Source organism: Dermacentor variabilis, chromosome 6 (assembly GCF_050947875.1).
Source record: "Dermacentor variabilis isolate Ectoservices chromosome 6, ASM5094787v1, whole genome shotgun sequence".
Lineage (NCBI taxonomy): Eukaryota > Metazoa > Arthropoda > Arachnida > Ixodida > Ixodidae > Dermacentor > Dermacentor variabilis.
Genome location: NC_134573.1, coordinates 59459239 through 59529059, shown reverse-complemented (window position 1 = coordinate 59529059; position 69821 = coordinate 59459239). Strand labels below are relative to the sequence as shown.

The 69821-nt window shown below is 45.2% G+C and overlaps 1 protein-coding gene and 30 non-coding genes across 31 annotated transcripts in view; 1 reads left to right on the top strand and 30 right to left on the bottom strand.

Annotated features, from left to right (window-relative positions):
* The window catches only part of LOC142586151 (uncharacterized), a 7772-nt gene extending 6481 nt beyond the window's left edge, over positions 1–1291 (top strand). Inside the window, exons 4-6 of the mRNA XM_075697404.1 lie at positions 485–636; positions 870–1014; positions 1144–1291. Coding sequence (XP_075553519.1) covers positions 485–636; positions 870–933 — 216 coding nt within the window. The 3' untranslated portion in view covers positions 934–1014; positions 1144–1291. The remainder of the gene's footprint in view (positions 1–484; positions 637–869; positions 1015–1143) is intronic.
* A 42405-nt stretch (positions 1292–43696) lies between these two features.
* TRNAT-AGU (transfer RNA threonine (anticodon AGU)) lies at positions 43697–43770 on the bottom strand. The gene has a single exon. It is a non-coding gene; the product is annotated as a tRNA-Thr (tRNA).
* Positions 43771–43854: 84 nt separating this feature from the next.
* TRNAT-AGU (transfer RNA threonine (anticodon AGU)) lies at positions 43855–43928 on the bottom strand. Its single transcript has one exon. It is a non-coding gene; the product is annotated as a tRNA-Thr (tRNA).
* An 84-nt stretch (positions 43929–44012) lies between these two features.
* On the bottom strand, positions 44013–44086 carry TRNAP-AGG (transfer RNA proline (anticodon AGG)). Its single transcript has one exon. It is a non-coding gene; the product is annotated as a tRNA-Pro (tRNA).
* Positions 44087–44170: 84 nt separating this feature from the next.
* Positions 44171–44244, bottom strand: TRNAT-AGU (transfer RNA threonine (anticodon AGU)). Its single transcript has one exon. It is a non-coding gene; the product is annotated as a tRNA-Thr (tRNA).
* Positions 44245–44328: 84 nt separating this feature from the next.
* TRNAT-AGU (transfer RNA threonine (anticodon AGU)) lies at positions 44329–44402 on the bottom strand. The gene has a single exon. It is a non-coding gene; the product is annotated as a tRNA-Thr (tRNA).
* Positions 44403–44486: 84 nt separating this feature from the next.
* On the bottom strand, positions 44487–44560 carry TRNAT-AGU (transfer RNA threonine (anticodon AGU)). Its single transcript has one exon. It is a non-coding gene; the product is annotated as a tRNA-Thr (tRNA).
* Positions 44561–44644: 84 nt separating this feature from the next.
* On the bottom strand, positions 44645–44718 carry TRNAP-AGG (transfer RNA proline (anticodon AGG)). The gene has a single exon. It is a non-coding gene; the product is annotated as a tRNA-Pro (tRNA).
* Positions 44719–44802: 84 nt separating this feature from the next.
* TRNAT-AGU (transfer RNA threonine (anticodon AGU)) lies at positions 44803–44876 on the bottom strand. The gene has a single exon. It is a non-coding gene; the product is annotated as a tRNA-Thr (tRNA).
* A 4985-nt stretch (positions 44877–49861) lies between these two features.
* On the bottom strand, positions 49862–49935 carry TRNAP-AGG (transfer RNA proline (anticodon AGG)). Its single transcript has one exon. It is a non-coding gene; the product is annotated as a tRNA-Pro (tRNA).
* Positions 49936–50019: 84 nt separating this feature from the next.
* On the bottom strand, positions 50020–50093 carry TRNAT-AGU (transfer RNA threonine (anticodon AGU)). Its single transcript has one exon. It is a non-coding gene; the product is annotated as a tRNA-Thr (tRNA).
* Positions 50094–50177: 84 nt separating this feature from the next.
* On the bottom strand, positions 50178–50251 carry TRNAP-AGG (transfer RNA proline (anticodon AGG)). The gene has a single exon. It is a non-coding gene; the product is annotated as a tRNA-Pro (tRNA).
* An 84-nt stretch (positions 50252–50335) lies between these two features.
* TRNAT-AGU (transfer RNA threonine (anticodon AGU)) lies at positions 50336–50409 on the bottom strand. The gene has a single exon. It is a non-coding gene; the product is annotated as a tRNA-Thr (tRNA).
* An 84-nt stretch (positions 50410–50493) lies between these two features.
* On the bottom strand, positions 50494–50567 carry TRNAT-AGU (transfer RNA threonine (anticodon AGU)). Its single transcript has one exon. It is a non-coding gene; the product is annotated as a tRNA-Thr (tRNA).
* Positions 50568–50651: 84 nt separating this feature from the next.
* Positions 50652–50725, bottom strand: TRNAP-AGG (transfer RNA proline (anticodon AGG)). Its single transcript has one exon. It is a non-coding gene; the product is annotated as a tRNA-Pro (tRNA).
* Positions 50726–50809: 84 nt separating this feature from the next.
* Positions 50810–50883, bottom strand: TRNAT-AGU (transfer RNA threonine (anticodon AGU)). The gene has a single exon. It is a non-coding gene; the product is annotated as a tRNA-Thr (tRNA).
* A 5050-nt stretch (positions 50884–55933) lies between these two features.
* On the bottom strand, positions 55934–56007 carry TRNAT-AGU (transfer RNA threonine (anticodon AGU)). The gene has a single exon. It is a non-coding gene; the product is annotated as a tRNA-Thr (tRNA).
* An 84-nt stretch (positions 56008–56091) lies between these two features.
* TRNAT-AGU (transfer RNA threonine (anticodon AGU)) lies at positions 56092–56165 on the bottom strand. The gene has a single exon. It is a non-coding gene; the product is annotated as a tRNA-Thr (tRNA).
* An 84-nt stretch (positions 56166–56249) lies between these two features.
* Positions 56250–56323, bottom strand: TRNAT-AGU (transfer RNA threonine (anticodon AGU)). The gene has a single exon. It is a non-coding gene; the product is annotated as a tRNA-Thr (tRNA).
* An 84-nt stretch (positions 56324–56407) lies between these two features.
* On the bottom strand, positions 56408–56481 carry TRNAT-AGU (transfer RNA threonine (anticodon AGU)). Its single transcript has one exon. It is a non-coding gene; the product is annotated as a tRNA-Thr (tRNA).
* Positions 56482–56565: 84 nt separating this feature from the next.
* TRNAT-AGU (transfer RNA threonine (anticodon AGU)) lies at positions 56566–56639 on the bottom strand. Its single transcript has one exon. It is a non-coding gene; the product is annotated as a tRNA-Thr (tRNA).
* An 84-nt stretch (positions 56640–56723) lies between these two features.
* TRNAT-AGU (transfer RNA threonine (anticodon AGU)) lies at positions 56724–56797 on the bottom strand. The gene has a single exon. It is a non-coding gene; the product is annotated as a tRNA-Thr (tRNA).
* Positions 56798–56881: 84 nt separating this feature from the next.
* TRNAT-AGU (transfer RNA threonine (anticodon AGU)) lies at positions 56882–56955 on the bottom strand. Its single transcript has one exon. It is a non-coding gene; the product is annotated as a tRNA-Thr (tRNA).
* Positions 56956–57039: 84 nt separating this feature from the next.
* On the bottom strand, positions 57040–57113 carry TRNAT-AGU (transfer RNA threonine (anticodon AGU)). Its single transcript has one exon. It is a non-coding gene; the product is annotated as a tRNA-Thr (tRNA).
* Positions 57114–57197: 84 nt separating this feature from the next.
* On the bottom strand, positions 57198–57271 carry TRNAT-AGU (transfer RNA threonine (anticodon AGU)). Its single transcript has one exon. It is a non-coding gene; the product is annotated as a tRNA-Thr (tRNA).
* An 84-nt stretch (positions 57272–57355) lies between these two features.
* Positions 57356–57429, bottom strand: TRNAT-AGU (transfer RNA threonine (anticodon AGU)). Its single transcript has one exon. It is a non-coding gene; the product is annotated as a tRNA-Thr (tRNA).
* An 84-nt stretch (positions 57430–57513) lies between these two features.
* TRNAT-AGU (transfer RNA threonine (anticodon AGU)) lies at positions 57514–57587 on the bottom strand. Its single transcript has one exon. It is a non-coding gene; the product is annotated as a tRNA-Thr (tRNA).
* An 84-nt stretch (positions 57588–57671) lies between these two features.
* On the bottom strand, positions 57672–57745 carry TRNAT-AGU (transfer RNA threonine (anticodon AGU)). Its single transcript has one exon. It is a non-coding gene; the product is annotated as a tRNA-Thr (tRNA).
* An 84-nt stretch (positions 57746–57829) lies between these two features.
* TRNAT-AGU (transfer RNA threonine (anticodon AGU)) lies at positions 57830–57903 on the bottom strand. Its single transcript has one exon. It is a non-coding gene; the product is annotated as a tRNA-Thr (tRNA).
* An 84-nt stretch (positions 57904–57987) lies between these two features.
* TRNAT-AGU (transfer RNA threonine (anticodon AGU)) lies at positions 57988–58061 on the bottom strand. Its single transcript has one exon. It is a non-coding gene; the product is annotated as a tRNA-Thr (tRNA).
* An 84-nt stretch (positions 58062–58145) lies between these two features.
* Positions 58146–58219, bottom strand: TRNAT-AGU (transfer RNA threonine (anticodon AGU)). The gene has a single exon. It is a non-coding gene; the product is annotated as a tRNA-Thr (tRNA).
* Positions 58220–69821: the final 11602 nt, after the last annotated feature.

Sequence of the window (69821 nt, the reverse complement as noted above, 5' to 3'; positions counted from 1 at the left end):
CACTGTAAAAGTATTACCGCTATGCAAAACAATACAACCATGTATAAAAATTGATGTTTTGCTGTCAGCTTTGGTAGGTCTAGTGTCGCACGCTACTTGTTATTTCATTGGGCCACATGATATTTTGTGTGGTTATTGCGTGATGTTCATGTGCGGTTATACGACGTTCTACAGAGGCAGAAGCTCGGAGAAAGGAACACATTGAGTGTAAGATTTCATCTGCTTCTACCTAAGGTAGCATTTTTACCAGTGTTTAAAGCAATAAAATAATGTTTCGATTTGTTGTTTTTGCATGCTGAAGAAACTGCGATATGTGTAGTTGGACTTCCGAGGCTTAAACACATGTCGCTTGACGCCTTGAGTCGCAGCGGTGCCATATTTCTTGTGCAAAGAAAATTGTTCCTAATGAAGATGAGTCATGCTGTCAAATAAAAGTTTTTTTTTTCAACCAATTGAAACAGACTGTGATTGTGATTCCTTGCAGAAAACTCTGGCAAGCCTTCACTGGTTAGTAGACAACAAGCTGCCCGAGTTTTCTCCTTTCGTTCAGCCACTGCTCAATGGAATGCAAATTACGGAAGAACAACACCGCAAACAGTCGAAACAACTTCGCCATGAGCTGATTCATTTTCTCGAGTAAGTAATACACTAAGGTATGGCTGTTTGTGTCTCAAGTATTACTTGAAAAGGAAGTCTATGAAGGCGGCAAGTACTGGCTTGCGTTTCTATATGTAATGGTATCATCTATGCTTTTACGCTTAAAACTAAACGTCTCGTCGCTGCAGTTACATGTAACCTATTTCGAGCTTGGCAAAATTCTACCACGGAATTAATAAAGCAGAAAGTATTACCTTCTCACTTTGTTTCAGTGAAAACAATACAATTCAGGACAAAAATACTGCCCTACGTCGATGGAAGTATTTTGCGTTATGAGAGACACTCGCAAATATGTATCCCAACATGCATTGGGAAAAATCGCGGAAGGACGTAAGAGGACGTACAAAAGGACCAAAGGTGCGTTTACCATTTCTGCAGCTTGAATAGCATTGAAGAGATTTACCTGAGCATTGCCCAAATGTAAATCTTGGCGAACAATCTATTTACTGTAATGCACTTATCAATGCGAAACTGTTCAAATCCTAGGCTGTATTTCTGTCGCGGCTTGCGGAGGCAAGACGGCACAGGGCACAACGACGAGAAGCAAGTGACGCATTCAAGAAGGCTCCACTCCAGGCCGCAGCTCTGTCCTTAGAGCCCCAGTTAATCGACTCCGAATCTGCGTCGAAAGAAGTGGAAGTATGTATACTCAACAGGCTATTCTAAATTTGTGTGGGAGAGACGCTTTAAATGCAAGTTCTTCCAAATCTTAACCACAAAAAAGTAATCGCTATTTTGATGAGTGTAATACAGATCGTGAGTAAACGCCGGAGACAGCCAGCATTTCCAACCCAATAAGAGCGCAAGACTTAATCATTGAAACGGATGGTTTATTGTGATATATATGCAGCTGAACACTGCGTAATGCTTAATGCATACTGTAATGGCTCTTTGCGAATAGCGAACTAAGGACAGAAACCAATAATACGAATTTAAATCTTGACCTGGAATTCGGTTGAGAATTTTGAAATAGCCGTGTCGCTCGAAATAGAAGAGTCGGTAACCAGTTATTTTTTTTTTCTAGGCAGTTGGGAAGGCTTCAGGTCCAACAGGACCTTTTAACAAAGAAGGAATGGTGGTGCTGTTGCACAGCGCTATCAAGATGCGCAAGGCCAACCCACCCGCTCGGCTGCCAAGCTTTTTTTTTGAACGAAGAAATTGTTAGTATTGCACCTTTCATGGCGAAATTAAGCATGTAATGATGAACTCAAATACCGCTTCCTCTTTTCAGCTTGGCATCGAAGCAGATATAAGGTTTAACCAGAAGATAGTCGAAATCGTGAACCGACTGAACAAAGTTAAATAGCTCGTTACAAAACTGTACAGTCGTGATATGGACTTCGCCAGCATTGATGAGGAGCTGAGAGGGAGACACGCGAAACACTCGCTGATTGCTTCAGTAAGTACGCTGATGTTCTAAACTCTAGTTACATTTTGTTCCATTAGTTTATTTTCGATCTCTAGTGCAGTTAGTGGCTGCACGCTGAAATGCTATATTTTGGTGATGCAAAATCATGTATTTGTGTGATACTCCACTCGTTATGCAAGCCACTTAGAAAGTACACGAAAAGTGTTTCCACATGGCTCTAGAAGTTGTCAGAACTTTAACGTACATTACTCTTATAACGTACAATTGTCTTTATTATTACTCATAGAACAAAGATAAAATTTCACATTTTGAATTTTTTTCGTAATTTTAGGGTCGCAATCCAGGCGACAACGGGCCCGGACCAAGGATTCTGTGGACTGAGCCTTCAAAGAGCATCTCTTGTACAGAGGGTGAAGTTGTCATCTTGCGCAAAGAAAGCAAGCTTGAAGAAGCACTGACGCTCTGCCTCGCTGTACATTATATTAAGGACCTCACATATCCAAGCGCTTTCGCCCAAACTTTAGGCCTCGTGCAAAGTGCGCTAAGCAATGTTGAAGAGTTCCAGCGGTGCTAGATGAGCAGCAAGCTTATAAACATTGTAACAAAGATGAAGAAGTTACATTACACCTGCTGACAAAAATGACGCGCGAAGTTTGTACACTTCGACACTGAATAAAGAATCCTGCGTCTCTTAAGAAATCTATAAGCGCATTGGCGCACGTTCTTGCGTGCTTTATTTGCAGATGTTGCTGAACTTCGGAGGTCTGACTGCTCCACCTGTTTGCTCAAGCTTTACGCGCAGCACAGCGCTTGAGATGTAAGCTGGTAGAAACCAGGCAAAGAATTAAGCAGTACGCTCTGATGTCTGAATTGGTCTAAAAAGCCGAAAATTATTTCGACTGAAATTAGTGTTCCCCTTAATAAATATTGCATGTGAATGCAAGAAAGCGTTGCAAAATGCTTCTTGTTAAACAGCGAGATATTTTTGGTTTTAACGTCCCGTGTCTGCTCAGAAAATGAGGAACGCCATAACTAAGGGCTTCGGATAAATTTCATGGAATTGAGGTTTTTTGAATGTGCCATGACATCATACAATACACGGGCCTATGGCATTTTGCTTCTATTGAAATGTCGCCGCAGCCGGGAGCGAACGCGCGTCTTCGAGATTAACGGTTGAGCATTATAATTACTGAACTGCCGTGGCGGGTTCAGTGTGTGCATTGTTTAAAAAGTGCACTGAAATAAAACATGCTCATGTTATAGGTTGTAAAATACTGTGCATTGGCATATTAAGAGCACTTGCCTAACCTGTAGTACACTATTGCAACGTAACCCACAAAATATTTTAGGACCCTTTTGCTCAGTGCCAATCGCTATGGTGGCATATAGTGCAGTGGTATAGATGTCTGTCTGACACGCAGTGTACCCGGGTTCGATTCCTGACTGCTAAGTGTTTGGTCTGTTGTGTTTTTGTTTCTAAATTGATATGTGCTTGTAGGTCTATACATTCGCTGTTTACGAAGAGGCGCGCAGCCAGTTATAAGGGCTTTTTTTTAGCTCCAGTATAGGCTACATGATTTACGGCCACATAATAGCGGACCATTCCTGTTGTGAGCCGCTTAGAAGACAGGCCAGCGATGCTTTGAGACACACGAGAATGAGCCGCTTGTTTTGTGAACCTCACGAACAGGTGGTCGATTACGTCATAGGCCAATTGTATTGTGAGCCACTTGCGCGGTGGGCTGCTTATTTCAGTCACGTATAGCGTTATCGGTATATTTGGCCCTTTGCATGGCGGGCCGCCGACTTCGTGAGCCGCCTAATCTGCGTGTTTATAAGCGGCTAAATTTTGATCTCGATTTCCGGTATATTTTTGTACCATGCAAACTATCTGACGTTTGCTCAGTCGGCTTGTTAAAACGGCCGGTTAAAAGGGCCGGATACAAGCCTCAATATATTGATTCCGAGTTCCGGTATATAACCTGTGTTTTATGCAGGGCTTGACTAAGGGTGTAGCTGATGTTCAGTTCACCGGCGGCGGCTACGCAAGATACGCACGCAAGGGAGAAACGTTCCTCCCGTTTTGTTACCAGAACAGCGCGCGATGTGTGAAGTGTGTGTGGAGGGGCAGCTTACCGGCCTGAAGGAGGAAACCGGCTAGATCCGCCTTTCTCGCTCCATTTTTCTAAGAGTGCCTTATGAACTCTTAATGGTCGGTATCAAGCTTTACGTGATCGGTCCGACCCTCACTAGCCCCTTACCGGTCCTTAAAAACCTTATACGACATGCGGTGGGTGTGTCTTCCGGTGGGATCACGGGCACGTGCAGAACTCCTGTTGCACGCAGGAGATGCTAGGTCGCAAACTGTGACCAATTAGTGCAGCCAAGCTGTCTCTAAATTCTTGCTTATGACGCATGATCCGATGCTTATCAAGTTTATAGGACACTATCTGACCCTTAGCAACCGTTAACAGCGCCTAATTACATTATCACAATGGATCCGATCATTATAAGCCCTTTCCGCTCTTCAGCACCTTATCCATCTGCTTCGAACCAATATCAACCGTGATGAAATCCATATGCCACCTTATCACTCATTATCAAGTCATTGGCTGCTTATCTTTCTGTGTCGCGTGACGTGAAGCGCGTGAGCCCTCATAAATCGGTGGCATTTCAGTCGGTGAACGAACGCCCCAACGGAAGGCGCATCCCGCGGCCAGCGCACCGCAACGGGGATGCAGCGTGTTTGGCAGTAAGTTCCCACGACATCGCAATTTTCCTAATGTCTACAATGCACCAAGTCGGCTCTAAATGTCGTTCTGGAGAGGCTTTTATTTCACCAGCAATAAATATTTCAAAATAGCCTTCATAGAAATAATATTTGATACACCATTGTTTCTACAGTGATTTGTACGTCCTACTTGACGGACAGGTTTGCTCGTTGGGTAGGCATAGAAATGCTTAAGTATTTGACGCTTACAACATCGCAGCTACCCGGTGACATTCACGTAATCTGACTTTTCTTGCAAATGAGAGTCGGCGTCGATGTTTTCGTTTTTTTCGGCTGTCGAACAGCGCGTTTTTGCTAAATGTGACCTTCAACATTGCGTTTGCGCTTTTTAAGAGCTTTGCATGGAAGATATTGAGCAAAGAGGTTTTCGCTGCTACCGAAGTAATTCACGAGGACTGTTCTGATTTTCTTATTCATTTAATGACGAAGTATTTATCAGAAGAGTGCGAAGATTTCCAGAGTGACTGCAGTGGTTATCAGCGATGACACCTAGGCTTGTGCGTCTGCTGTTCGGCTCCAATGCGAGCGCCGACGCAAAGGTGAACGCCTGACGCCACAGGCGCAGCAGCCGATGTTGCAACCACACGGAAGCTTCTTTTACGCCGACGCCAACTACAGCCGAGCACCTGTACAACGAACATCCCTAGAACGGAAGGAGCTGTATCACGATGTAATAACTCTGTCTCTGTTCTTGTGTGAACTGTGCGCTGCACAACCTTTACAATGAAGTGACCTGCATAACAAAGGATCCCGGAGGGCCCAAGCACTGCGTTTCAAAGGCGGACACGCATACGTGGTGCCCCACATAGCCCGAGCAAATTCACTTTTGTGCTCTCTGGCTTCCGAATTATTCCAGTGGAATTAAGTAATTTCTTCCTTGCGTCACGAGCGGGAGCGTGTCAGTGCCGCATTCTCACCTTGTGGCCGCTCACGTTTTGAGAGGCTGTGCTAAATTGCAACCCCGCCTTCGGGGTTGGCTTTTATTCCGAAGTCATTTCTTGGTAGCCACGAAGGTAGCAAGGAAGGCCACGAAGATGCTGTGAGACATTGTACCGCCTTCGGGTTCGGCGGAGCTTGTACCATTGCTATCAAGAGTGAAAAACTCACCGACAATAACGATACTCCATAATGCGAAATCTATACGTGTTTTCACTTCGCGATATGTTGCCTGGTGCAAACAATGTCTCGTGCGGCACAGTGCAAACGGAGTGAGGTGTAACGAGACTACATCGTGAATAGGGAGATTGCAAAAGGCAGCACGTGGGTAGCGCATGCGCGTGATTCAAAGCAGCTGCCGCAGACAGACCTCCGCTCAAGCAGCGCTTTGTTTCAGGGTATCAGTGGATGCGCTCTCCGCATGCCAATGGTGAACAGACGACGGTGCGCTACTCGAGCGCCATCTCGTGTAGCGGCCGTGGTCGCAACTCCCGTCTTGCGCGGCACTGCGTTCTTCTTCTGCTGCATTCGCTATACCCTTATCTTCCTCTTTCCTCCACGTGTTCTCTTCGCTATCGCCGTTTTTCTTGCAGCCCTGTGCTCCGCGATCACTCTTTCATCCTTCGCTGTGCTCATTTGCTCGGCACCTAAGAGCTGCGCTCTAAAATTACGGACCAACAAAAGGTGACGTACCTACCCATTTATTTATTTTTTGAAATGCTTCCCCTATCGCGCATGTCGGTAAGTTCGCGTTGTCTGTATGTTGTTACTTTTATCTTTGCAACGCTTCGTAATTCTTAAGGCTCAATACGCCTGCGACTTGAGGAGGTCGCGCAGCCATTTGCGACTGGCGATCAAAAAGATACTGAAGGCGAGCGACGCTCACACCGGCAAGCCCGACTGAGTGCGAACTGTAACTCTCAATCTTGGAGATTGTCGATCTCAGCGGGAACTATACTGATCTACGCAGTTCGAGCGCACTTCGCTGTTTTCGCGTTCTGGCAACAGCCATGCATCTTGATTCTAGCGAAGAGAAAGCCGTGGTCACTACGCGGATGAGCCTCCGAAGAAAAAGCGACGCTAGTGGGTGCGCCTGTCCCTCCGCTCACGATAAGCGACCGTCCACGCAAGCCGCCTCCTGCCCGACCTCCACGCGCGCGACGAATATTATTGAGAGAAATTGCAATTTCTAGTTCGCGTTGCATGGGATCCCGTACAAAAATTTTTAGTAACATTGAATAAACCGTCTTTATACAAATGGTACTAGAATTTACGCACATTCGATAAACCGTCTTTAGACACTATAAAAACTTCCTAGTAACCACGTACCCACTATTGGCCACCGATATTGAATTGAAAATATAGATATAAAATGTCGATAGAATCCTTACCGACTGCTTATTATCTTATGTCGGTAGTATGTGTCAACTGTGACGCGGCTATTTATTAACCACCATTATACATCCTAACAACTTGCTAGTAACATCCTGTCGACTATTCGCCACAGACAGATAGTTGACAGGATGTTAATAGGTACTTGTGGGGATGTATAAAGGTGATTAATAAATAGTCGCTTCACAGTTTTAGTTTCTAGAAAGTACATAAAAATTTTATTCAGAGATGATTACCCTTGAAATTATATATTGTAAAAATAACCTTTTATTATCACTGAACAAAGTTGTAAGTACTTCCTAAAAACTGTAAAGCGACTATTTATTAACCACTTTTAAAGATCGTAACAACTTGCTAGTGACATCCTTTCAACAATGGGTCACGGATATGTTGCAAGCATTTACAAACGTTTTATTATTCCCTGAATAAAACTTTTATGTAATTCCTAAAAACCTGTTTGCAGCTGTCCAAGAACATGTCGCACTTCACTTAGCACTATAATGACGTTCTGAGTAACACACATTTGTTGCCGTTTTAAAAAATGTATACCATTCTACTGACTGCACTAATTATTTAGTGAATAGCATGCAAGCTTTAACGAAAACTACTTAATGTCCATAATGATGCAACCTGAGTTAGCTGGACAGTTGTCAAGAAACTCTAGAATGCTGGCCCTTGTAAGGTATATAGTGACTACGTAAAGGAATTGTTTCCCTCATAGAAGCAGGCACTAAACAAAGGCAGATGTCGCACGTTGCAAGGTGGCTAGGTGTGGCATGCATCAGAAGAAGACAGGTTTACATGTGCATGTGCTTCAACGCATCCATTTAATATCCCCGGGCTAGTAATGAGGACAACGAGTTCCTCAGCTGCCCTGAAAGTACGCTGGAATGTTGCGTTGTGTAGTCTAGAAAAGAGAAAAAAAGGCAATATATTGGTTTTGCTACTGTGACATTGCAACACACCATGCATCTGTTTGTGAAAAAGGAAAAGCACAAGACACAAGTTTTCAACCCTGTGAGCTCTAAACATATCCACCTGCGTTGCGCAAAGTCCTTCTAAAATGCATGTATTGGCTGAATTAGTGCATTCGAGCTGGGAGCGTGATGGAAGCGCGTAACACCAACAGATGCACGACACATAAGCTCTATCATGCCAATTGTCATCTGCAAACAAAAGCTGCAAATCAACTTCAGTATAATGAGCTTCCATATTCGTATCGTGACCAGCACATGGAACTTTCATGCGTTAATTAGGAAAAGCAAGGTGTCAGTCGAAACTGTGTTGCAGCTTTCCTTGGGCACAGGCACACAGAGGAGTTGACTTACGTGTGGCACTTAAGAACCAAGAAATGATACAAGGAACATGCCAGCAGTTGAACAGGCATTATGGACGTTCTACAGCAACATTATAAAATACCTTTGTTGTGCAGGCAGACATTGTCAAAGTGAGCTTGTTACTAAACATGTTAGCCTTTCCACAAGACATGATATTGTATTATCAGTGCATTCATATGACCAGGGGCTCTATCACAAAAATGCATACATCAACAGTAATGACAATTTCTTGTTATGTCGGCAAAGCTTGCATTATATTATGCTAATATAGTCAGGTTAATAGCTATTAGCAGGAAAGAAAGCACTACCCTAGGATAGCACTGAAATTTCCATGAAAAAAGTTTTGTTGAAAACTACGCAAAGTATTTTAAGATACTTTGTCACACACGCACCGAGTATGGCCTTGACCTTCTTGGAATCCAACGGACCCTTCTGTGGAAGGCGTTTGACGGCCGCCCAAGGAAGGACCTCCTTTCAGCCTCTTCTTTTGTAAAAGGAGCTTTAAGGAGGACCCCCGCTAACGGCAACCCTGAGTTGTTAGCATCCAGGCGAAGCCTCTTCAGCAGGCCTCTTTCAGCATATACACCATCATCGATGTCCACCTGTGAAACAATAGAACAATCACAGATTCATTTTATACACTTTTGATCAAAGAATGGTTAGGAAATAGGGTAAGGTTTGCAAAAACAGCAGTAGCTTCTTCTTGCTGACTCAGTTTAAAGAAAAAAGCCGCCCTACGTATACCGTGCACACATTGTGCTGAGCTGTGCACGTTCGCCTAAGACTAGAAAGTATTGGCAACTTTAATGCAAAAGAAAGACATGCATCTGCCTAGATCTAAGCAAATACGTGCCACCCCTTGACACAGAGTGAGATCTGGTCCTGTTCTAGCGATTAGCAGACATTGAAATCTTCAAGCCTGATTGCGTAGTGGGCCAACGGTCAAGCTGTGCTCGATTAGTGACGCACAGGTGCTCGAGAACTATCAAACAAGATGTAATTGTCTTCGAATACAATTGTCTGACTTCCCCTTGCAGACATGCAGTTTTCAATTTACTGACTGCACTTGGGTGTAACGATTTTGTCTGACAAAGTGAATAAACCACATACATAAGCAGTTTTTTTAATAGTTATTATAGTATTTAATAGTTACTCATATCTTCAATTTAGAAAGCCCTGTATATTGGGCCTCAGTAAACTGGTTTCATAAAATGTTTGTCAAAGTAGAAGCATAGAGTTCTATAGTCATTAGAAAACAGGTGAAATGAGTTAATGATTTAAATTATTACTCAAAATTGAATTTTGACAGCACATCCCAACGAGAAATTGATGCAGACGCTTTGTACATGCCACACAAGCATTTAGACATCAAAAATATGAATGAGAGAAAATCTTAGCTTGTAGGTTCATTAGTGCAAGCAGCCATGCCCTCGTGGAGACATAACTTCTTCTTCTGTAGGCATAAATGAGGCTGGAATATTTTATTTCCACATATCTGTGGCCATGCATATATGTTATGGTTGTTGTAAACCTCTTTTCATGTATATGGAAATTGTGTTTTAAAATGTCATTGTGCACAAAATCAAATCCATAAGAAACCGACAAGAAGCTAAACAAGAGAGCAATCCCAGTGGCATACCATGCTAAACCAACGGAACAGCCATCCCAGTAACAAATCATATCAAACATATTACAGACATGAATTCTGACCTTTTAAACATAACATGTATATGAATGATATCTGCATTACGGTGATGGGCAACTTTAAACTTTGGCTCCGCCTACATCAGAACGATGTGGATAAAAAAAGAGTGGCATCAAATGCTTTGGCAGAGCATGCCGCAACGACTAAACACAATAGCGACTGGATGAACTCTAGCATAATCGGCCAGGAATGAAATTGGAAGCCATACCTGTACCCGAATTCCCTAGAGATGCAATCAACAGGACACATGCTGATCTGAAACCAAGGAACCCTCCTCCGTCGTATGCTAAAACCTACTTATATATGCACTTCTGCTTTTTTGCCCCATTGTGAACAAAACTTTCATATAGAAGCCAAAATGTATTGCTTTTAATGTTGTATTTCGTTGGTCCATGTTTGTCTTGTTTCCTACCAACCAAACAGGCTTCCGTGAAACTCTTGATGATATAACTTTTGTGCGAAAGCATTGCTTAAGGCACTTTTGCCTAAACCATGCCTTTAGGTGGTAGAACACATTTTTCTAGGCGCTCTATAGCCCATTATTCACAGCACGAAACCTCAATTCGTGGTTCATAAAAAGGCCATTCGGCTAGATCAATATATAGCCTATATGGAGCATATCAGGCATAATTACTCAAGCCCCCAAATATATTTAACTCAGAGGAGGCTACTTTAGGTAAGTTCATTAAACTGAGCGCACTCCACCAAAAGAAAAAATTTGTAATGATCCACTTGAAATCCTGAAAATATCAATATGGTAAAATGATTGCAGATTACACAAATGTATCCTACAACTTGCAAGGTAGCCCCAGTTATTTACGGACCTTTGTGAAAGCACACAGATCCGGTGCTTTATAGTTGTGGTGTTCAGCTTCCAGCAGTGCAGCACGTTCCTGCGGGATGTAGGAATGCCTACAGAATCCACATAGCCTTCAACAGTAAGAAATATTTAATTTATTGCGCTGTGAACATGAAAATTTCTGATTTACCAGTGCCATGTGGAAATGCAATGAGAGCCTCACACAGCCAGCTGCATGAATGTGCGTCTGGTTTTACAAGTGTCGCTTTCTTATATCAGGAGGTTACACTGCTATTCTGTAACAAGTGAAATTTCAGGAAGGAACGAAATCAGCAGCAACAGGCTACCAGGACAATGAACAACAAAACTCAAATATGTAGTAAAACATAGAGCATGTGATTTAAAAAATATTTATTAATAATATTACCGTGATTTCGTGGCGATGCCATTCCTTTTCGCTATTCGTTAGTGGTCTGACTGACGCTACTGCCCGTGCTACGTACGCCGTAACAGCCGGCCGTTAGCGGTGGGCGACAAGAGTGGTATAGAATCGAGGGGTGAGTATGGCTGCAAAATCGCAGTCTTTACGTTATTATGCACTGCCCTAAACTACGATTGCAAAAACTGACATCATGTTCTTAAGATGAATATATATATATATATATATATATATATATATATATATATATATATATATATATATATATATATATATATATAGTTTATGTTCTTGAGTGTCTTCGTGAATTTGTCTGGGTTTTAAAGCCTATATAGGCCGATATTACAATAACAAGGTTTCCTTATAATTGAGACCTTTCAATCAGACACACTGGCCTTTACTACATATATACACCTTGATATTGTAATATCGGCCTATATCTGCTCTGCAACATAGAAGACAAATACGCGAAGACACTAAAGAACATAAACAATAGACACAGGTTCTCACGACGCGGACCTCCAAACCGTAATGTAAAGATACAAAAATGTTCATACAAGGTTCTATCTGCTTAAGTGTCATACAGAGCAATCGTATGTCAACGCGCAAAGCCCATGATACATCGATGTATAGATTACACATGTACTTTACTTGCAGGAATGCCTATATAACGAATAACTTCTTGCCAGGAAACTACCGAACGAACAGCAACTTTCAGTGTTTTCATAATTGTATGCCCATTCAATCATAGCAATAAAGGCGGGTAGCATATATTTTACAACAGAATACAAGTACGCTGTAACATCAGAGAAAGTTCGTTGAATTGCTTGCTAAATGTGCACAGCAACATGGCCAACGTACTATCAGAAAGCGCTCTGCTCTAGCTATTTACACAACGCTCATTACGGGAACCATAAGCTTCAAGGATGCGCGAAAGCGCCAAACCTGTTTACCTTTCAAGACTTAGCAAACGCTCCATCGCCTGACAGGTACCGTGGCACCGACGTTTTTCTCTTGCAAGCACTGTAGAACTTCCGATGAACTCCACCTCCACAAAAACAGAACGTTCAACAATGTCTTTCATACACTTTGATTCGAAGCCCTAGCACCAGACGTTTCACGAGAGCGCGGGCAGACAGCTCGGCAAAACAAAGGTAGCTCGGGCGCGCGCTGTAGTAGGACACTCACTGTCTACTCTGTTGGATCGCACGAAACACACGGCGAACTAATGGCAGAAGAGTGCAGATTTGGGCTGGTTGGCTCATGATTACGAGCAGTAACTAGCGCTCAACAACAGGACAAGAAGAGGGACACAGACAACGGCGCTGTTGTCTCTGTCCGTCTCCCTGTCCTCTTGTTTAGCTCTGTTTACTGCTCGTGAACTAATGGCGTTACAGGATTGGGGAGGGTTTGCGATGGTTAACGCACACGACAAGAAGCACATATTGTCGAGGCACTTCTAAAATAAAATTCAACTACCGCCTTACTGCAAGGAGCATTCAGTACAACCAATGTGGTTTGTCGAACAAACAAATACTGCAATAGCGCCACTCTGCGGTTGTTAGAAAAATGTATCTTAAATTAGAAAATTGCGTGTTTTTTTCCTAATAACAAACGGTAGGGACCTTTTACCAATTTGTTGGGTCGAAAAAGTGTGTACTTTGTAAAAATATGCACTTCGTACTTTGTAATATGAAGTTTAAGGGAATGTATATAAAAAAAAACAAAGCGGATGTTGCCTTCAAGATTCGCAACCACTTCAGGCGCATGCAGTTTGCAAAACCACGGCCTTCGAGATCAGACTTTGTCAATCAAAGGCAGCCGCAGCACGGAGGAGGGAAGGCATATAGGTCCCAATTGTTGGGTTTACAGTATCTAGCTGGTTTCTTATTTATAAAGCATATACAGGGACTTAAGCCGAATCATGAGCCAGCTTTAGTTGACGAACACGTGTTAATCTGCGCGCCGTCGTGCAGCTCTGTCTGCTTGCAATGGTGGATGGCCTACGGGCTTCTTTGACACCTACCAAGTACAAATTCATGTTCGCCGCTCATATACACGCTTCCTATGGCGCAAGGTGTCATGTTTTCGAGAATATGTGCCCTCATCTTCAATTTGTGCGAGCATATTTCGTCTTAGTGTCCGGAATTAAAAGCATTCTTTTCCAGGAACATTCTACTATCAGCTGTTACTAGGAAGTTGACTAAAAATTAATGAAACATTTACTGTGCAAAAAAAAAGGTTTAAAAGCAGCCAGTCCTTGCATATTCATTTATAATTAGGATTATGTTTTCTGTTCAATTTTCAGTAAATAATTTTTAAAAACTTTCTAATAACCAGTGCTACCAGAAAGTTGATTGAAAATGAATCAAATTTAAACATGTGCATGAAACAAGACTGTCTTGCTCCAGCCATGTTCACTGATTAATTATATGGTTATTTAATAATATTCATGCATGGTTCTGTAACTTGAGTTACGTACCTCACAAAACATAATTATTTCTTTTACCTTCCTATTGAATGGTGTTTCTAAAAAGGTAAAATAGTGTGTTTTAACATTCTAGTAACTTTTTTTAGGATACTGAAGTTAGGAAAGAAGTAACCAACCTTGTATTGGCAACCGTTACCAAAAATTAAAAGTCCATAGGATGTTACTAAAGTTGATAGGAAGTTGACAAAAGTTCTAAAGAAAGTAAGGAAGCATTTTTGTATGGTAAATCAGTTCATAATTTCTGTGGCTTGTTTTGCTGCTCCTTGGCTTGAACGTATTGTTGGAAATGGTGCGCCTCAGCATCACAAGGCAAGACAGCAATTAAAGGCCTGCAGCCTGCCACGGTGGCTTGTACTTTGTATTTGGAGCTACGCAGAGGAGGCAGGATGAAAATAAATGATAACATATTTATAGTTTATTGGAACAGAAATAATATAAATGATGGCAAATCGCTGATTGGTTTAGCAGTTTTGCGGCCAATGTCGAGCGATTGAAAACTCAAGCAGCGAGAGACTGGCCCAGAATAGTCACTTTTCTAGAAAAGCGACTATTTGCGACTGGCACGTTTGCGACCAACTTGGTCGCGTTACCGCTGTAAGTCATCGGTGTTAATGAGCCTTTAATGTCTCAGAAACCAGCCCATGTTCAGTCAAGGTCCATTTCACAGTTCTTAGCACGACGAAAGTCGTCGGTGGCGGCAAGTGTCAACGGTTCGTTTTGTGCTCGCCGTCCATGCACAGGAAACAGTCAGATGTCCGACGCAGCTAGAGTTGGGAAGTGCGAGGAAAGAAAATGTGCCCTAAAATGAAGACTGATGCACCGAAAAGACGGCAAAATGGCAACTAGAAATCTGAGTGTTTGCGATCGTAGCCGAAGCTTCGGAGCCGTTACAGCTGCGGAGGCGAAGACAGGCAATTCCCATGGCACACGAAGCCCTTTCGGGTGAATGGCTCTTCTATTAGTGTTAGAACTACTATACTCAAGGACAACTTTCTTTAGCTATGAAGGGAAAGCTACTGAATCAAATCACGCACAGGTCAGAGCGCTTCCGAAAAGCGTCCCGCGTTTTCATCCATGTTAGCTTAAGATTGGGAAGAGAAAATTTAAACAGCTTATTAACAACAGTCAGATAAGGCAAAACACACTACTGAATGTAAATATATGCTTAGTTTGCCACTTTTCCCTTCTGCGTCTGGGAAAACGCGAAACGGATTCACGTGGAAGCTGCGTCGATTCACCATCTGTTCAAAGCAATCAAAAGCTCTGTACAACGCTGGCGGACTACTTGGCATGGCAACACATGTGCAGAAGCTCCCCCTCCCCCGTAGCTTTCCCTTTCCAGCCACAGAAAATTGTCCGCGTGTATAGGCCATAGCAAAACAGCGTCGGAAATGTACAGGACTCAGCAATTGAAGTGCAATACTCGGATAAGGCAACTGCCAGTGTCTTTTCTTCTTTCTTTCTTTTCTTTGCGCCACAGGTGAGCTCTACGTAATGGACGTGGGACCAAGTGCAGTCCCAATGTTTCACAAATGTTCTCGCTTTCACTGTGCACCACGAAGTATCAGTTTGGCGTCCCCAGTGTTTGTAGTCGGTGGAAGAAGCGCCGGTGACCATGCGCTTCGAGTACCGCGTTTCAGTAGTTCAGCACTGTACGTACTGGTGCCTACAGACCTGCGTATCTAGTCTTGCCGCCGTTCCATCCGGTGAGACATAACGAAAAGCGATTGAAGTCAATGTCCTGACCAGCTTCAGTCATATTTTAGTTACTGTTTGTGCGCCCTAGAAACTCAACCTGTTTGATCCGATTTGGTTTCACGTGGTATTTCGGCAGCGCAAAACACAAAAAAGAAAACGATGGAGCATATTAGGTCGAAGTAGTCGGGCCCGACCGACACATGACGTAACATTTCGTGGCACCACCGCATGAAAACGCCACCGGTCCAAAATCAACCTGTGCCCGGTACCTATACTGACTCATTTTACGAAACGTAATATTATTGTTTTCACGTTGCCTTGCATTATTTCCCGTGCGCCGACCTCGTTCGCGTATTTGCGTGGGCGTCCAAAGGAGCCGAACGCCGCTGCAGACTGAGAAGTATAGGTTCGTCCATAGGAGCGCATGATAGAACTCATCGAAATCACCGCACCGACTAGCAGTACGCCAGTGCCTCCACCGCCTTGCAGAGGGAGGGGAAGTGTGGAAACGCTGGCATGATGAGCGGCAACAGAGCCCACTGTGAAAGAAGACGACGACGAGCGTGCCAGCAGGAGAACGAACCCGCCTCTGTGACCACGCGAATTTTTGTACCATCCTCGGCCAAACCACCGTATTGTCCGCTTCATGAGCCACATGATGCTTTCGGATTAATAAAGTGTGACCGGTGTGGAAATCTAACATTTAGCACCGACAACAGAAGCCGGGTTCGCTAACAATTAAGCCACGAACGCTTTTCTGTCTTTGATATTATAATACATTCATAGCGAAATTCTTGACACTCTGCGGCAAGTTGGTGGGTTAGTGTCTTGCTTTAATAAAAATTAAGTAACAAGTGACCTATGGTGGAATTGAACATCTACCGTGGAGCACAGCAGCGTATGCTCTGAAAGATAACGCACGATCTTGGTCTTTTATTCTCGGTCACAGTCACACGCTATCGCTTAATGACTAGGCATAAAAATATCAAAAAAATGTTTATTTTATGTTTAAATACGCAAAACACATCAACAATAAGCATAATCATGAAAAATAAATATTTAGAACGAAGCTTCTTCTCCAATAGGGGAAAACTTCAGAAGGGACACCAGAAGTGGGCTTCAACCCATGCTACTTAATTCTTTGTTTTTATATTGTATATAGCGCTTCCATCATATGTGAACTATAGGGGTGTATTTCATTTGCTTTACATCACATGTACGACACCATTGCAGTTGAATATGTGGCATCGGCCTGTCTCCTTGGGCCTTACTTTCACAAGAGAGTAAGCCCCGTACCAAACTTCTGGCTTGTTCAGAGTTCGTGGTATAAACCAACAAATGGCGCTTGCTGCCTGCCATGCAGTGTTAGTCGAAGACGCTTAGCCAAAAACTTCGTACTGAATAATAAACTCTGTCATAAAAAAATTATTTGATGGTATGTTGCCTGTAGGTAACACTCATCAATAAAGTGTTAATGAAGCAAACAGACAAAACGACAATTGCACAACAAATATAACATAATTTACATCTTGAACCGTCACTCCAGCTGGGCAGCCAGTGTTATTTAAAATTCTCTGAACATTATCGAGGGCTGTAACCTCGACAGCTACTCAGGAACACACCCTTGCAGTCTTTGCATTTGGGCAGAAAATGTCCGGCACCCGCAGAACAACGGCCGGGCTTGTCTCGCAACTGGATCTCAGAAACTCCGCCTTGCGGGCGCTCCACGCACAGTACACGCCAGTTAGCATTATCAAGACGTGTGGTACTCCTACGTGGATGCTAATGTCCACAAATCTTATGACACGAAATCTAGTGGAAAGTCTTCCTTTAACGTTTTCTGAAGCAGGCATTCTAATCTGGTTCCTATTGCAGCCAGCTCTCTGAAACATACCGCGCGTGCGCCGCGTGCCGCTTTCTCGTCTACATTCCTCGCGGCAGCTCGCGCTTGGAGGCGCACTGTAAGACTGCACTATCTCCGGGACCGGCCGACTTTCCCCAGCACCTTGCTCGTAACCCCTTACGCAACCTAGAAACAGTACGACGTTAAACCAACATCATTATGCCTTAAGTTAATCATAATTTAACATTTGTTAGCTGCAGCACACATTACATTGTCGTTTTAACGTACACAATTCAAATAACATAGCCATAGGTACGTGCGATTCTATAATACGTATACAGATGTACTCGTGGCAACAGGTCTCGGAAACACCGTCAGTTCACCATTAATCTTTCCAGTATTCTGACGGTCGGAAAGGTCAGCGTAACTTTTCTTCTTTGCTGCTGAGTTCATTACGAAGAAAAAGTTGCTACCACTTCAGCGGACACTCCACAAAAGGCAAACACCCGCGCCATGGCTAATTGCGGTCTCTTGAAAGCGTACGAACTAATAAGAAAAAACTTATTAACTATGAACGAATACGAAAAACGAAACCAAAACAAAACAACAATAAAAAAAGGATGAATTGTAGGCTGCTTGAACGGCCGATTTTATTCGTCTGCTAAAATCCATCTGGTAACAAGATTTTCTAGCATGATTGAATTCTTCTGCAACTGACTTCTTCAATCTCTATTTTTCATGGTCAAGACGAAATATCCATGAATAAGAAAGATTATATCGCTTTTGCGCTAACTGCGCCCGTAGCGCGCAAACGGTACTGCGTTTAAGGACACAATAAAATTCGACAGTGGTATTTGCGCCATAGTGCGGAGCCTTCTTGTTGACGTTCTTGCAATTAGATGACGACCTGCTAGCTTATCAACAAGCGGCGCAGCGATTCAAATCAGTTACAACAGCAGCAAGCAAAAACCGCTGACAGCGCAGCGTATAAAGTGCTTTCATAGTAACTAGCTAAAGCAACTCCAATAAATAGTTCCGGAATAAAAAAATAAAAATATTCTACTTCTAGCAAAAATGTACTGACAGCCATTTAATTTAAATGATATAAGGCTGTGAGAGGTGATTAATTTCGAAACAAACATTTGTGGGCATAAGCGTTTGCTGCTACATTATACAGATCTATAACTAGAAATGTGCGAATGCATCGAATTATCTCAGGGCACAAGTAGGAACTGCCGTATCGGGTGCAATAATTGAGCTAGTATCTTCTATCTGTGTCTCAAATACTTCTTTCTTGAGTATCTTGTATCGTATCATGATAAAATTGCAAAGTATCTTTCCCCGGCCCTTTATTACTCCCCTATATCTAACGATTTCTCGATTGGTCTATCACTTAGCACATCAGCTGCCTCTCGGCACTATAGCGCGGGCAGACACAGACAATTTTTGCGAGAGTCTCATCACAGATGCATGTGCCTGTTGGTAATTCCAATAAGTAAGGCATAAGAGTTTATATATGCTACGCCTAGCCTAGCCTAGATATGGTACAGCCTGGTCTATTTATGTACCATGGTAACCCAGGCGGTACACATATCTGTATATCCGGAGACAGCAAACGCAAGCATTCAAGTATTCGCGGCGTTGTCAGTACGAAGGAACAGCGAAAGACATCTGCGGTCGTGTGGAATGTGTGCTCGGAGCCGTCCAGCGCCTCTCACCGTATTTCGTTTCTGTAATAGCACGAAGTCGGCTCATTTGAAACCGGTACGCTAAGACACTGAATAATTGCTCCTAAAAGCGTTTCCTGCGTATCACGCGCCGTCTAATTTCCTGCTTTAGTCCCACGCGCACCGGCCGAATGATTCGTTCTCTATCAGCTATTGAAAGGCGAAGGCTTTTCCTGGTTGCGTTTATTTCCTGAAAGTTTTTATTATATCATACAGCATTCACATTGCTCAAAACAAAAGTAACCTTGGAGCTAAAACGGAGCACTGTGGCAACCACCACGCACCGTGGCAGCGGTGGCGGAGCGCAAGTCTCGGTGAGACACATTTGTTGTAGGTGTGCATTCTGGTTGACATATTTCTTTCTTTCTACCAGGTTACCAGGTGTCTCTGCGTGCATGCGTGTATGTGCTAGGCCAAGTACCAGCACGTCAACAACGTGGTACGTGCTTCACAACACACTACCACATCAACCTCTGTATTTTAGCGTATGCGTATGGGTTAATTGCTTTTAAAGATTTACGACAATCGGATTTTTGAAACAAACTATGCTACCGTCGAAGCTGCGGCCGCAAATTGATCACGGGAACATTGCAACAGTAAAATTAGTCACAAATGGATTCTCAAGCAAATGGTATTTAAATTTTTGTTACCTACAGAAGAAGAGTGCATTATCTATCTTAGTTTGTTTTACTGCATAGTCATATGCCATCGCATCTGTTTCTGCTATGCAAGGCGCGCTATATTGCTAAACTTTTCATTGCAGTGGGCGAGCAAAGGCAGCGCTTTGAGCCGACAACACGCAACTTAGATGCCGTAGAAACCACAAGGGGCAAAAGCCCCTTTTCAGATTATCACTATAGATTATACTTTAGGACTGTTTAATTAAAGCTCAAATTATTTTCCCTCTGTTTATATGCTTCTTAAAGTTCCTACCTTCGTATTTCGTCTTATTCTTGCATTAGACTTCGTGGTTCCATTAATGGCTCGACAACTTCTACCACACACCTAATCCCGGTTTCTGTGGCGTCAGTGGGCAGAAACACTTATGCGGAACAGTTTTGGCAAAAACAGAAGGAATTTACCGCTGAAGTATTAGGATATGACAAGATGCATCACTTAAAGTGTTATTTTATCGGGAGGCGCATGCAGTGAGAATCTCAAGAACACTTGGATTTCGTCTTGCCCTCTTAAGTAACATTGTACAATGTACGCTGACAGCCCTTAACAAATTTAGTCTGATCCGTATTGGGCTATGGGGCATTTAGTTTGGCTTGACAAGGAAGAAGCGAAAATTGCGGTAGAACCAGTCTCGAACTGACCGTCAATGATTATATGGTTAGCATTCCAGCAATGCAGTGGCACATGCACTTTTGCTGAAGCCCCCTCAATTTGAAACCTGTAGCGGTATTTGTGGGACTTCCGCTGCTTCAGCTACACGCTACATACCCTGTAAATTTTTTCCCGCTTTACTAAGGCACTCTTTTTTTTAAATGTGACGGATAGGCATGACGACAAGAGAACGACTTTATAGTGGCGAGGCCGTGAAGACGAATGGATGACGAGAAGGGATGACGGTCGATAGAAATACAAGGCGGAATAACTAGGAAGCCTTGGCTTTTATGACGTAATGATCCGACAAAAATGACTGTGGTATAATGGCAACAGCATGAGGACAATATGACTGCGACAATGGCGTGGCGAGAATGGTATGGCGACAACTGGATGACGAAGCTGGACAGACGGCGATGGTGGAAGCACTGTGGTATGAAAACATGTCTATGACAGTGACTGTTTGACGACGTCAAATGAAGCCAATAGCGTAAAAACGGCGGCATAATCCCGCCTGAATGATGACAACATGATTACGATAGAATGGTGAAGAAGTGATGATGTGAAGTAATGAGGTCTGTTAGAAAAGCATCCGACCATTGACGGAAGAAAAAAATCTGGCATAACTGGAGCATTGAAAACCTAATCACCTTCAAAGTAGTCTCCTTGGGACTCCACACACTTCTCCCAGCGATGCTACCATTGTCGAAAGCATTCCAAGAAGGCCTCTTTCGGAATGGAGTTGAGCTCAGCTGTCGTTGCAGCCATAGAGTCCTCTCTTGTCTAAAACTGCGCTCCTTTCAATGGCCTCTTGATTTTCGGAAACAAACAGTAGTCGCAAGGGGCCATATCAGGAGAGTAAGGAGCCTGTTGAGCTACAGGAGTCTGGTTTTTCGCCAAGAACCTATGAATCAAGTGCGAGGAATGTGCAGGAGCATTATCGTGATGGTTGCGCCTGTTTCCTGTGACCACAACTCTCGTCTCTTTCACCGCACAGCATCACGTAGGAGACGGAGGACATTCCTGTAGTACTCTTTGGTGATTGTTTGACCTTGTGGTGGGTACTCACGCTGTACCACACCGCGTGAGTCAAAGAAAACATTCAGCATCACTTTGACCTTGCTGTGCACTTGGCGGGCCTTTTTTGGTCTAGGTGACGTGGAATGTTTCCACTGTGAAGACTGGGATTAGGCTTCCGGGTTGTACCCGTACACTCAAGACTGGTCACCAGTGATTATAGTGTTCATGAAGTCGGGGTCACTGTTTGTGGATTCCAGCATGTCCTATGAGACTTCAACACGAAGTTGCTTTTGCTCCACCATGAGCAGTTTCGGCACAAATTTCGCCGCAACTCTCTTCATAGCCAAACCGTCGGTCATAATGGAATGGGCAGAAAAGGGGCTGATGCCCACCTCTTCCGCAATTTCTCGGAAAGTCACATGACGGTCCTGCATCACCACAGCGTTCACTTCGTCAATGACCTGGTCATATCGTCATGTTGATAGCCTACAGGAGCGTGGCTTGCTCTCCACCGATGTGCGGCCGTCTTTAAACCACTTGTACCACTCCTTAATCTGTGTGCTGCTCATAGCATCGTCACCGAAAGCCGTCTGAATCTTCCGAATGTTTTCCTCATGGCCCAGTTTAGCGCAAAATTTGATGCAGTAGTGGTGCTTCATTCGCTCCGCAATTTTACTTGCAATAAAAAACCGACGAGAGCACTGCGCACTACTTCCCTCAAACGCTGCGTCCCAGCGACTGACGCTATCGGCAGGCTAGAAAAAATTCGCGCATGCGCACGAAGGCTCAAGGTCGGCTGACGCAAGCGCGCTTGTTTCATATCGATCAGGTGTTCGCAAACGACTCTATGACGATGACGGCATGACGAGAATTGAATGACATAGCTTGCTTGAGGGTGACGCAAAGACGACAAGCGCATCACGAATGGCAGCCCATATCTAGTAGCTCAAACAATTACACAAATGCTACTTGAGCAGGCGTAGAAGGCGCGGAGATGATTGTGTGACAAGCGTCAGATGACGAAGCCCGAACGACAACAATGGAACTACCCTGACGGCAACAGGCGTACGAACCTGGTGACCACCCGCCGTGGTTGCTCAGTGGCTATGACGTTGGGCTGCTGAGTATGAGGTCGCGGGATGGAATCCCGGCCACGGTGGCCGCATTTCGATGGGGGCAAAATGCGAAAACACCCGTGTATTTAGATGCACGTTAAAGAACCCCAGGTGGTCAAAATTTCCGGAGTCCTCCACTACGGCGTGCCTCATAATCAGAAAGTGGTTTTGGCACGTAAAACCATATAAAAAAAAACGTGGTGACCCAGGCTGTAAGACGAGTTGGGCTCCTGAGTACGCATAGAAGGTGGGGCAACGAACACTAGGCGCGAGTCGGAAGACGCAGCTTGAATGATAATGGCGGAATAACTGCGACGGCATCAAGAACACATACATAGTGGCCCTAGCTATAAGACAACTTGGGTCACTGAGTCAGCATAGAATACCTAACGATGATGGTACGAGGAGAATCAGTTGACGAATTACGACGATGACACAACCACGGGCACATACCTAGTGACCTCTGCTGTTAGACAACTTGGGCTCTTCAGTCGGCGTAGGAGGCCGGATAACGACTGCATTGCAATAGTCAGATGAGAAAGCTGGAATGCCGACAATTGAACGACCACCACAGCATCTCGGCCTCACGCACGTACTTAGACATCATTAGCATAATCATCGGCCTATTTTATACCCACTGCAGGGAGAAGGCCTCTCCCTGCGATCTCCAATTACCCCTGTCCTGTGCCACTGATTTCACCTTGCGCCTGCGAATTTCCTAATTTCATCACTCCGTCTAGTTTTCTCCCTCCCTCGACTGCATTGCGCTTTCCTTCTTTTGGCACCCATTCTGTGGCTCTAATGCTCCACCTATTATCCATCACCCGCATTGCATGGCCCATCTAGCTCCATTTTTTCTATTACTGTCAATTAGAATGTTGGCTAATTCCTTTGCTCACTGATCCACAACGCTTTTTCCTGTCTATTAAATTTACGCCTAGCACTTTTCGTTTCATCGCTCTTTGGGCAGTCTCGAGCTTGTTCTCGTGCTTCTGTGTCAACCTCCAAGTTTCTGCCCCATATGTTAGCACTGGTAGAATGCAGTGATTGCACACCTTACTTCTCAACTATAGTGGTAAGCTCTAAGTCAGCATCTGGCAATGGCTGCCGTATGCACTCCAGCCCATATTTATTCTTCGGTGAGTTCCCTTCTCTTATCAGGGTCCCCTGTAAGAAATTGATCTAGATAAACGTACTCGTTCACAAGCTTTAGAGGCTAACTGGCGACCCTGAATGCTGGTTGTTTTGGCAGGTCATTCATCATTATCTTTATCTTCTTAATAATAATGTTCAACCGTGCTCTTACACTTTCTCTGTTCACGTGCTCAGTCATTTGTTGTAATATGTTCCCAGTGTTGCTGAACATGACAATGTCATCTGCAACCAGAAGTTGGCTGAAATATTCGTCGTTGAACTTCACTCCTAAGCCTTCGCAGTGTAATAGCTTGAATAGTTCTTTCAAGCATGCAGTGAATGGTATTGGAGAGCTTGTGTCTCCTTGCATAAGCCCTTTCAATATAGGTATCTCTCTACTTCTTTTAATAGCGGTGGAATCTTTGTAGATATTTCCCAAGATACTCATGTATGCCTCCTGTTCTCCATGATTACGTAATGCCTCTATGTCCGCTGGTATCTCTACTCAATCAAATGCATTTTCATAATCTATGAAAGCCGTATCGAGAAGTTCATTGTCTTCTGCAGATTTTTCGATTACCTGAATGATGGCATGCATGTGATCCATTGTAGAGTATCCCTTCATGAAGCCATGGCCTGTTCTCTTGGTTGAGTGCAGTCGAGTGTTATCCTTATTCTATGGGAACTTATCTTTGTGAATATTCTATAGAATACTTAAAGTAAGCCAATGGGCCTATAATTTTCTAATATTTAACGTCTCTTTTTTCTGTGGATTACGATAATGTTGGCATCCTTCTAGTTCTCTCGAACACTTGAAGTTTTGAAACATAGCGTATAACGGGCCGCAAGCTTTTCAAGCATGGTATCGCCGCCATCTTTGATTAAATCGATTTTTACTACATCTATCCCTGCCGCTTTTCCCCAGGTCATGTCTTGAAAGGTCCTTATACTTTCATCATTACTTACAGAAGGATCCTCGGTATTGTGTTCATTGATACTTCGCAGGAAGTTACCGTGGCTGCTCTGGTAAATATACAGGTGAATCTAGGATTCCTCCGCTGCTTTTACTATATCTTCTAAATTTCTGATATTAGCCAGCTTTCAGTGCATGCATGATGCGTGTCTTATGCGTAGCTTTCTTACCGATTTAAGGCTTCGTCCATTTTTTACTGCTTTCTCAGTCTTTCTCACGTTATAATTTCGAATATCCCTTAATTTCTCCTTGTTCATTAGTTTTGACAATTTCGCGATTTCTATGTGCCCTCTTGAGTTGAACATTTTTATACTTTCTCGTTTCTTTCTTAGGTTCTTTGGTACTTGCGAGAGCTTGCCTGCTGCTTACTTTGGTGCCTTGCTCCCCACTTTACACTCTTAAAATGTTTTCACCCTTTGGGTTGTGTTTTGACACACAACGGTAGACGTCATCTGTCTTGCCCGCACTTTCTTTCTTTAACGCAGTGAGCCCGGCACTTCCTAGACAACGAACGCCTTGCGCGTTGTCAGATTGACACAGCACTCACGACAGGAAAGTAGTGAGCACCGAGTTTTAACGAAAGGAAACGCAAGCAATGCAGATCACGATTATTGTTGTGGGACAAGATAAGCGCCAAAGGGTCTGAACGTTTTAAGAGTGTAACTGCTGCTTCTTAAGCCAGCCTAGTTGTGGTTTCATTCGTTGCCTTTATGCCATCTTCATCGCTCTTTTCTAAAGCTGCATATTTCTCTGCAAGCACCAGCCTGATTTCGTGTGATTTTACCCTTACTGCGTCTAGATTAGGGTGCTTCTTGACTAATTTTACTCTTTCTCTCTTCATATTGAGGGAAATCCTAGACCTCATTTACCTATAATAACTCTATTTTACTTTACCTAACACTTCCACATCTTCTACTTTGCTGCGATCGGTAGCGAGTATGAAATCTATTTCATTTTATATTTCTGCATTAGGGCTTTTCCAGCTCCACTTCCTTCTGCTACGCTTTCTGAAAAAGATATTCATTATTCGGAGCTCATTCTTTTCCGCGAATTCTACCAACATCTCTGGTCTAGAGAGAGAGAGAGTAAAACTTTATTCAATGGAAATAAAATAAGGCACGATGGTCTAACGTTTCCAGAATCTATGATGTGGTTGCCAATTGCTTGTTCACCAGCCTGCTTTTTCCTGGCTTTTGCATTGAAGTCGACCATGGCTGCAGTATACCGAGTTTGATCTTTTTTCATGGCTAATTGAACATATTTATGAAACTGTTTTATTTCTTCATCATCATGACAGCAGGTTGGAGCGTAGGCTTGTACTATCCTTATTCTATACCTTCTATTCAGCTCTATCACGTCTACTGCTGCCCTCTTCTTAGTGCTGTAGAACTCTTAAATGTTGCCCGCTATATCCTTATGGATTAGGAATCCTACCCCGCATTGTCTCTTATCTGCAAGTCCTCGGTAGCAGAGGAGGTTACCGTTAGTCAACACTGTGTAAGCCTCCCCAGTTTTTCTAACCTCTTAAGGCGAATAGTATCCCACACAATGTCTGGTAATTCTTCAAAGAGTCCTGGCCAGCTAGCTTCACTCGAGGGGGCTCGTGTTTTCAGCGTCACCAGATTCGGTTTCCAGTGCCTGGTTCCAGAGATTCTTAGCACCCTCTTTCCCGTGGCAAGTCTGACCTGCGCCTTCATCAGGTGCTGCGCAGCCGCTGGGGACTGAGGAGGATGGGTTATTCGTACGGTTCATGAGAGAGATAGTGGCGGAATAGTGCACCAGGGAGGCCAATTCCTGTTCCAGTGAGCGAGTGTCTTTGTTGAAGCTTAATTGGCTTTCCTAATTTGGTTACCCTTGAATACCATAGCCCCACTTCTTCTCAGCATTTATTTTTCTTGCCGGTGGAGGAGGATTCGAATTTACGACATTCAGCTTAGAAGTCCGATGTTCTACTTCGGTTCCATGTCGCCGCCTAACTCGCATAGCTACATGTAGAACACGTCCAAAAATACACAGCTATAAATGTAACAATTAAAAAAACGCCCCTCCCCGCCTCCCTTGTCCGCGGTGCGCCGCGCGCGACAAGGACAGCACCCTTGATGCACGCTTTGCCCCTTGCGGGCGCGACATTATACAGTTTTAGTATAGCGTAAAATGATTGAGATAGCGTGTTCCGAACGCTAAACCTTTGCGCGGCCCTATTCTGTCGCGTTTTAGTACAGCATAAAACAACGATGCGTCGCAAAGGCCACTGCATACGTAGCGGCCTACGCTAATATACCAGTAGGATCACTGAGTCGGTTCAAAAGGCTTGAAGACAATAGGTCGAGTCAGACAAATTTGGAATGACGGCAATAGCACGATTACGACTGCATGACGACCACAATACGACAAGGGATGCATGACTGTAGCGCCCACCGAAGCCGCAACGCAGGTGAACTGAGATCGGCACTCTGAGCCGCCGCCCTGGTGCCGGCTGCAAAAGACGAGGAAAATAAAGATGGGCCGGGTGTGCTGGAGGCACAAGCACGGCGCGCGCAGTTCTAGTCTAGGAACATGCTATCCTGGTTTTTGTGTTCTGCCGCTATGCTTAGACGCCTCCGTTCCCGATAGTGATGACCCGGGAGAATGCGCCTTTCACCAAATGACAAACTCGCCTAGCTAACTATAGCCGGGCCAAAGTTCAGCCATCATGACCGCTGTTGCGGTCCCGCTTGGTCGGTGCATGGAGTGCGCAGTTTTAGGCAGCTATGGAGCTTATTATCATTTTGATCCAGGAGTTCAAGTGTGAAATCTACGTTATGCCCTATGACCTCTAACTGTGCCTCAGGTTTCCATCGCCTGGCCCACGCCCTTAGGACAAGCTACAAAAGGCCGTGCTAAACTTCTATAGCGCTATGTACCGCCCTCTTCCTAAGGTTCCCTGCAGAGTACGCGACGCATTTCTGCCAAAAGTCTCACGGCCAGCATCAAGCGCATCTCTTCCTTTGGCTGTATGCCAATGTCATTAGGGAAGCATTCTTTGCTCGAGCTGGCACGACACCGTCTCGTCGACTGACATGTGTCCTACCGTGCAGTCCCAGGGCACTGCCTTTAACCAAAGGTCTCTTTATTGAAAGTACGCGCACAATGTTCTTGTCAAGAGTATCGGCACGACAATGATACCGCCAACTTCATCGCCTTTCTTCCCATCACGATGGCGTGTGACATTAGCGACATGGCCAACTCAACGCCGGCTCGCGCACCACACGTCACAGGGTCTATCTCAAACAGCAACGCACTTGCCACGCGGCCATCGACCAACTCTCCACCCAATCCACCCACGCGGTCCTGTGAGCAAGACTTCGAGCCGGCGCGCGAGCTCTGCACCTTGCCGACTCAGCTGCCTACGACCGTGCCAACTATCGCCACCGCGACCCCTGGGATAGAATAAGTCATATCTCTAGCGGTCAATACAGCCTTCAGAGCTGTTCGCCCAGGTCACTCAACCTACCGAGCCTTTCTAAATATTCAGCTGTCTCATCGCTATCACCTGTCTCATATTCAGCTTCCTCATCGGACGCTCGTGCCTCGTTGCTGTATGCCCCACGGCCTCGTCCCGCTCCCGTATTTTGATAATGTCGCAGTGCCAGCTACGCAGCATCCCTTGTCAAGCGCCCTCACCGAACTACCAGACGATCCTACGAGCCATAGCCCCACATTGCCCGGCTAGCCCGTAGCTCACTCACAATGCACCCCGTCGCCATCTGCGTCGAACACTTTCCGCCTCGCAACCATGTGTCCACCAGCAACGCACGCATCGTGGTCCTTCCAGCACTACGAATGAATTGCCCGACGGAAACATATGTTCAATCGGACCAAATAATCATAAGCCACTGTCTTGAACGCTTTGGTCTTATAGTAGATCCCAAAGATATAGAGCGAGCGCATCGACAACGGCGTTACACCACTAACCGCAAACGACCCATCATAGTGAAGCTTTCATCCTTCAAAACTAAAGAATCTATCCTCTGGAACGGTCCAAAACTAAAAGGCACTAATTTCAGCATTGGCGAAGATTTCACCCGTCCAGTTCGAACTGCCTGAAACCAGCTCATTACCTTTGCTAGGAGCAAATCCGTACCATTTTCATTACGTTTCAAAGCATTGCATATTGGAGCCCAGCGATATGTCTTTGACACTGCAGCAGGAATTGTCAAAGCCGTATCATAAGGATCATGTCGCCGTCAGCAACCACGCCATCAGCACCGTAAATGCGCAAGAGCGAATCTTTCATTTTCTCTATTTTATACTAGCATACGTAGTTTTATTCCCAAACGCGTGCTCCTGTCTAATCTAGTGCAATCAACCGGCACTAGTATACTGATGCTAACAGAAACATGGCTCACTGACGATATTTCAGATACGGAGGCACTGGCTGACTTGCCGAAGTTTAACATTTTTTGCCACGACCACAAAAATACACGTGGCGGTGGCGTACTCATCGCCACTAACAAAGAACTATCATGCTCTCTAATCAGTACATCTTCGCAACTGGAATCACTATGGGTAATGTGCCGTGCCCCTCCCGAAGCAATATTACTCGGTTTGACGTAGTAGTTCTGCGCAAACCCGCGAGGTGGAGAGAAGTAATGAATAAAGGGAAAATCAGACATCCACCCGTTCTTAGCAATTGCTACAGAGGAAATCCATACGGGTTCCTCGAAAGAAAACCTTCATAGTTGAAGAAAAATTCGTCCTGGTCCGGAACTCGAACCCGGGACCACCGCCTTTCCGGGGCAGCCGCTCTACCATCTGCGCTAACCAGGCGGCTAGCAGATGGCAGGGCGAAGTCGAATTTGTCGACAACACGAAGCAAAGGCAAGAGTTTGACGTAGTAGTTCTACGGAAACCCGCAAGGTGGAGAGAAGTAATGAACAAAGGGAAAATTAGACATCCACCCGTTCGTAGCAATTGCTACAAAGGAAACCCATACGGGTTCCTCGAAAGAAAACCCTCATAGTTGAATAAAAATTCGTCCTGTTCCGGAACTCGAACCAGGGACCACCGCCTTTCCGGGGCAGCCGCTCTACCATCTGAGCTAACCAGGCGGCTAGCAGGCAGGGCGAAGTCGAATTTGTCGACAACACGAAGCAAATGCAAGAGTTTGACGTAGTAGTTCTACGTAGTTTGGGTTTCCTTTGTAGCAGTTTCTACGAACGGGTGGATGTCTGATTTTCCCTTTATTCAATAATACTCGGTGTATGCTACAGGCCGCCTCGAACTCATCCAGATTTCGCCCCCGAACTCAATGAAATAATATCCCAGCTAACTAAAAAACACCCCAATGCACACATCCTCCTTTATGGAAACTTCAACTTCCCTAGCATTAATTGGCTCAATCAGGCTTCACCACCTTCAGATAATACTGAAGCAAGTGAATTAATCAATGTTTGTCTCAACTTTGACCTCATCCAACAAGTAATAGGAGCGACGCGCGTCACTTGTGAATCATCAAACAAGCTAGACCTTCTACTAACGAATAGCGCGGAAAGCGTAAAATCTGTCGAATATTCACGGGAAATCAGCGATCACAAAGTCATTCATACCACTTTTACTTTCGTCCCCAAAACACGTCCCGTCTTCCGCAAAACAATTCACTTGTACGATAAGGCTAACTATGAAGCAATTAATAATGAATTACGAGATCTGCTGCCTGTTTTCCAATCGAATCTCGGTTGCCTTTCTCTCAATGACAACTGGTTAGTGTAGTGCTTAAGGACAGAATTACTGACCTGACTAATAAATTCATCCCCACGGTGAGCTTTTTTGCCAGTAAAAATAAACCATGGTTTTGTAGAAACTTAAAAAGGCTCGAAAATAAGAAAAAGCTCCTGTTTTGTACTGCGAAATGTGATGGAAGCCCGAGCACATGGGACAGGTACTGTTCTGCGGAAGACGATTATTATACTGCAATCCGGAAAGCGAAAGAGACATTTTTTCATAATGGCTAATCTAAAATTCTAAACACTAACCCTAGAAAATATTGGGAAGTCATAAACCCGCAACAAACACCGGACGTCACATTTACAAACGATAAAGACGAAACTATAAGCGACGCTGTTTGTGCTGACACCTTTAACATCGCGTTTTCATCCGTGTTCACCGAAGAAGCCGACCTGCCTCTTCCTTCGCCACCTACTGCGACACTACCAATGACGGCCCCTGTTGCAATTTTTGTCGCTGGCATTTCATCACTCATTGACAAATTAAAACTTTCATCATCGGCTGGCGTCGACGATATAACCTCAAAACTGTTTAAAAATACTAAAGAAATCATTGCAGTGTATTTTTTGATGTTCTCACTTTCACTCGAAACAGGAATTTTACCGGACGACTGAAAGGAGGGCAAGGTTATTCCAGTGCACAAATCAGGTAACTAACAATGCTCCCTAAATTACCGCCCCATTTCTCTATCAAGCGTCCCATGCAATATCATGGAACACGTCATATACTCTCACATTATGCACATCCTTGACACTAACAATTTTTTTCATCCTTCCCAGCACAGATTCCGTAAATCTTTATCTTGTGAAACCCAACTTGCTATATTTCTTCATGATCTACATTCTAATCTCGACGTCAACCTTCAGACCGATGCAATCTTTCTCGACTGCGCAAAAGCATTTGATACAGTACCACATAAATGCCTTATACTAAAACTCTCCCAGCTGAATTTGCACCCTAATCTTCTCGCATGGGTCACAGCATTTCTCAACAAACGCTCACAATTTGTTTCAATTAAAAATAACCGTTCCGGCTCTCTCCCTGTAACATCCGGAGTCCCCCAAAGATCTGTACTCGCACCCCTCTTATTCCTCATATATAATAACGACCTGCCTGTACATGTATCCTCCCATATCCGTTTGTTTGCCGACAACTGTGTCATCTATCGCGCAATTACAAAGATTTCAGATCAAACTGCACTCCAACATGACCTTAACCTTGTACAACAGTGGTCTGACCTTTGGTTAATGAAGCTTAATCCCAGTAAATGCAAGCTTGTTTCTTTTCATCGCAAGCTTAATCCCTTATCATTCTCATACCTAATCTCTCACTCCACTGTCGAACAAGCTCAATCATACAAATACCTAGGCGTCACCTTATGCTCTGACCTTTCATGGAACGCACACATCATTAATATCACATCATCCGCTAACAGATCCCTCGGTTTTTTAAAGCGTCATTTGCGTCACACACCATCAGACATAAAACTTCTCGCGTACAAATCACTCATCAGATCGAAACTAGAATATACAGCGCCCATCTGAAGCACGCAACAGGTATACTTAAGAAACGAACTAGAATCTGTACAAAATCGCGCCACTAGGTTCATCCTTTCTTCATATTCATACGACATAAGCATATCATCCCTAAAACGTAAAACTGATCTTGCTAATCTTTCTGTGCGTCGCCGCATCGCCAGTCTTTGTTTGTTTCACAAATTATTTCACAGTTCCCTCAATCAAGCACCGTATATCATCCCACCGGCGCGCATATCTCCCCGTACGTCCCATCCTTACTCAATCGCACGCGCACGTGCTCGCACCACTACTTTTGCGGCTTCATTATTTCTTTTATTTATTTATTTATTTATTTATTATTTATTTATTTATTTGCTTGTTTATTTATTTATTTATAGATACTGCGATCTGAAATCAGATCATAGCAGGGTGGGCATACCTAGAAATATACAAGCCTGTAAACATACAAAATTCATCACATACGCAGGCATTTTCAGACATTGGTGAAGAAAACGTAACATACAAGGAGATAACGCACACGAATTCATAACATTTGAAAGCATTTTTCAAACATTGATAAGGAATTCTGGGTAACAATATCAGAATTAAGATTATTCCAGGCTCTTATTGTCCTAGGAAAAAAAGAATATTTGAAACAGTTATTCCGTGCGTTGATGGGGGTCATCGATAAAACATGCCTTCGTCTCGTGTTATAACCTGATGAGTAGGTAAAGAACTTGGAAGTGTTAACCTTATAATGGCCGTTTACAAGTTGAAAGAGGAACTTTTATCGACAGATACGGTTGCGCACAGTCACCGGGGGCACTCCACTGCGTCTCACGACCTCGCCAACAGAAGTGCGGCCGCATGAATTAAAACAAACCTAACTACCTTATGCTGTAGACGTTCCAGTTTTTTAATATTGGTTAAAGTGAATGGGTCCCAAATAATTACGGCATATTCCAACAACGGACGAATGTAGGAATTGTACGCCAGTAAACGAACACCAGACGTAGATGATTTCAGTGAGCGCCTCAAAAAAAGAAAAACAGATTACGCAATGAATTTGCAACATATGCTCCGTCCAGGAAAGCTCACAGGTTATCCATAGGCCCAAATGTTTGTACTCTCTTACCTCTGATAGAGATACGTTGTCAACATTATACGCAAATTGAAGAGGTTCTTTCTTATGTGTGATTCTCATAAAAACAGTTTTTTTCATAATTAATAGACATTTGCCATTGTTCGCACCAAGCAGTGACCTTTGCCAGGTCATTATTTAGACGCACCTGATCATCAACAGAAGATATCTTTTCATACAAAATACAGTCATCTGCGTAAATTTTCACGGAAACTGAAAGTTCTGCGACTGTCATTTATAAATAATAGAAATAAAAGTGGTCCCAAAACGGATCCCTGGGGCACTCCAGACGCAACATCTGTATTGTTAGAAGTATTGTTTAAGGCCACAAATTGGTGTCTGTTAGTAAGATAGGCTCTCATCCGTGTAAGTATCTGTTCATTTTTTATATACTATCCTAATTTATGGATTAATTTGTTATGTGATAACTTGTCAAACGCATTACGAAAATCCATGAACACAATATCTGTTTGCTTCCCTTCATTAATTGTCTGTGCGAGATCGTGAACTGTCTCAACTAATTGAGTACATGTAGAAAACCTATGCATGAAACCATGTTGGACATCTGTAAGTACCTTGTGCTCTTCTAGGAAACCTAATAAATGTTTATGAATTATATGCCCTAAAATTTTGCAAGATGTAGATTTAAGAAATACTGGTCGGTAATTGTCTATGTGCCTTTTTTTCCCGGATTTACGTAAAGGTTTGATTTCGGCCATCCTCCAGTCATTCAGTGGGGAACCATTGCGTAAAGATCTGGTGAATACGACATACGGGCACTTAGCACACCATTCCGCATAATGCTTTAAAAACGCGTTTGGTATTTTATCTGGTCCTGGTGACTTTTTAGTATCAACGTTCAATAGCAAATTAAAAACGCTGCTCTGAGAAATGACAACGTCAGATATAACAGGAAGCGATATAGAAAGTTGGGAAGGCAGCCATTATGTTTGGTAAATACCGACTGGAAGAATTTGCTAAAAGCAGACCAGACGACAGTCTCATCGTTTACACATTTGCAGTCTATCATGAACCCACTGGTAGAAGAAGATTTAGGTGTGATTTGGCGCCAGAATATCTCGGGAGACGTTTTAATAAACGAAGGCAGCATTGTTCCGTAATATTTTTCTTTGTCGCAAATTATTTTCTGTTTCAGTCTTTCTGAAGTGCCTTCGCATAGCAGTGGACTTGAATGGCATTCCCCGTGACATCGCAGCCATCACGTGTTCATCAACTTTTGCGGACAACTTAACTACATTTGTTTGTCGTGACGATAACCCTGCGTAACATTTATTTGTAAACCCACTCCTTATGTAATACCCCCTAACCGGTGTCTTGAAGGTAATAAAGTGTAGTGAAGAATGACCACAATTAAACGGCGGCGGTAGCTTCACGACGGCGACATGACAGCGAATGCATGACGAGGAGGCAATGATGTTGATGGCGACACCACACCATGAGATCAATAGAATGACAGCGAGCGTATAAAAAAATGGCGGGCCGACGACTGTATCACGAAGGCTGTATGAAGACGATGGCATGATTCCAAAAATAAACAGTTGGCAGTCTGCACTCGCGGTGTGGTGTGTGTTTCTTGTGTCCTCGTTTTATAGCGCAGTTATAAAGAACTTCTAAAGTTAAAGGAAAACGGCATGTTTTGCACCTCAGATCTATCCTCGATTATGTCTGTATGATTTGGGACTCATATGAGGACTATTTGATACAAGTAATAGAAAAACATCAAAATCAGACTGCACGCTTGGTCTCCACTAATTATAACCCTTTCGAAAGTATCACTGAAATAGAAGCAATGCTGGGATAGGAAACTTAATACCCATAAGAAGAAAATAAAAAATGAGATTCCTCCACCTTATTTTCTACGATCAAACACGCATTGAAAGCCGCAACTACCTGTCGGAGCCGACTTATGTCTCGACTCGACTCGGCCACTCAAAAAAAGTGCGAGAATACAGCTGCAATAGGCGCCGTTTTGCCAAATCCTTTCTCCCGCAAACTGTGACAGACTGGAATTTGTTACCACAGGAATGTGATTCAATATCTGCGAAATACTATATTTATTCTCGCCTGTCATTGTGACAATGCATTAATCTCTTAATTTTCTTTTAATCTTCTGTTTCGCTTGAAAATGTTTACGTATTGTGTGCTCGCAACTTGATCTTAATTCTCACGTTCTTAACTTGTTGCTGTTAACAATTTAATACAACTTTGTCCAAGTGTCACCACTGCGATAACGCCTTCGAGGCGACGCAGGTATGCTGTGAATAAAATGACGAAAAATGGCTTTTAAATTTCGCCCATGCCGAGCGGAATCGAGCCCACGTCGCAAGGATTCCTCAAGGACAGCAAGCCGATGCATCAGCAGGACGCGCCACAAACGAACCGGGTATGTGCTGCTTTTCAATGAGTGCCTTTCGTGCCCACAATTCAGCGAGTTGCACCACGAAGGTATGAGCCACTCTTCAAAGAACCTTTCGTTAACTTCGGTCACTGAGTATGTGCCACTGAGCGTTTCGTAAGCGAGGGAACAATTCTCAGAGTTCTCAGGCACTGGCGCGCCACGCTTCTGAACTCGGAGGTGATGCGAAGACTTCTTGGTGACACCATTCTATGCCGCAGCGTGTCCAGAAAGAAGCGCGACAGAGGTGCCCTATGTTGCCGCGTGGCGCGTTTCTAAGCGTTTTCACGCACCGAGTGCGCCTTGCATTTCGTAGGCCACGCACAGGCTTCGTGGTGGTGGCGCAAGATTGCGCTGAGTATTCTTAGGGAAGTCCGAAAAAAAGGAGACTCGCTACAGTACACGCTTCATCCATAACTCCTTTCGACGGTGGCGATAGGTTGTGAGGCTATATTGATTCAATCGTTAGCGCATTAGCGTGAACGGTCATCATGTACTTCGATTTAGGTGCTCGTTAAAGAACCTCAGGTGGTCAGAATTTCCGGGGTCCCCCAATACGGCATGCCTCATAATCAGATCGTGGTATTGGCTCGAGAAACCCCGCAACTTAACCACATAGTTTCTGTCGAATTTTTTTCGGGCTTTATACCGTTCTCATAGGCTACATGCACATGTATGCTTACATGTTCTGCCATAGCTTAAACTGCTGTCTGTATATAGACCGTCTGTGTGTACAAGCAGCCTTAACTTTTGTTTGAACCAAGCAACCCTTTCCAGTACGTTCTATCTTCAGAAGAACCTGTCGTTACAGCTGGTAAGGCACGATGAAACTGGACGACATCTGAAGAGCTGATATATCCTCCACAAACAAAAAATTGAATTTTATTATCGGCCGCTATGTCACGAATGTGAAAGACCCAATTTAGGGTTTGTATCGCGTTCGTTGCCTTTTTCTTTACTAAGGTGGCCTTTCTAATGAAAAAAAAACTGTAAAAAAACATCGCTTCTGGGCACTACAAAATTTGGGTCCACAGACACAGTGGTCCGAAGCTGTACGGTTCAGCCACGGTCGCGGACGAGGTAATAAAGAATTAATCTGCGCGTTACCGCGCCCCCGCGCGCCGTCAATGCAGTTGGGCCCGGTGACTGTACCTTGGTGCAGTTCGCTAACCACTTTGCTTTCGCCATGCTGATGGTCGTCTATCTCATCTGCAACCTGCTGCTTCCTGTTCTGGCATGCGCATCCTCGAGTGCGTCGTCAGTGCAGGCTTCCCCTTGTCGCGAAGGCGGAGCGGCCACGTGCAATCCTTTGCCTGGTTTCCACATATTGCCATCTCCATCTTCCTCACCGTTTGAATGCCACCTATCGGTCCTGGAGCCAACTTGGAAAGATTCATCGCCATCGACAGCCCTACCAGCTATAAAGCAACAACCACCGTCGACGCAGCTCTGTGGGCCCGGTGACTGTACCTTGGTTCAGTTCGCTAACCGCTTTGCTTTCGCCATGCAGGTTAGTCAAACATGCACTTTTTGATAAAAAAAATCAAGCAATTATCTTCTGGTACAGCTCCCGAGCACACGGTGCTGCGTCGCGATTGCCACTGAGTGCATTTATGTCATCCGTCTGCTACTAATCATATCTGGTGACGTCGAGACTAACCCTGGTCCTGCCAGCCTTGACACTGAACAGGCCGAATTCCAGATACTAACCGCAGGCCAAACAACACTGGTGCAGGAGCGAAAGGGCCTGAAACTGCAGCAGAGCACCACAGACAAAACAATCAGTGACCTGAATAAGCGCGTGACCGACTTAGAGGCTCATTATCAGGCTCTCATGACTCTACGCCAAGACATAGACATACTGCACACAACATCAACTGAAACAACCCGCCCAGTCACAGCGTTAGAGGCCCGTTTCGACGACGCCGAAAACTGATCCCGCCACAATAACCTGATCTTCCACGGAATTACTGACCCCACTACAAATTAAACATTTACTAAGTCAGAAGAATTAATCCTTCAAATCTGTCGTAATCATTTACAAACCAACATCAACCCGACATCAACCCCACAGATATAGAACGGGCACATCGCTTAGGAAAACACACCAAAGATCGAAATCGTCCAATAATAGTAAAATTTTCACATTGGAAAACGAAAGACGCCCTTCTGTCAAAAGGCCGAATGCTGAAAGGAACTAATTATAGTGTAGGTGAAGATTTCTCTCGCCTGACTCAGAAAGCACGGAAGGCCCTTTTGCATTTTGCCAAATCTAAATCACTTGCATACTCTCTACGCCATAAAACCTTGTACATTGTTCCTAAAGGATATATTTTTGATGAATAATCTAACTTTGTAAAAGAAATTGTGTAGCAATCATCCCGTCCTCTACAAACAAAGAATCAACCAGAACTTGCACCTAGAAAAGATCTTTCGTTTTCCGCAGTTTTTACTAACGCACGTAGTTATCTTCCGAAGCGCGAGCTTATATCAAACATCATATCATCAACAGGCAGCAACTTGCTCATTCTAACAGAAACCTGGCTACACAATGACGTCACTGAAACCGAAGTTTTGGCCGAGCTACCCGACTTCCATGTTTATCGAACTGACCGCGTAGGCACAAGTGGGGGTGGCGTTCTTGTAGCAGTTCACTGGCAACTTTTGTGTTCATTTATTAACATTGCATCAAAACTCGAATTATTATGGCTACTATATCGCACATCACCACCTACAGTGCTGCTGGGGGTTTGCTACATGCCTCCCCATGCCACTCCTGAATTCTGTGGGGAGCTCAATACCAATTTAATAGAACTAACGACCACCTATCCTAATGCCTCCATCCTACTTTTCGGGGACTTGAATTTCCCAAACATAGACTGGAGCAACTTACCATATTCTTCAATAGTAGGTCCCCCAGAGACAAGGAATTTCATCGACATCTGTTTGAACTTTAATCTGACACAATTAGTTTCGGAGCCAACGCGTGTCACACCAGAATCCGCAACCATTCTGGACTTCATCCTGACTAATGATACCAGTACCCTCTCATCAATTACACACCTTCGAGGAATTACTGACCATAACGTCATTCATGCTACTTTCTCTTTTCCTGTAACAACAAATAAGACACATAAGAAAACTATAAGGCTTTACGAAAAGGACGCAATTAACCGACTATGACGCAATTAACCGCGAACATGAGACCCTCTTTCCCACGTTTCAAGCCGCGTATCGCAATCAGTCAATATTCCATAACTGGTCGACGTTTAAGGATAAGTTGACAGATTTGGCTAACAAATATATTCCTAAAGTTCACAATCGCCCCAATAATAAAAAACCTTGGTTTACTAACGCCTTAAAAAACTAGAAAATAAAAAGAAACGTCTTTACCGAGTGGCTACAAATAACGGTAACTCGCATCGATGGGAAATCTACTACAAAGCTGAAAACGAATATTTGATTGCAATCCGCAGCGCAAAGCGTTCCTTTTATGGCACTACACTCCCAAATTTGCTACGCACTAACCCAAGACAGTTTTGGCAAGTAATAAATCCTCATCCTGTTCACACTATTACGCTCACCAATGACTCACACGAGACAATTACCGATACTGACTGCACTGACACTTTTAATTCCGCATTTGCAACAGAATTTACGAAAGAAATCGAAACAAACATTTCTTTGCCTTTGTACAACATTGAAGGTCACATGCCATGCATCACATTTTGTGCTGGCGGAATTGCATCCATTATCCAGAAGACTAAGCTATCATCTTCATTTGGCATTGATGAAGTCAACTCTAAACTTCTAAGAAACACAAGACACATGGCTGCATCATACTTGTCCTTACTGTTCTCACAGTCACTCTCTTCAGGAAACATGCCGGGTGATTGGAAAGTAGGAAGGGTCATTCCAGTCTACAAAACCGGTAACAGGAATTCTCCATTAAATTATCGACCCATCTCACTAACAAGCGTGCTGTGCAAAATCATGGAACATGTCATCTACTCTCAAATCATTGACTTCTTGGACAGTAATAACTTTGTTCACCCTTCACAACATGGTTTTCGCAAAGGTTTCTCTTGCGAAACTCAATTAGCTATTTTCGTTCATGACTTGCATACTAACCTTGACATCAATGTACAAACCGACGCAATCTTTTTAGATCTTGCAAAGGCATTTGATAAAGTATCCCACCAACGTTTGCTACTAAAACTTCAACTGTTGAACTTGGACCCTAACGTTCTATTCTGGATAAACGAATTTTCGTCTAATCGCACACAAATGATTTTAATCAACGGTAACCTATCAAGTTCCCTCCGAGTAACCTCTGGCGTGCCCCAAAGATCTGTTCTCGGTCTCCTGTTTTTTTTTTCATATATAATAATGATTTACCTCAGTGTGTCTCCTGTAATATACGCATGTTTGCAGACGACTGCGTCATCTACCGCTCTATTAATAACTGATCGGACCATACTGCATTCCAAAATGATCTTACCAGAATGGTGCAGCAATTCGCTGATGAACCTTAACGTGAAGAAATGTAAACTCGTGTCCTTCTCCCGCCGTCGCAACCCTTCCTTCTTCCCATATGCAATTAATACCACACCATTAGAATCAGTACAATCCTATATATATCCAGGTGCAACCGTGCCTCACGATTTGTCTTGGCGCGCACATGCCACTAGCATTATCTCAGCAGCTAACAAAACCTTAGGTTTCCTAAAACGGAATCTACGGCAGGTCTCATCAGATTTAAAATTACAAGCATATAAGTCACTTGTCAGGCCGAAACTGGAATACGCGTCTGCCATCTGGAACCCGCATCAAGTATACCTCACCGACGCATTAGAATCAGTTCAAAATCGTGCTGTTACATTCATTCATACCTCATATTCATACAACGTAGCGTTTCATCATTGAAATCAGAATCCGGCTTGTCAATACTTTCATGTCGACGTCGCATTTCCAGTCTTTCCCTGTACTACAAGTTCTTCTTTTCTTCGCTTAATGAAGAGCCTTACATCACAGCAGCAGCACGCATATCTCATCGCACCAGCCATCCACTTCAAGTGGCACGCCCACGTGCACGGACAACCACCTTCGCAGCCTCCTTTTTCTCCCGTACCGCCACAGATTGGAACGCCTTCCCGCCAACATCGCTAATACGACTTGTCCATCTTCGTTCACAGAACTTGTAACCGACCATTTTCTTAAATAATTATTTCTGACGATGTTTTGCTATCTTATAAAAGCCCACCCCTTATGTAATGCCCCCACGGGGGACTTTAAGGTTATAAACTGAACTGAACTGAACTGAACTGAACTCGGAGGCCGTGCAAATCCATGGATATTTCGCGTGCCCACCGCCAAATAGCGCAGCTTCTGCGGAGAGGTTTTGAGCAAGAAAAAGAAATCATTAAGGACATGTGATACAAGATGCTGGAATGAAAACATCTACAGCACATCTGATTAAATCGGCAGTCTGAGACACTATTTGCTATTGCGCTGTTTCAAAGCGAATGCTAATAAATTACTAATATAGTTATCATTATCCTCCCAATCCTTATCACCATCAGCACGAAAAGGGAGCCGCGTTGCATTAAATGTGTCCCCAGCGCCTGGGTAACAGATGAATCATACACCTTTGACCATTTTCACAATATTCACGTGTTTCATAATGTTGCGACAATGAAACTTTATTATTCGTCTCAAAATTTAATGTTGCGCCGCCAATTCGCATAGTTCACCGCCTATTTAATTCTAATCGATGATAAACGTCCCCAATGGGTCGGTTCTTCAGGATTTGTTCTTGTACATAACCCCGCTAAATGTTAAAAGCAGCATCTCCATTTAAGCGGACAAACCAACCGGTTTCTCTTGATCCATGTCGTAAAAACAGTTTTCATTCGCCTCAGCGACAAAGAAGTTGTAACATCGGGTTGTAAGTTGGCATGGTTATGCTGCATCCTGAATTTTCGTGTCAACTCATGGTATTAAAAAGGTATTTGAATGGTTTTTTTTTCGTCTATGAGAATGTATTGTCTAAATCAAACTACTGAACATTTTCGGAAAAGGCGATGACAATGATGCGCTGAAACCAGTTCCATACAGTTCTGCATTCATCTGGCATTATATTTGGGATAAATGCGTTATTTAATCACTCCGCAGGTAATATTGAAGAGGATACAAAAACAACGTACACAGTTGGCTCCCAAGCGGCTGAGGACAATACAGTATAATAAACAAAGCATCAAATTAGAGACTGTTTTCATGCAAGCTTATGTGAAATTCGAGATACAAACATTTTTGGCAGAGTTGTATAACTCTATAAAACTTGTTTCGTGTCTCTCTCTTCTGTTGTTCCTGGGGTTGCCCTACGTTTATGTGTCTTGACAACAATTTAATAGCAATATATGAGACCCCAAGGTCTCTGGGCGTAGTTTTAGACAGGCACCTGAAATGCTATCTTCATTCGCAATCGCTTCTCCGTAACATTTCTCTTTGAATATGCGCGATAATCAAAACCCGCTAATATTTTCAGCTGCATATTATCCATTCTCTTTATAACGCAAGCATTCACAGTCATTCGTCTTATTGCGTATCAGCCTCGGGCAGCACACAGTTCAAATTCGTCAGCCAACTTCAAGGCCTGCAAAATTAGCCGTTCGTCTCATGACTTTCAGCCATTTCTGAACCAATGCAACGCCAGTTGTTTGCGGTTTAAACATTCATCCTCTTCATCAATTCTCTTAGCTGAAGTTATCAGTTGTGATATATAAGTTATTTCGTAATATTGCACATATAGATCGCTTTGTCATTGATTCTTTTGCAAATACTAACATTACTAGGTTCTCTAAATATATTACCGTCTTTTACCTAAAGTGCACACGAACAATTGCAACATCACCACCACATTTGCGGGAATCAAACTGTGGAATTCTGTGCTACATAAAATCAAATCATCACGCGCAGAACCAAGTTAAGAAATATGTTATGCAAGAATTCTCTCCATTCTGACAACTGACCTTTGTGCCTGTAATAATAACAATTATTGACGTAGTTATAATACTACAGGTTATATTACCCCAATTTCATTGCGTTTTTAACTGACATTGCTTGTTTCATACAGATGTTTCTTTGCCCTTTTTGCCTTACTAAACAGCTTTACATTTGTTCTTTTTTAAACTGTTGTTTACTTTTTCAAATGTATCTAAATGTATCTAAATGGTCTTTTACAGGCTCGAGGAAACAATTGACGACAACTACCTGTACACTCGAAAACCTTTCATTACGCTTGCCACTGGCCATTGGACCAGGTCTGCCAGCTAATGGTAACATTACCAAGGGTTTTGTGGAAGAGAATAATATATTAGGTTAAGAGAGGCTTCCCACTGACAAGCTAAGGTACTTGCGGCTGCGGCGACTGCCACAGCCGAAACATGGCTGACTAGGTACTTAGAGGAAAACTGGAGCGGTGGTGCAGCCTTTCGCGCACTTGGTGGGTACCAAAGAGGCCGCGCGATTTCGACGGGAACTAGCGTGAGTCGACCGGTGGGGCTGATAGCGCTTGCATGCCCGTGCGTAAACCGCGTGAAGGAGGTTTCCCCGTTTCCACCAACCTGTTTGGTTAGTAAAGTGGAAAGTTGGCCTAGTTGGTGAGTGATCATCATACCTTGCTGGTGAAGCAGCGCACTGACACGGACACTGCACTCGCAACTATTCTGCGAGTGCAGCGAGTGTCATCTTTTCCTGTTTGTCTTCACTGTGTCCGTGTCAGTGCGCTGCTTCACCGGCAAGGTATGATGTTTGGTTAGACACCCGAGGTTAGCCGCGCGGGAGGCCGCCTTGGAACAGCGACTTGCACAACGTCAAAAGCTGTACAAGATAAAACATCGTACCTTCCAGTGGCAGAAAACGGGGCGCGAACCTCCTTGTGAGTCACCATTGAAACCTTCTGTTTGGTGCGGAAGTCGAAGCGATATATTTACCCATCCCCCCTCCCTTCACCATGCCATACTCAATACCCGGTTATTCAAAACCATGTCACAGCGGAGAAAAAATAACTCCGTCCCCTATCGGAACAAAAAGCACAGCTAGGCACCGGTGAGATTCGAACTCACGATGTCCTGTTTACTAGACAGGCGCTTTAACCAACGAAGCCACGGCGCCGGCGATCAGCTCCCTTTTGCGCGCTCAAAGCAATCGGCGATATTGTCCTGTGAACCATAGCAAAATGGCAAAAGAAACGGATCCAGGCACCGGTGAGATTCGAACTCACGATCTCCTGTTTACTAGACAGGCGCTTTAACCAACTAAGCCACGGCGCCGGCGATCAGCTCCCTTTTGTGCGCTCAAAGCAATCGGCGATATTGTCCTGTGAACCATAGCAAAATGGCAAAAGAAACGGATCCAGGCACCGGTGAGATTCGGACTCACGATCTCCTGTTTCCTAGACAGGCGCTTTAACCAACTAAGCCACGGCGCCGGCGATCAGCTCCCTTTTGTGCGCTCAAAGCAATCGACGATATTGTCCTGTGAACCATAGCAAAATGGCAAAAGAAACGGATCCAGGCACCGGTGAGATTCGAACTCACGATCTCCTGTTTACTAGACAGGCGCTTTAACCAACTAAGCCACGGCGCCGGCGATCAGCTCCCTTTTGCGCGCTCAAAGCAATCGGCGATATTGTCCTGTGAACCATAGCAAAATGGCAAAAGAAACGGATCCAGGCACCGGTGAGATTCGGACTCACGATCTCCTGTTTACTAGACAGGCGCTTTAACCAACTAAGCCACGGCGCCGGCGATCAGCTTCCTTTTGTGCGCTCAAAGCAATCGACGATATTGTCCTGTGAACCATAGCAAAATGGCAAAAGAAACGGATCCAGGCACCGGTGAGATTCGAACTCACGATCTCCTGTTTACTAGACAGGCGCTTTAACCAACTAAGCCACGGCGCCGGCGATCAGCTCCCTTTTGCGCGCTCAAAGCAATCGGCGATATTGTCCTGTGAACCATAGCAAAATGGCAAAAGAAACGGATCCAGGCACCGGTGAGATTCGGACTCACGATCTCCTGTTTCCTAGACAGGCGCTTTAACCAACTAAGCCACGGCGCCGGCGATCAGCTCCCTTTTTTGCGCTCAAAGCAATCGACGATATTGTCCTGTGAACCATAGCAAAATGGCAAAAGAAACGCATCGAGGCACCGGTGAGATTCGAACTCACGATCTCCTGTTTACTAGACAGGCGCTTTAACCAACTAAGCCACGGCGCCTTTTTCTTTATTGCCAGACCTCGACATATCACAACACAAATTCCTAAATGATATAAACAAAGACCAAAGAAGCAAAAAGGGATGAATACACAAACGGAACAAGGAACAGTAATATTTACATTCGCTGCCGTCCGCTACTGTGGCACGACGTTGTCGGATTAAAATTCCTTTAGTGCTGTAAGGGGTTCAACCCTCGACAGCCACTCAGGAACAGGCTGTTGCATCTTGATCACTTCCACATACCGTTGCATGGATTCACAAAAGTACAGACGCGCCGGTCGGGCATCCGGGTCACAATGGTAACCCGCCATTCTTGCGCGCCATAAACAGTGGAGGCCCGTAAGCATGATCAGGTCGTACGGGAAACCTTCGTCGTCATATACTGGCAGAAACCTGATTCCGTGGGGATCTATAGGTAGCTCCTTTTTTAGAGTCCTTTGTAACACGTCCCAGAAAAAGACCCCTTCCCAACAGTGGATGAAGACGTGATCTATGGTTTCTGTTTTTTTACATATAAGGCAGTTGGTTCCCCATGGCATGTAGAACCCACGTTGTTCAAGGAAGATTTTAACAGGTACAGTACCAGTGTGTAATTTAAAAAAGAACGATTTAGTGGCTGGTTGAACTGGCATCTTCTTCACCCTTTTCAATACATCTAGGCCTGGGCCTCCACTGTACGGGGCTCTGTACATAGGTACCAGCAAAACACTGTCACATAAATCACGATATAACTTTTTCCGTTTTACACTCCACAAATATGCACTTGAAAAACGAACACGCAAAAAGGAAACACTCTGAACTATTTCCCGAAAGAAACCACGGACTGGTCCTGGCATTATTTCCGTACCTACAATGAATTCGGGAAGTGATCTTGACAGCCTCATTTGGATCACCGTGCGCAGAAATGGGTCGTTTGTATCTCGAAAGAAGGAGAATCTATTCACCAGTTGACGCAAGAAGAGGTGCGCCAACCCCAGACCACCATCCTTCACGCGCCGGAAGAGATTATCTCGGCTACATCGCTCCCAGCTCGATGCCCACACGAATACAGCGAACACGCGGTGCAGTTTCTGCACATTAATACGAGAGCACTGTAGTACCTGCATTACGTACCAGATCTTTGTCACGAGAAACATGTTGCACGCTGTAGCTCTCGCGAATATTGACAAGTAACAGGCGTTCCATCGGTCGGCTTTTTCTTTTAGTTGTTTTGTCCGCTCCTTCCAGTACTCGCTACTGTCCTTGTAGGCATCAAGGGGTGCTCCAAGGTACTTAACTGGCGTCGTGACCCAGTTTACGTTCGAAAAGTGGTCTGGTGCAGACGCCCATCTTCCATGCCAAAACCCCAAACATTTCTGCCAGTTAACGTAGCTGTTAGTGACGTTACCAAACTTTTTGACGATGTTAACAGTATTCAATACACTTTGTTTGTCCTTACAGCACACAGCCACATCGTCAGCGTATGCCAGTAGCTTCACTTCTGCTGATTGAAGACTAAACCCCTTAATACATTCATTTTCAATGATGGCCAGACATAGCGTTTCTATGTAGACACAAAACAGGAGTGGACTGAGTGGACAACCCTGGCGAACGGAGCGCTTCACGTTAATGGGGGCCCCCAACATCTGATTAATTATAAGTCTGGTATAGCAGCTCCGGTACGCCATGGTCACCCCTTCAGCGATTATGTGGCCAAAATTAACGTGTTCAAGGATGGTAAGCAATATGTCGGGAGAAACACAATCAAACGCCTTCTCCAAGTCTAGCTGGAGGATGGCTACTGCATCGCACATGGCGTCACAACACTCCAGCACACACTTCATTTTATGGATGTTAGTGAAAATGGTTCTTCCACGAATACCACACGTCTGGTGTGGGCCGACTACTTCCTGAATAACTGACTGGACCCGTCGTGCCAACACCTTCATCAATATTTTGTAGTCGCAGTTAGTAAGCGCTATGGGTCTGTAGGAGGAAAGTTGCTTGAGCTTTTCGGTCTCTTCTGTTTTCGGTATTAGTACTGTATGGGACTGGCCAAAGGATGGTGGAAGTATTTTCAGTTCATATGCTTCATTGAAAACTGCTGTTAACATAGGAGCTAGGTGGCTCTTGAACGATTTGTACCAAGCGGCACAAAGACCGTCTGGACCTGGCGACTTCCCAGGATTCAGGTCTTCGATGGCTTTCATCACTTCATGTTCTGTTAATGGTCGTTCTAAGGTTTCTTTAACCTCACTCGACAGCTGTGGGATTCGTTGCAAAAATAACTTCTTGAAATCGTGCATGTTGACAGGCCTGAATGTAAAAAGTTCTTTGTAATGCTCAAAGAAAGCACGCCCTATATTATTGTTATCCGTTAATACCACCCCTTCATATTCGATAGCCTCAATCTGCTTACGTCTCGAGTGCTTTTTTTCTAACCCCGGTGCTCTTTTCGTTGGCGTTTCCCCGCATGATAGCCTTTCTGCTCTGGCGCGCACTAGCGCACCTCGGAAGCGATCTTCGTCGAATACCTCGAGCTTCTTCTTAACGGCGCGCATATCTTGTTGATAGGCGCCAGGTTGCATGCATTCAAGCTTCGCAAATTTTTCTAGCAATGTTGTTAAATCCTTTTCTCTGGCCTTTTGTTCATATCGCAGTACGCTACTTCTTTCAATTGCCTTCAATTTAATGCTTTGCTTCAGCAACTCCCATTCCTCACCAAATTTCGTAGAACTGTCTGTACCAAAAGAATTCAGAGCAGCCACTACATTTTCGTTAAAAGTTTCATCCCGTAACAGCTCTGCATTCAATTTCCACAGTTCCCAGACGAACTTCTTTCGTTCTTTCTTCCTGCCCACCGTGCATTTTACCAGACAGTGGTCAGAATATGATATGGCCGTAACTGTGTAGCACTGGCATTTTTCAACTAAATCATATGAAAGATAGATACGGTCTAAGCGTGCGTGACTTGTGCCCTGAAAGTGAGTGTAGCTTACGTCTCCGTGACCGCGAAAACATTCTGCGATATCTTCTAATTCGAATTCGTGTGTGATCTGCGCCAGGATATCACTACTTTTGTCACAAACCACGCGACGCGTAGACCTATCCTCAGCTTTCAATACGCAGTTGAAGTCGCCTACACAGGCTATCATTTTTTGCACATGTAAATGATGCTTTAAACTCAAAAAGAAATTTGCCCTCTCTTGCACAGTATTAGGCGCATAAATGCAAAACACGCGCCATTGGACATTAAAATAGCTGAAGTCACAAAAGACAAGTCGACCAGAAGTACAGGAGAAGTAACCATCTATAACAAGACCAGGGAGCTTCCTCACGAACAGCACACACCCTGCCGAAGTCCCTAAGGCGTGGCTCACTACCGTATAGTAGTTATACGTGAACCTTTGCACCATGCTCCCGGTCTCCTCCTCGCCGTCTACCTTGGTTTCTTGCACGGCTAAAACGTCGAGGTCGTGGTCCACTAGTAGTCTGTAAACCTGACTCTGTTTCCTTTTGGCGGCCAGACCTCGAACGTTTAGCGTGCCGAGGCTAAGCGACGGGTTGGTAGCCATTATTGGTGAAAACCGGAGGGGAGAAGGCCCGGAGCATGGTGCTCACCTTAACGTCTAGCTGACCGCTAGACGCCTCCGTGGCCATCCGGCGGCCGTCGCCCGGGTTCCTCTTTGGTCGGCTTCGGGGTAAGCCTACGGTCAGTCTCCAGGTTCGGCTTGGGCTTGAGGGTGGAGCGCCTTCCAGGTAGCGTCTTAGCGGGTGGTGCCTCGGAGTCACCGCCGGCCTTTCCGTCGACTTTCTCCTCGTGCTGCAGGGATCTCTTGACCGGTGCCGAGACGGATTCGACGCGGGCGCTAGCTGGGGTCGCGTTGTCGTCCGCCTCTGCCTGCGTTGCATCCGTAGCTGGCTGGTGGCTCTCATTTTCTTGCGGGGCCGTCTTCACGCTCTCGACTGTAGCCGCTCGTTCTTTGGGGGGAGGGATATTCCTTCCTCCTTCGGCTTGCTTGGTCGTCGTGCCGGTTTCTGCCGCCACTTTGCCGTTTCCAGCTCCCGTGGCCGCTTCCTCCGCCTCGGTCACGTCCATTACATGGTCTAACGTCGACGGCTCGCTCTCCGCCGAACCCGCGGCTACTGCGTATGAACGCACACAGTCCGCGTCGTTGTGTCCAAAAAGCCTGCACCGCGAGCAACGGGGAACCTTGCATTCACGACGAACGTGGCCAGAGCCCCGGCAGCGCAGGCACTGCATGGGACGTCCTGGGGCTACCACCAGCGCAAGCTCGCCGGCGACGCGGATCTGGTGGGGCAGGTCGCCGACTTTCATTCCTGCCTTCAGCTGCAGCAGCACTGCTCGGGTCGTCGAGCCCTTGTCGGAAACGCAATCCACTCGCCAGCGCTCCCGGGTCACTTCCGTCACCTTGCCGAAGGAGGCCAGCGCGGTCTTGACGTCTTCGTCGTCCACCCCATGCAGAAGCCAGTGGATACGAAGCTTCACCTGTTGTTCCTTGGGGTCGATGACCAGGCAGCGACGCCCCTTCACCTGCAGCTCCTTCAGGGCCGCCAGCTTTTCGGCAGCCTCGGCTGTCTTCATCGTCACCGCCCATACATGGTTGATTTGGTATGCTCCAAGGGCGACGACGCCAGAGAGCATACCAACAGCTTGAAGCGCGTCTCGAAAATCTTCTACACGGAACGGGCGAACACGAGCGTCGCCGTGCAAAAAAACTGTGTTCAAAACAATACGTCCTGTAGGTAGGCGAGGCAAAATTATCTGGTAATCTTTATCTTCTTCCGTCGAAAGCCTGTTGCCGCGGCTAACAGCCGCATATGCCGCTCCATTGGAGCCCATGATCCCGCGATCCGTTCAGCTCGGGAGCCGGAAGCAGAATCAACTAAGCCACGGCGCCGGCGATCAGATCCCTTTTGTGCGCTCAAAGTAATCGGCGATATTGTTCTTTGAACCATAGCAAAACGGCAAAAGAAACGGATCCAGGCACCGGTGAGATTCGGACTCACGATCTCCTGTTTCCTAGACAGGCGCTTTAACCAACTAAGCCACGGCGCCGGCGATCAGCTCCCTTTTGTGCGCTCAAAGCAATCGGCGATATTGTCCTGTGAACCATAGCAAAATGGCAAAAGAAACGCATCGAGGCACCGGTGAGATTCGAACTCACGATCTCCTGTTTACTAGACAGGCGCTTTAACCAACTAAGCCACGGCGCCGGCGATCAGATCCCTTTTGTGCGCTCAAAGCAATCGGCGATATTGTCCTGTGAACCATAGCAAAATGGCAAAAGAAACGGATCCAGGCACCGGTGAGATTCGGACTCACGATCTCCTGTTTCCTAGACAGGCGCTTTAACCAACTAAGCCACGGCGCCGGCGATCAGCTCCCTTTTGTGCGCTCAAAGCAATCGACGATATTGTCCTGTGAACCATAGCAAAATGGCAAAAGAAACGCATCGAGGCACCGGTGAGATTCGAACTCACGATCTCCTGTTTACTAGACAGGCGCTTTAACCAACTAAGCCACGGCGCCGATGATCAGCTCACTTTTGTGCGCTCAAAGCAATCGGCGATATTGTCCTGTGAACCATAGCAAAACGGCAAAAGAAACGGATCCAGGCACCGGTGAGATTCGAACTCACGATCTCCTGTTTACTAGACAGGCGCTTTAACCAACTAAGCCACGGCGCCGGCGATCAGATCCCTTTTGTGCGCTCAAAGCAATCGGCGATATTGTCCTGTGAACCATAGCAAAATGGCAAAAGAAACGGATCCAGGCACCGGTGAGATTCGGACTCACGATCTCCTGTTTCCTAGACAGGCGCTTTAACCAACTAAGCCACGGCGCCGGCGATCAGCTCCCTTTTGTGCGCTCAAAGCAATCGACGATATTGTCCTGTGAACCATAGCAAAATGGCAAAAGAAACGCATCGAGGCACCGGTGAGATTCGAACTCACGATCTCCTGTTTACTAGACAGGCGCTTTAACCAACTAAGCCACGGCGCTTTTTTTTTCTTTATTGCCTGCTTAGACATTAACACACAAAAAAAAAACAAATCCATATACACAGTGCACCCACATCACATCAGGTGGGATGGTCACTAAAATTTCTTGAGGCACACCAGCTCATCAAGGATGCTAACCCAGTCTGGGGTTTCGCTTTGTGCACGATACACTTCTCGTAATAGTGACATACTTTCAATGAAGTTCTCTCGCGCAGAGCACACATTCACATCAGCATGACGTACAGCCATTCTTGTTTTCCACAAACTGTGGAGACCCAGCAACATGAACATGTCGAACGGTGGCCCGTCATCGCTTTCAACTGGAAGGAACCGAATTCCATAGGGGTTTATGGGGAGTTCTTTTTTAAGAGTGCGCTGCAAGATGTCCCAGTGAAAGACAGCGTCCCAACACTCAATGAAGGCGTGTTCAATTGTTTCAGGCTTTTTACACAGCCGGCAATCGGTAGTCCAGGGTACGAATATTCCTTTCTGTTCTAGCCATACTTTAACGGGGAGGGTGTTCGTGTGTAGGTGGAAAAAGAAAGTTTTCGCAGCAGGTCTTACAGGCATCCTTTTGACACGTTTCAGCACATCTTTTCCTGGGCCTCCACAATAAACACTCCTATACAGTGGGATAGGTAACATACTGTCAACTAAATCTGCGTACAGTTTCTTTCTTCTCACTGAGCACAAGTACTCCAGCGAAAAACGTGCGCAGAGTATTCTAAAAGATGCAACGACTTCACGATAGTACCCAGTCGCTCTAGTGATAGCACTAGATGTGGACACAACAAATTAAGGCAGTTCTGTTGCCATTTTCGCCTGAATGACCGTACGGAGGAAAACATTTCTTTCATCTCGCAGGAAGATGAACCGCGATACGATCTGTCTAATGAACAAGTGTGAGAGCCCAAGGCCCCCATTTCGAACTGTGCGAAAAAGATTTGTTCGACTGGATCGCTCCCAAGTGGAGTTCCAGATGAAGGTAGCAAACACTCGATGCATTTTTTGAACGTTTACACGGGACATGAACATTACTTGCAGTATGTACCAAACTTTGGCAATTAAAAATATATTGCAAGCTGAAGCACGTGCAAACACTGACAATCCCCGGCCCTGCCATCCTTTTATCTTTTCTTTCATTGATTCTATTTGGCCGGTCCACAACTGTGTCGAGTCCCGATAGTGCTCAAGGGGCACTCCTAGATACAGTGGAGGCACTGTAGTCCACTGCATACCGGCGAATTTTGTGGGTGTCGCGTCCCAGCTTCCATGCCATATCCCAACACTTTTTTCGAAGTTTATCTGGGCACCAGTGTACCTACAAAAGGATCTTGCAAGGCGGACAGCCTCGACCACGCTTTCCCTGTCTTCACAAAATACGGCGACGTCATCTGCATAAGCTAGCATTTTAACTTCTGCGGCGTGCAGCCTAAAACCACGAATGTTTTCATTCCGTATGACTGCCATACAAAAGGGTTCGAGGTACAGGGCAAAAAGCAAGGGAGACAAGGGACAGCCTTGCCGTACAGACGAGCGGAGTGGCACCCGCGAACTAAGACATTTATTAACTATAAGCTGCATGTAACAGTCTTCATAAGCCATTTTAACGCCATCTACAATGACGCTCCCAACATTACAGTACTGCAGTATAGCGAAAAGCACCTCATGTGACACCCGGTCGAACGCCTTCGCAAGGTCTAGCTGCAACATGGCCACCCGACCCCCAATGGCATCGCAACATTCAAGCACATTCCTTGCAATGTGGGTGTTCGTGAAAATGGTGCGGCCTTTAATGCCACACGTCTGGTGTGGCCCTACAAGCTGCTGAATCACGCTTTGAAATCGTCGAGCCAGTACTTTCATAAATATTTTGTAATCTGTGTTGGTCAGACTTATCGGTCTGTATGAACTTACTGAAAGGAGCTTTTCCCGTTCATCGGTTTTCGGAATTAATACTATGTGCGAAGTCTGGAATGAGGGTGGTACTTTTTTAAATTCATACGCCTCTGAGAGTAGTCGGTGCAATATACACGCAAACTCCTGACTGAATGCCTTGTAAAAAGCGGCGCCTAGGCCGTCCGGCCCTGGCGATTTGCCTGATGGCAGTTCTTCTATCGCCCTTTCAATCTCGGACACAGCTATTGGTCTCTCAAGACTTTCTCTAACGTCGTCATCCAACCTTGGCATCTCGCTCATGAATTCACTCTCGAAGGCCAGTCCAGAAGGAGTCACATTGCCGAACAATTCGCGATAGTGTTGCACGAAAGCTTTCTCAATCGACGAAGCGTCTGACGTCACCTCGTTTTGAAGACGTATCTGTTGGATCTCATTTCTTGACGCGTGACGCTTTTCATCGCTCATTGCCCGTTTGTTTGGTATCTCACCCATCCATAGGCGTTCGCTTCTAGCGCGTATAACTGCTGCTTTGTATCGCTCGGCGTCGATAACTTCAAGCTCGTGTCTTACTTTCTTTACGTTTTCAGCTAATAGATCGTGACCCGCATTTTGTGCGCTTGACAGATATTCTAGCTGTCTTTGCAGCTCTCTTTGTTTCTGTAATTTATCGTGCTGAAGGCTGCTTCCTCTTTCTATTGCAATGAGCTTAACTTGAATCTTAAATTCCTCCCATGTGGCAGTAAAATATTCACCCTCATTTGTCATCAACTCTGTTATCTTTTCCTTAACTCTGCGCACAAATGGTTCATCATCAAGCAGCTTTTCGTTGAATTTCCACATGTTCCAGTTGAATCGTGTTCTTTTATCTTTTTCCCCAATCGAGAAGCTTACCAGGCTATGGTCCGTGAACGATTGCGGTGCGACGTTATAACTATTACAAAGGGTGATCAAGTCGTCAGAAACATACACTCTGTCCAGCCTTGCTCGGCTATTTCGCTGAATGTGCGTGTACTGCGGAATCATACCATCAGTGAGGACTAGGCCCACATCTTCTAAGTTGTGGTCTTCAATTAGTCTGCTCAAAAGGAGAGCACTTTTATCGCGAACCCTTTCCGTTTTTAGTCGGTCTTCCGGAGAACACACACAGTTAAAATCACCAAGTAATATGACAAAGCGATCACATTTTAGATATTGCTCGATACATTCAAAAAACAAAAATCGATCATTCACATTGTTTGGCGCATAAACGCATACGAGCCGCCACAAATCGTGGGAAAAAGAAAAATCTACAATAAGCAAGCGGCCAGTTTCAGAAACAGTTACACTTTCTTCAATAATACCAGCACTCTTCCGTATTAACAACGCACATCCGCCTGATGTGCCATTCGCATGGCACACGCACATATTGTAATGCGCCGTGAAAGGCGTCACCATGCGATCGGTCTGCTCTTGGGTTTCGACCTTAGTTTCTTGTAAGGCAACTACATCGAGTTCCTTCTCCATACACAAGCGGCTAAGTTGATACTGCCTCCTTCGCGCTCCAAGGCCACGGACATTTAACGTGGCAACTCTCAGTGCTCTCTCTAGTTTCACCGCCATTTATCTGCAAAAGCAAGCCGATCGCACGGTGTCGCTGAAGAACAAGCGATCCAGACACACTGTAGAAAAATTTGCATGCATAACTTTTGCACTGAAAACCGCTCGATCCACACGCGTACCTTTAGAGCGTACGCGAAGCCCGATTCCAAAAAGGACGCCATCTCTTCACGACGTTAGTCCGGGCGCCCCAGTAGGCGCCGAGTCCTACTTAGGCGGTTTTGCCGCCGGCCGTCTGTCCGGCGGGATGTTTGGCTTCGGGCGCACGGGCACACGACGACCCGCCTGCGCTTTTGGCGGCGGCTCGTCTTTGGCCCCGTTGTCAAGGTTGCCGTCCAGGCTGCCGTCCAGGTTGCCGGTCGAGTCCCTCGCTCTTTTCATAGCCACATTGCTTGCACTCGATTCTTCGACGTCCATCAAGGGAGTTGCCGGTCCGTGCTCCGTGGCGGCCTCCTCGGCAGTGGCGGATTTTGCGGCCGATTCTTCTTTGGCTCCTTCGTCGCATGGCCTTTGCACTGCATCTTTCGGGCTCGTAGGCAGCACATTTCCCACCTTCGTGGCTTTAGCAGCCGGCACATAAGGTGTTGCAACTATGTCCGCCGGTGGTACTAGCACGCGGGAAGCCTCATCAACGTCAGCCTCATCCATTAACAGGTCAGCCACGTCCTCTCGAAGCGCAGGTCCTGCGACGGATGCGTAAGTCTTAACACATTCCGTATCCTGGTGGCCGTAGCGACGGCATACTGCACATTTCGGGACGCGGCAGTCACGTCGGACATGTCCGGTGTTTCGGCACTTCAGGCAAAGGGGTGCTCTGCCCGGTACCACAACTAGGGTCTGCTCACCAGCTACACGAAGTTGATGGGGCAGGTCTTCTACGGTCATACCCGTCTTCAGAACCAGGGACACCGCCCGTGTCGACGATGCTTTATCTTGAACTCCTTGAACACGCCACTTTTCATGGAAAACGTCCGTGACCTTTCCGAACGGTAACAGGGCTGTCCGTATATCCTCGTCCGACACGTTATGAAGCATCCAATGCAACTTCAGCCGCACGGCCTGATTGGCAGGATCAACGACAATGCACCGATGTTCATTCACCTTGAGGTTCTTGGCGCTTGAAAGCTTTTTCACGCCTTCGTCGCTCTTGAAAGTAACCGCCCAAACGTGGCTCATCTGATACGCCCCTAGGGCGATGACATCGGCAAGTAGGCCTAAGCTAGCCAACGCATCTCGGAAATGTTCCACACGATACGGCCTGGCACGCACATCCGCATGCAGAAAAACTGTATTTAAAACTATCCGACCTGTCGGCAATTGAGGCAGCAAAACTTGATATTCCGGGTCTTCTGAGGCAAAACTCCTGGTACCGCGGCCCTGCTGGGCCGCAGAAGCCGCTCCTACGGAGCTCATGATCGGCACGTCCGCTCGCTAGCGCGGCAGAAAGCCGACATCAACTAAGCCACGGCGCCGATGATCAGCTCACTTTTGTGCGCTCAAAGCAATCGGCGATATTGTCCTGTGAACCATAGCAAAACGGCAAAAGAAACGCATCGAGGCACCGGTGAGATTCGAACTCACGATCTCCTGTTTACTAGACAGGCGCTTTAACCAACTAAGCCACGGCGCCGGCGATCAGCGGCCTTTTGTGCGCTTAAAGCAATCGGCGATATTGTACTGTGAAGCATAGCAAAATGGCAAAAGAAACGGATCCAGGCACCGGTGAGATTCGAACTCACGATCTCCTGTTTACTAGACAGGCGCTTTAACCAACTAAGCCACGGCGCCGGCGATCAGCTCCCTTTTGTGCGCTCAAAGCAATCGGCGATATTGGGCTGTGAACCATAGCAAAATGGCAAAAGAAACGGATCGAGGCACCGGTGAGATTCGAACTCACGATCTGCTGTTTACTAGACAGGCGCTTTAACCAACTAAGGCACGGCGCCGGCAATCAGCTCCCTTTTGCGCGCTCAAAGCAATCGGCGATATTGTCCTGTGAACCATAGCAAAATGGCAAAAGAAACGGATCGAGGCACCGGTGAGATTCGAACTCACGATCTCCTGTTTACTAGACAGGCGCTTTAACCAACTAAGCCACGGCGCCGGCGATCAGCTCCCTTTTGTGCGCTCAAAGCAATCGACGATATTGTCCTGTGAACCATAGCAAAATGGCAAAAGAAACGCATCGAGGCACCGGTGAGATTCGAACTCACGATCTCCTGTTTACTAGACAGGCGCTTTAACCAACTAAGCCACGGCGCCGGCGATCAGATCCCTTTTGTGCGCTCAAAGCAATCGGCGATATTGTCCTGTGAACCATAGCAAAACGGCAAAAGAAACGGATCCAGGCACCGGTGAGATTCGAACTCACGATCTCCTGTTTACTAGACAGGCGCTTTAACCAACTAAGCCACGGCGCCGGAGATCAGCTCCCTTTTGTGCGCTCAAAGCAATCGGCGATATTGTCCTGTGAACCATAGCAAAATGGCAAAAGAAACGCATCGAGGCACCGGTGAGATTCGAACTCACGATCTCCTGTTTACTAGACAGGCGCTGTAACCAACTAAGCCACGGCGCCGGCGATCAGCGGCCTTTTGTGCGCTTAAAGCAATCGGCGATATTGTACTGTGAAGCATAGCAAAATGGCAAAAGAAACGGATCCAGGCACCGGTGAGATTCGAACTCACGATCTCCTGTTTACTAGACAGGCGCTTTAACCAACTAAGCCACGGCGCCGGCGATCAGCTCCCTTTTGTGCGCTCAAAGCAATCGGCGATATTGGGCTGTGAACCATAGCAAAATGGCAAAAGAAACGGATCCAGGCACCGGTGAGATTCGAACTCACGATCTGCTGTTTACTAGACAGGCGCTTTAACCAACTAAGCCACGGCGCCGGCGATCAGCGGCCTTTTGTGCGCTTAAAGCAATCGGCGATATTGTACTGTGAAGCATAGCAAAATGGCAAAAGAAACGGATCCAGGCACCGGTGAGATTCGAACTCACGATCTCCTGTTTACTAGACAGGCGCTTTAACCAACTAAGCCACGGCGCCGGCGATCAGCTCCCTTTTGTGCGCTCAAAGCAATCGGCGATATTGGGCTGTGAACCATAGCAAAATGGCAAAACAAACGGATCCAGGCACCGGTGAGATTCGAACTCACGATCTCCTGTTTACTAGACAGGCGCTTTAACCAACTAAGCCACGGCGCCGGCGATCAGCGGCCTTTTGTGCGCTTAAAGCAATCGGCGATATTGTACTGTGAAGCATAGCAAAATGGCAAAAGAAACGGATCCAGGCACCGGTGAGATTCGAACTCACGATCTCCTGTTTACTAGACAGGCGCTTTAACCAACTAAGCCACGGCGCCGGCGATCAGCTCCCTTTTGTGCGCTCAAAGCAATCGGCGATATTGGGCTGTGAACCATAGCAAAATGGCAAAAGAAACGGATCCAGGCACCGGTGAGATTCGAACTCACGATCTGCTGTTTACTAGACAGGCGCTTTAACCAACTAAGGCACGGCGCCGGCAATCAGCTCCCTTTTGCGCGCTCAAAGCAATCGGCGATATTGTCCTGTGAACCATAGCAAAATGGCAAAAGAATCGGATCGAGGCACCGGTGAGATTCGAACTCACGATCTCCTGTTTACTAGACAGGCGCTTTAACCAACTAAGCCACGGCGCCGGCGGTCAGCTCCCTTTTGCGCGCTCAAAGCAATCGGCGACATTGTCCTGTGAACCATAGCAAAATGGCAAAAGAAACGGGTCGAGGCACCGGTGAGATTCGAACTCACGATCTCCTGTTTACTAGACAGGCGCTTTAACCAACTAAGCCACGGCGCCCACGCTCTTGCGAACTTCAATCCCAGATCACAAAACCAACGATATCCGATGACCTAGTTTCAGTGGCGCTCATGTGCTTGCCGTACCCCACCGGATGACTCAGTATGAGCATCACGTGCGAGTATACGGAGCGCTCTAGAAACCTGCTTTACGCATATGATTTCGTGCTTTCCTAGACTTACACCAGCTGCACCGTGTCTATATGGGCTCCGCACAGACGGCCAACCTTCGCTACAACTTGTCCCTTCCTTCCTCGCCAAACTGATGTCGCATACCTTCCGCACCTTTTGTGGAGTTGTCTGTGAACTGCGCTTGTCAAGGCAATACTACCTGTCTACAGAGTGGGGCTCCACAAAAGACACCCATTTGACCATGGTCTGGCGATCTGTGGTGTGTCTTTCCTGTTGAGGGAGCCCCGTTTCCTGCCAGCCAATAATAGTCGCCTGCACAAAGGCATAAAGTAGCCCTGCTTGTAATCGCTTTACACATGGCTTGAGGAAATGAATTCTATGCCCGAGGTTCAAATGCATCACTGGGATTGCTCTTTAGATCAATCAACACGAATAAGAAAGACGAAAGTACGTAGATATCGTGAAGTAAAGATGATGCGGTACCTCATCTGACTGAATGAAGTATTCCAATAATATAATCGGAGCAAAAGTGTCAATCAGAAAACTAATTGACACTTTTGCCATCATGAAACATTCCCGATCCAGCTTACTGCTTCGTTATACGTGCCGCATAAAAATGTTTACCAAGAGGCAAGCAAAGCCCGCAAAATACGAAAAAGTCGGCTAGTCACGCGGCACTTTTCGCTTTCCTTCCGTGGCCTTCTTACAGACTTGGAAAAAACTTTCGCAACATACAGATAGATCGATGATTTTTCGTAAAGGACTACAATTTTCTGATTGAGCATTCTGATGTGAATGCAATATTTAAGACGTTAATACATGTTGATAAGTATTGTGTAATTGCGCTAAATACAAAAAAAATAGTCGCACTAGCACAAAGCGAGCGCAAACAAGAGCAACTAGGTTGTGTCCAGCTATGTGACACTCGCATATTCGCTTAAAATTTTGACATAAATTACAGGACACAGTGCATGAATATGTACACGTGCGCGTGCGTGCGTGTTTGCGTGCGTGTGTGTGTTTGTGTGTGTGTGCATGTGATGCATTTATTCTTTCGAAGTAATTCAATAAAACTTCGAAAGCGCAGGTGCACCCAGAAAGGCACACAAATATTTATTTGGACTTTTCGTCGTGGACCAACCTTTATCAAGCTATAATACAAGCACCCAGAGTTCAAGCTTGTGAACTCGAAAATGGAACAAAATAACGGGAGCGATAAATAAATACGCGTCATTACGAAAGCAACAAACGTAGCTTACGCAGACTGCAAGTAAGTTTATGCTCATTCATTCAAGAAAACAATAAAATGCTTGGAGCATACGTAATCGCAATGAATGCGAACACGAGTACATTATTAGATTTGGAGTCGGGCTTGTAGGACGATCGGAGGAACTTGGGGCGACAAGACTAAGCGAGCAGGGTTTATTTACAGTATTTACATCTTAGACAAGAGATACATTTACACACTCTAGCGTTACTCCCAAATGGAGCCCGCAAGACGAAGCATACAGCAAACGAGCACACAGCACACGAGTACATTTCGAGCACGACAACGAGCACCCACTAGTAGCCGACAACAGCCACTTATAACCACTCCGTTCGACGTCATCGTTCGACATCATCATTTGACGTCATCGTAGAAAGTCCTCGTGGTCGCCTTTGAGAGAAGGCGGTAGAGGTTTTACACACACACATGCCGCACACGTCTCAGTGCTCTCTCCGAGGGCGGACGACCTTTGCAGCGCAGTTGTCCTGGTATCCATTGTCCTGCGCCCCCGTAGTCAGGTGGTCACGCCCGACCCCAGCAGGCGCCTTTAAATTCCAGAGCTGCGTTTTTCATATACTCGCCACGGGTGTCGGCAGACTGCGACGAATGCTGGGGCCCCCGTACCGCAAAGCACCCTTTTTCCAGGGAGGCTCCCCCTACCGCAGAGAGACCATGCCGACCCGGCAAATTAACCAACAATTAACCAACAATTAAACAACAACAAACGTGGCCAGCCCTGCTGTCGTCACCGATCCTCCAAACGAGGCGCATGGTCGGTTAGCGCTGTCCTCGCTGGTTCTCTTCGGGGAAGATCGCAACGCTCGCAGCTGCAGCTGGCTGAGAAAACCTGCAGGTTCGCAACTCGGCAGGCCATTCCTAACAACACACAGTCCGGCATACTTCAAAAAAAAATAGAGGTGAGAAAAACATAGAAAACACAAGGGCGGCAGCTAGTGGAATGCCAGGAAGAAGGGCTCACCGCTAGCATTGGAGGAGTGGAGGACGCCAGGAACATGTTTCTCTTTTTTTAATATTTAATGCAAGTAGAAGTACTTGTACATCTTCTAGGTCAAATGCAGCTATGCACTTCGACCTCTGTTTTATTGTTTCTTTTATTTCCAGACTTGCACCTCCAATGCTGACATTCCACGCGACGTAGATATTTGGTTGGTTTCTTCGCTGGGTCCATGATGCCTACCTGTGAAATAAATAATGTGAGAACGTAATAAATAATTCCCTCGCGTTGTGTAATATATAATACAGACGCCGGGACACGCACATCTTTGTTTTTTCTGAAATGGTACGGTAAGCGATCAAGATAAACTTGCTTCTATGTAGCGTGTTTTCTATTCCGTGTCGACTTGCAGCGTGTCGACTTGTTGCACGCCCCTTGTTATATCTCATTTTGGAAGCGTCATCGTCATGGAAATAAACCGCTTCCACGCATAGTAGCCTCGTGAGTTCCCACAAGCAATAATTAACTAAATTCGGGGTTCTTACGTGCTAAAATTGTGACCTGGCTTATGAGCACGGCGTAGTGGGTGACTCCGGGTTATTTTCACCGCCTGGTGTTGCTTGACGTCCAGGCAATGCACGTTACATGAGCGTTCTCGCATTTTGGCCGCATTAAAATGCGACCGCCGCGGGCGGGATTAGATGCCACGCCTTTGTGCCTAGTTACCCGCACAACGCCACAGCCACAAAGCCACGACGGCGGGGGAATTCCACAAGCAGAAACAGCAGACGAGAAATAAATGTAAAAAATAGAGACCTGCGTTTGGCGTATATTTGTCCTAAAAACAAAGCAATATAATTGTATAAGTGAAAACGATATACTCACCGAACCAAATATTACAAGCGGATTCACTGCGCTACCCATGCGTACATGAACTTGCAGCCGTCACCATAAGTTTAGAGACCATGGCACCATCGAAAAATTTTAACTTCTTCCAGTGCAGCCATACATCCTCTAAGTGCCTCACTGCATTGCATTGGTCAAACAGGGGTGCTTTTAGGCTGTTTTGTTTGATTTTAGTTTGCCTCCCTAGGCAGGCAAAGCAAAAAAACGTAATGGCGTTGCCTCCAAAATTTTTCTGGCGACTGTATGTTCCATTGTTGCCGCCGGTGCTTGTGCAGGTTCCGAACTGCATTATAACGCTCGCGCCATATTTAGAATCCGCTTATGAGAGATCCAACTTCCTTTCAAAGCGGCGACGATTTTAAATAAGGTTATGGTGCAGCTAAACGCATCACGCATGATGGAAACGACGTTGATGATGTAGCCTCAGAGGAACCAATCGTCGGCTGATAGTGAATATGCTACTGGGCAAGATTATGAATTAAATTGAACGATAGAACACAAGTATCGTGCTGTAGACGACATCATAAATAATCCTCCCTGGCTAGAAAAAAAAACGACAAAAAGAAAGGCGGGATAATTTCCAGCGACGCTGCATTTTTTAGGCAGCTGAACTATAAATTTCATTGATTATATTTCAAGCGCACACTGTAAAACATTATCTACACATATTGATTTCGAGAATTCTAATAAATATTTAATTTGGGCTATACTACCCCACATTCATTTACCTTCGTCTGTGCATCTCCTGTGGATCTTTCACTGTGGAAACCATGGATCTTCTGCTCTGGACAACGTGGTTAATGTGAGCTGATTGAAAACTTCGACGAGGTATTTTAATGTTGCCCTCGACAGGTACAATAACAGCGAAAAATACTGCGTGGGCCAAAGCGAAGAAAGGAAGAAAACAATTATGGGGTTTAAGGCGCCAAAACTATGGTCTGGTTATGAGGCACGCCGTAGTGGGGGAGTCCGGAATAATTTGGACCACCTGTGGTTTTTAACGTGCACCCAAATCTAAGTACACAGGTGTTTTCGCATTTCGCCCCAATCGATATGCGGCCGCTTTCAATCCCGCGACCTCGTGCTTATCAGCCCTACACCCTAAAAAATAGACCAATAGAAAGGTAGTTACTTCGATATTTCTTGCAACGGCGACAGTTCGCAATGTATTTTTTATCACCGAGTTATATTACGTCACGCAAGTGTTGTATTGTTCCACAGCAAACGTGCAAAGACTGCACAGAGGCTTCGTGGTTTTCATCTGGGGTTCAAAATGGGAAACCTGTAACGGAACTAATTTGTTCAGGAGACTGAGGGACCGGGGTGTGGGTTAGAAACCTCTTTTGTTCTACAGCTGGTAAACCGATTTTTCTTTCCTATTTTGCGATGTACAGTGCACAGCAATCGAAACGGGATACTTAGACAACATGGTGTCCGGCGTTTTTTGTGCTACTGGTGAACGCTGGGTGATCGCTAAGGAGGCCCAATTCAGTTACGATGCATCCAAAAGATTATCGCTGTCGTGTGACACAAAAATGCATAGTCTCAGTGTCACCAGTGTCCACCGGTGACTCAAGAAAGTGTCAGCTGTCATGTTGTCCAATTATCGCATTTCAATCGCTGACGTGATCCTTTTGTGCGCACTGCACGCCAGCTCAGGTTGAGCGCCGCATTTCCGGCACATGTTACAACAGAAAGCTTGACCGGCACGCTTCATGGATACAATAAGGAAGCGGTCGATAGTGTGAGCTTTCTTTCTGTTCGTCTTTCGAGTGATGGTCCTTGTGAAGTGAAAAAGAAAACACTGTGTAAAGATGTCTGCGGCATGGTTTTACCAATGCCACTACCGTGATTGTTGGCTTTATTTGTAAGTAACAACATTTACACATGTTTGCATTGCCCCATACCTCTTGTATAATGCCTTCGTGCCTTCAAGGTGATAATAAATGTAATACACGGTGGAGCGCCAAGACATTATGCCCTTAAACTGGTAAAAGGCATGTATGTGCAACCTAGAGTAAAAATCCTTTTTTAAGCTTCAAACAGGAACACTCTCCAAACGGAGTTTTATGAAAGAACGGGGTTGCTTCGTACAACGGGGATCGCACGGCTTGATCTGCAGACAGCCCGAAACCATGGATCGCCTTTTCCTACACTGCTGGGAGGGCGTATACGTCTGGGATGTCTTAAGGGAACACTGAAGAAAGAGTTACTGGTAGAACGCCAAAGAATCAGATATCTGGCAATTAAACATGATGATGGGGCTTCCTATGACTTGTGTTTGTGGCGGCCAGACAGGGGAGCCAGATGCAACGCCCGCGCATATTTACTTCAAAGAAGGAACTCACAATTTATTGAATTACAGAGAATGTACGAGTGTGTACCGGATTGCTTTTGTCGAGGTTATATCATCTGACAGTCATGAAGAAATTTTTGATTGACAACGTTGTTTTGTACGGATGGACGACTTCATTATTCGTTTTCTTTTTTTTCTAATGGTTGACGTTTGTGATATGTAAGAGTGTGGAAATTTGTATTTTCTCTGCAATGTCCAAGACCGGCCACAAATTTTGAATTATCGCCGCCATGTCTCAGTTGGTTAAAGCGCCTGTTAGTAAACAAGAGTCAGTGAGTTCAAATCTCACCGGTGGCTGGTTTCAAGGTTCTTTTTTCTGCATTTACACTTTATTCCCGCAGAGGTGCACGATCGACAGTGCTTGGGCATCGCGATTCCTCCAAAGCCACGATACTTACTACTAAAGGCCGAGGCTGTTTGGGACTTTGAAAGTTTTATTAATGTCACGGAAGCTATTTTGGCGGTGGCTCTAAGGTCTGTCACTGCATTCTACTGTAGAATGAAATTTTTGCTGTGCTGCCAAATATATTATTTATAATATCTACTTCGTGATTAAACGTAATTGTTTAAAACCCTAGACCAGAGTGTCTTTTAGCGTGCCTTGCTAGGTTTTGTTTCCCACAACGAAGATGCTGAAGTACGCCTCCGGTATATGCCAGTACTGGTTAGTAAGTCAATCATGTGTACTCCCTCTGGTACTCTTTCGCGAGATGAGATAACGCACACTGCAGAGTCAACACAACTGGCTTTAGTCCGCATGGCTCATGGCCATATGAAGCTCTGGTAGATCTTTTGAAGTGCTCTCGAGAAGAAAAAAGACTGCACGAGTCTACTGTTCCTTGGTTTATTCCGGGGAACGTGAGATAACTGCAGCCTCAACCGAATATAAGTAAACGCGTTGGAGTGTCATGTATTGAGCAAGAAATAATATTTTTGTGAATCATAGCATACACGAAATTATTGGGTATGGTATTTGTGCTGCGTACTTAGTTTTGCGTTTTGCATCTAGTGAACTTGCTATGCTTTGTTCTTTCCAAGATAAAACAGTTATTTGTACTCGAGCTCGCAATATTTCTTGTGTTTAGTTCCGCCTACTGCACTAGATTTCTCAGTCAATTAGTAACAGTATTATATTTCACTGCTAAATTTGACTTAAATTTAACATACTGAAACAAATTCATGTTTGTCTTGTGCGTCTTGTGTGCCTCCGATGGCTGTTCTATGCACGTGCCAGCCTTGGTCTAAACTGAAATATTACAATCATGCTTGTTACCAACTGAAAGGCGCATTTTGCTATTGCTTGCCTAGAAATTACTGTACACGATACTTAACACATTTTTATGCAACAATACCTTGTTTCGTTGCTTTCGTCAGAGGTAGATATCATGTGAAGTGTCTATCTAAATTCGTTCGTAACGAGGCTAATTCCCCAACGGTGCATGCATTTAAATCGCAATATCCCTATATTTCGCGTAGGTATATCTTGTTTCTTCTTCATCGTTATACAGTATACTGTATAATTTATATAAAAGAAAACAGAGTTGCTGAGAACTCCCTAAAGACGGAGTCCTTATATGTACAGACATATCTTCATTTCTTTGAACAAAAAAATCATTTTCAAAGCTAAATTCAATTCCCTTTTGCAGCGAAACTGTTAAGAAGAAACACGCAAGGTTGGTTGTGCTGCGAAGGCCGGCGTGTGATGACGTGGTCCATATCAAATGTCAGTGCAAAGCAAGATGCATCAGCGCCATGAATTTAAGTTGCTTTGGACTATAATTATTCATCAATAACAATAAAACATTCCAGCGTATATTTCATTCTACGAAAGCACCCACAACTACTTTATGTACTTTTTTTATTCCCTAACCCGCCACTTTTTGTTCCCAAAACTGTAGGGTTTTACGTGCCAAAACCACTTTCTGCTTATGAGGCACGCCGTAGTGGAGGACTCCGGAAATTTCGACCACCTGGTGTTCTTTAACGTGCACCTAAATCTAAGCACACGGGTGTTTCGCATTTCGCCCCCATCGAAATGCGGCCGCCGTGGCCGGGATTCGATCCCGCGACCTCGTGCTCAGCAGCCCAACACCATAGCCACGGAGCAACCACGGCGTGGGTACTTTTTGTCCTTGCCGCCGTCTTTAAGCGGCTACACGTTGCATGTTATATACGAGCTATCAAGGCTCCGGTGGGAAAAGGTGACGCAGTCACGCTGCAGCGCATTCCGCGTGGAAACCGTTACGATAAAAACAGCTAGCCACGACCTTGCTCGAACGGAGCAGCTGCTCCTGCGTACTTCGGCAAATACTTATCAAGCAGGACGCAGTACTTGACTGGACACACAATCATGACGAAGAGTGGAGAGCCATATGCAAATCACTAGAAGAAAGACCACTGCTTAGAGCTTTTGAACCATCTAATAATGTCATTTCACTTACTAAAATTGTTTCACTCACTCTTGCAAGCAAACAAAAGTGACGTCAGACGCTTCCCGGAGCGGTACTAGATCCGCTACGAGCACTTATGCGTCGGGAGCTCTGACAGATACAGAGCAACGGTATTCTCAGATGGATATAGAGGTTCTTGCCCTAGTACTTGGTTGTCAGAAGTTCTCCCTCTTCATTTATGGTCGTCCGCAGCTACTTGAAAGCGACCACAGTCCTCTCATTCATATTGTCAAGCAAGCTACGACCGATTTGCAGCCCAGGGTGCAACGTTTTTAAAGAATTCTGAAGTACGCCTACAACCTGCTGTTTGTTCCCGGAAAACAGATGCAACTGGCGGACATGCTGTCGAGGGCACCGGGCACTGGTGACGTCACTGCGGTGGACACCGGCGACGTCGAAGTTCATGCCGTCAGCGTCGTGACAGCACTCGTGAGTGAAAAGACGACGGCCCATCTAGCACGAGAGACCGCGTCGGATCCATACCTCAAGGTTGTCCCGCAGCAGAGTACGGAAGAAAAGCCCGTCACAAGCCAGCTGACGCCCGTGCTTTCTGAGATTTCGGTAATTAACGGAATGTCATTCAACGGGAAAAAGGTTGTGGTTCTCGCAAGCATGAAGCCAGAAATTTTAAAACGTGCGCATGACGGTCATCTCGGTACAGCTAAATGCAAATCAACAGCAAGTCAGCTGGTATACTGGCCAGGTCTCGATTGTGATTTCGAAACTCTGATCCGAAAGTGCGCGCTTTGTAAAAACCATGCACATAGCCTGCAGTCAGAACGACTACGAATGCGTCCAACCCCGACTCTCACATGGTTCCGCATTGGTGTCGATATATTCCAGTACGCAATTCCAGACTGCTAGTTCCAGCAGAGCCAAAGTTCTATTATGCTCAGACGGCAGACAATAAGCTCCTACGGCGAAACCCCGATAACTTGCTGAGAATGAAACGGTATTTCCACTGCGAAACATCGGAGGATGAATCGAGTGACAACTTCAATGATGATGCAAGCACATCGTCTGAAGCACACCTGTCGTCAACAAATGTATTACTGCCTGCGATAGCATCGACGCCACCGTTGCCAACATTAAGAAGATCCCAGAGGCAAGTTAGGCCACCCGCACGCTTGGGCTGCACGGGACACTTTGAACAATTCAGCAAGTGACAGCGAGAATTTTTCAAGTGAACCATTCATTGAGAAGGTGAATGTATCATATCTGCTTGTGCACGCATTTATCTTTGCTTCCGAGCACAAACGTGCCCGACGTTTCCTTTCGTGATAACCTTTCCTCCCAACGGTACTTTGACTTTCACACTAACCCTCTCGCCCAATGTGGCATTATATACGATGCAATAAGCGATTGCTGACATTCGTTCCCTCGACATGAACTGGTGTCCGTCACTATGTCCGGCCACATCAGTGATACATAGATTACGAAATTTTATTGAACCGCATAACAGACCTTTATTTCCCAAAATATATAATAAAATAATTTAATGAGTTCCTAGCCGACCGAAAATTTCATGTTTTCTCAAATGATGATCATGAAATAGACGTCGACAGTCGCGTTCGGTGCCACCAGAAGACGCCACGTCGCCTTTATTATTTACTATATTACTAAGCTCTATTCCTTGTCATAATGGCATATACACATCTGTATATGGAGATGACATCGCATTTTTACATCAGACGATGACATCCACTCTTTATGTAGTCGGTTGCAAACATCGCTGCAAGCCATAGAAACTTGGTTACAAAATATTCGCCTCTCCCTTAACGTCCTAAAATGGTCAATTATAGTTTTTCCATTAACGAATTCAATGTGTATGAATCCCACCTACTGCCTGCAGAATATACCTTAGGTGGACTCGATAAAATACCTGTGCATAATGTAGGACAACCGGCTTAATTGGTGCAGACACGTTTAACATATACATAAAAATGGAGTGCGAGCGGTTGGAATGCTAAGAAAGCTTTGCAACAGTCCATCGTGGATGTGCAAAGACTCTTTTTTGATGATTTATACAATGTACGTAGGGCAAATTTTGGCATTTGTGTGTGTTCTATTTTCAAGTGTGCCGGCGTAGAAATTACATCCCCTTGTTCTTCTGGAACCGGAAGCCTATGCCATGGCTTACCAAAGATCGTTGCCAACATTGTATTATTACCGTCTCTTTTGTGCAGATTTCGGTTATTACCCATCGAAACGTTCCTAAATATGTATGAGTTCGCTATAAAAGTAAAAATCATTTTCATTTTTCAGCCTGCAATAATTTTTTCAATCTTCCTGGCCTCAGTTCCACACTGCTGAGGTCATCTTCGTTCAGGCACTTGTTGGTCCCATAGATGTACGATTATGCGAGATCCCTCTTATTGCCTGTGAGACATAATCTCCAGATTGTTGTTGACAATATATGTCCAAAGAAAGCAAAACTTCTATCTTAATGTATAATAAATGGGCTATTAGAGAATTACTTTTTAGGAGCTAAAAATAAACGCTGTCGCAGCGATAGACGCATTGCGAACAAAAGAAAAATCTGCAATTGGAATTTTCTCTTCCACTTTAGACCGGTCCTTCTCTTTAGGACTTCCCGACTTCATACCAGTATATATAGCTGAGTTTCTGGCGGTTACATTGGCTCTACGAAAATTGAACTCATCAGTCTCGGCAGTTGCAATAATAACGGATTCTCTATCTTTATGTGCAGCTCTGAATGTTCACAAGTGTCTCACATATTTCACGTACATTTCATTGTTTAATACATTCTGACTTAACACTAATTAAGTTGGTATGGTTCCCTCGTCATGAAGGATTGGTTATCAATGAATTCGCAGTCAGTTTGGCGAGCTGCAATTAGTGGTCCGATTCTCCCGATTCTAACTGTGTCTGCTTTCAAAACTGCTGTTAGGTTCAGAAGACGGCAATCATGCAAGATTCTTTGAACCTATCATTAAAAAGTTTAACTGCTTACCAACACCTCTCATTTCGTTGGAACGGAAACTTCTGCTGTAATAGAAAAGATGAATTCCTGTTGACGAACATCCGTTTCCGAATACCTGCACTAACCTGAAAAATTAATCCTCAAGACTTTCGTTCCCTTTTTGAGCTGAGCATACGGATCACAGATGTAGGCAATTCCATTGATTTGTCGTGCGTGTGAAAAATTAGAATTAGCAAAATTTACTTGTGGCGCTATATGCGGTTAGGGAATCTTCGTGCTCGTTACTTGTACTTAGTGACGTTATCAGCATTTCGCAAGGCTATGGACTGAGGAATAACATACTGTGCATTGGCTCTAACTCCAAAATCGAGAAAGGGGCTGACAGATGGAGTAGCACACTCTGGTATAACTTTGTAAACAGGGATAAGGTACCTCAGAAGGGCTGGCCAACGTTTAGATACGATGACCTATCTTCGTCAAAGGCGACCTTGTCATCCTCGGCATGTTAGTTTTAAAGGGTTAGGGCAGTGACGTCACGTGCGGATGTTGTCGCTGGCGACTGGTTCATAAAGGGAGAGACTTCAGATGTAACG